Source organism: Cyprinus carpio, unplaced genomic scaffold (genome assembly GCF_018340385.1).
Source record: "Cyprinus carpio isolate SPL01 unplaced genomic scaffold, ASM1834038v1 S000006757, whole genome shotgun sequence".
NCBI classification, from domain to species: domain Eukaryota; kingdom Metazoa; phylum Chordata; class Actinopteri; order Cypriniformes; family Cyprinidae; genus Cyprinus; species Cyprinus carpio.
This window is the reverse complement of record NW_024879354.1, coordinates 136,021-208,109: the sequence shown is the minus strand read 5'-3', so window position 1 is coordinate 208,109 and position 72,089 is coordinate 136,021. Positions and strand designations below refer to the sequence as shown.

General features: G+C 39.1%; 2 protein-coding genes and 3 pseudogenes across 7 annotated transcripts in view; 3 read left to right on the top strand and 2 right to left on the bottom strand.

Annotated features, from left to right (window-relative positions):
* The window catches only part of LOC109058797 (T-box transcription factor TBX6-like), a 6,068-nt gene extending 2,506 nt beyond the window's left edge, over positions 1-3,562 (bottom strand). Inside the window, exons 1-2 of one of the 6 annotated variants that reach the window (XM_042755918.1) lie at positions 3,455-3,562; positions 1-306 (exon numbers count right to left, since the gene is read on the bottom strand). The exon at positions 1-306 is cut by the window's left edge and continues 141 nt beyond it. In XM_042755918.1, the coding sequence (XP_042611852.1) occupies positions 1-244 (244 nt within the window). In that variant the 5' untranslated portion in view covers positions 245-306; positions 3,455-3,562. Of the gene's footprint in view, positions 307-2,945; positions 3,091-3,454 lie in introns of those variants that run through there. The other 5 variants (XM_042755920.1, XM_042755914.1, XM_042755916.1 and 2 more) reach the window with 5 other exon arrangements.
* A 46-nt stretch (positions 3,563-3,608) lies between these two features.
* Positions 3,609-15,426, top strand: LOC109058824 (bromo adjacent homology domain-containing 1 protein-like). The gene is given in 8 exon segments (XM_042755923.1): positions 3,609-3,745; positions 9,112-9,850; positions 9,852-10,326; positions 12,092-12,330; positions 12,842-13,001; positions 13,370-13,449; positions 14,719-14,810; positions 15,006-15,426. Coding segments are annotated over 7 exon segments (1,953 nt in total). The 5' UTR covers positions 3,609-3,745; positions 9,112-9,130; the 3' UTR covers positions 15,193-15,426.
* Positions 15,427-36,342: 20,916 nt separating this feature from the next.
* On the top strand, positions 36,343-46,450 carry LOC122144761 (annotated as a pseudogene).
* Positions 46,451-49,507: 3,057 nt separating this feature from the next.
* On the top strand, positions 49,508-55,962 carry LOC122144765 (annotated as a pseudogene).
* A 6,116-nt stretch (positions 55,963-62,078) lies between these two features.
* LOC122144760 lies at positions 62,079-69,834 on the bottom strand (annotated as a pseudogene).
* Positions 69,835-72,089: the final 2,255 nt, after the last annotated feature.

Sequence of the window (72,089 nt, the reverse complement as noted above, 5' to 3'; positions counted from 1 at the left end):
GCGTGATGTCCAGGATCAGGAAGTAGCTGAGGTCAGGCTGGAGACCGCTCAGACGGAAGCGGCAGCAGGGGAACATGCGTCTGCCCCGCGCCGTCAGGATCATCTCCGTGCCCAGGCTGTGGAAGCGGCTCCAGACCGACTCGTTCTCCAGCGTCACCGAGACGCCGCCGACACCATCACCGCTGCTTCTCAACGCCTCGGACCCATCATCGTTTCCCAGCATTCCCTCTGCTGTGCTCTCCATCGCTGCACACCTCGGCTCATCTAAACACCACACCACCCGGCTGATTTCAGCATCGGAAGCTGCTGGAAAACAAAACAGAGACAGGATGACAGAACACCCTCATGATGCTCGGATCGAAGGATTACAACAGATTCATGAAAAATGAAACAGAGAGCATGCAACTGTGGGTCTGACAGGATGAGGACAAAAATTAAATCACGTAAGTTTAACTCTTTTAATTAACTGGACATGCTTTGTGATTACTAAAATTAGATTTAAACATAAAAACTGAGTCTAAAAAAATAAGCACAGAAAAAAAAAACTATTTGCGTAAATAAAACGGCCCTGAAAATATAACTTTCATTCACTTTTTAATAAACTGTTGATAGATTGTAAATGTTTCATGATTTTAATCAATTAGCCTTTTATTTTTTACTAAATTATTTATAATTAAACTTATATAGTCTCGTGCACTGTGTCATTTCACCAGGTTTAAATAATATCTCAAGCTTTATGCTTGATTTATTTGTAACACATTAACCTCAAAACCTTTTCAGCTTTCTCTTTCTGTAAATTGTATGGTGTAGTGATATGATGACAGCACCCAAAACACTATTAAACACTCCGACGCAGCTCTGTTCTTCACGAAAGATGGTTAAAAAGGCGCACAGGAAACAAAAACCTCGAAAAATTATATAAGACCCTCCAAATCACGGAGATGTTGATTCACACGGGACTAGTATTATCATCTCGGTGTTCGGTGAAATATGGTAGGTGTTTTTGCGGGGGAGTTTTTACTTTATAAATTACAGACATGGACGATCCGCACGGGATTAAGATCACAGACAACCTCCGCAATTATTACAAATGACTGGAGGTCACCGGGTCATACTAGTCCTGTGTAAACAGGGCTTTTAAAAGAACCTGATCGTTTCCTGATCTTCAAGCAGCAGGAGCAGGAACAATCTCACTAGTGCTGCAGCCTGAACCCGTGTCACACCATCTTTCTTCATTTATCCAGACGAGAGCGGAGCTGACTGCTCCTGGTTTCTCCCGAGGTGTGTTTCCTTCGTTTCAGGCTCCTGCAGGAGTTTGTCACCTCTGGATTGTTTAGCTGGTGTTTAAAGGGGTCATATGATGCGATTTCAAGTGTTCCTTTCTCTTTGGAGTGTAACAAGCTCTTGGTGAATAAAGAAGATCTGTAAAGTTGCATAAAGTCTCAAACCCAAAGAGATATTCTTTATCAAAGTTTAGACTCGTGCACATGTCTACGTCAGTATGTGGGAAGATTTGCATAACGCCGCCCAAATGTTCATGCAAAGAAAGGAGGAGTAACTTTGATTCTCGGTGTAGTATTGCTGCCGCCGGCGCAGTGTGTGTTGTTCCTGAAGCTGGGAGAGTAGCCTACAGTGTGGGCTGTTTCTGTAAAGTGGGACAGTCTGGCACTTCTGTCTCACAGCCTGTAAGTACACTTTCATATTTAAAGATTTTGCCACTGATTATTCAAACGTGAGTTTTGAGCAGTGTAGAGTAGCGCTTGTTGTTTGTCATTTCTCTGATCACAGATGCAGACATGGTTTTATGTTCACACAGCGCGGTATGCAACACAACACGTAAAAACACAGTATAAGTCATTATAATCAGTAATCATGTCCCCACTGGATGCTACAAATGGCTTGTTTGTAATGGGTTTTATTGTTTTTGTCTCGTCGGTGTTCTGACCGGGACACACATCACAGTATGTGAGGGGCACACGCTTGAGCATTCGGCCAATCACAACACACTGGATAGCTGGCCAATCAGAGCACACCTCGCTTTTCAGAACGATGAGCTTTGTAAAAATCTATGTGTTTCAGAAGACGGGACACAGAGGAGAAACAATAATGTACAGTATGTGGAAAATAATGTGTTCTTTTTAGCAACATCATATGACCCCTTTAATACACACTGAATATTCAGGAATAATATTGATCTGATTGTACTAACACTACTGAATTGAGTTTATATAACTGTTTTCTGCAGAGCTGCTTTATTGCCGAATCAACTCTTTTAAAATGTATTAATTTCGCAACATTTTCACTGATATTAAACTTTATTAAATCAACATCAAGCTGACACAACGTGAATAATGAAGCTTTTGTGCTGAATTGAACTAATTCATTCCTAAAGATCAACTTTACAAAGTTAAAGAACTAAATTTACTTTTTTGAGATAAAGTTTTTTACAATTTGTGGTTGCATTTAATTTTTTCATGTAATTACTTTTTACACCGTGTTTCATTGTTATTGGCCAAGGAAAGCTTTGTTTTTTCAAGTTTTGAATGATTTAAGTTTTTTTTTTTTTTTTTTTTTACATTAATAAAGGGAGACATATGGAATATTTAAGCTTTTATAGAGCAATCTAGTCTATATAATGTGTGTCAGCTCTATTTCAGATTAGGTTTAGAGCCGCTTCATCACCGGAGCGGATCCGGATCGGTTGATCCGCTTTATCTGAACCGGATCTGTTCCGCTGTGCAAGTGGACTCGGACCAGGTTTACTATCCGGGTACTGTTCTGTTACAGTCCAAACGAGCAAAGGATCTCTGTGCAGCGCGTATTTCAAGCCATGCATCGCAATAGGTTAGTCGCTAACTAGTTCTAGTTAGTTCTAGCTCGTGCACGCGGGAGTCCGCCAGCAGCGCTTCGAGTCAACAAACACGCGCGCGCTCTCGATCCCTCACCTCACCTCGCTTCAGCTCTGCGGCTCCGGGGCTCACTCATCCCGGGGCGTCTGTGGCGTTCCTCGGCGGATTCCGTGCTTCCTAACCGAAATGCCTCCCAAACCAACTGATCCGCCGCGCTCGGTGGCCACGTGACGTCACTCACCGCCACCGCTCCCCGCTCGCGCTGTTTTTCTCACGCGGACCAATGGCGAGGCGTTCCGGTGACTGAGGGTGCGCCTTATTTCAGCGTTTTCTCACTGCATTCACCAGAAATAACTTGGGCAGAGTTATTCCTACAGTAAGCTACATTATTAATCTCTCACAGTCTTTTACAGTTTAATGATATAAATCACATTCGTTTTCTTTGATTATTACAAGGTTATGTAACGTCAGCTCACGTTAATAATTTAACTGTTTGACGATAAAACCTGACAAAAATCCATTTCTTTCTTAATTGTATTTTCTTTTCTTTAGTCGAAATGTTTGAAATAAAATATCTATCTTTTGTTAAATCCCTTTAATGTTACCTGACTAACAAATCCACTTCCCAGCGCGGCGGCGTCCTCCCGGAAGTGACGTCATCTCTTGGAGGGAAAACGGCGGTCAACACGTTTCAGAAGAAGAAGATCGATTTGATGAATTCTGTGATGTTTTGTGCTATTACTTGGTTTCTGTCTATACAGTGTTTGATTAAAATGACACAGATCAGTTTGATAACATTAACATTCCGAAACATTGTTAAAAGATGAGGACGAGCATGTGCTCAGGTGAGACTCCTGTCAATCATAACCAGCTTCAGCGCTTTATGACCTGTTCAGGTATTTATTTATTTACTTTTTTGTCATTTTTTATTGCTCTTTTGTTGGTTTTGATTTGGATAAAAGCGTTTGCTAAATGTAAAAAATGTAAATGTACTTTTACTGTATAAATCATCAAGGTATAAAAACAAATAAAACCAACGCTGTCAGCTGTTATGTTATAAATCATAATTCATTAATATAGCATCTTTCACAATTTGTCTGTCATTGGGTTTAATGTCTTATTTTGATGACAGTGGTAAATAATACCGTTATCATAACTATTAATATTTAAGAGAGAAGTTGTAAATTTGTCTAGAAGGGGTGGTGATATTGCTGGATAGCTATCATCATAATCAGGGTCAAGCTCAGGTCAGTGCGGGCCACTGCAAAGGGTGGACGTACCCCAATATTAAAGTTCAGAGTGGATAACAGCAGTACGACTCACTTCATCTGATGTTAGATGTGTTCGTTTCATCAGCATTCTGAAATAAAATCATGTTTAGGAAGCAAAAAAAGCTCTGATTAAACAGGACGCAGTGACGTCACAGAAACCTCTGCGGATCCTCTGGCTCTGAGGATCGTCATCTCCATCCTCGGCGTTGTAGGAAACACGTTCCTGATCCTCTCCATCCTTCAGACGCCTGGCCTGAAGTCCTTCGAGATCTTTCTCCTCAGACTGGCCGCAGCGAATCTGGAGGAGATCGTGATCGTGGACGTTTACGACATCTTGCTCTCGCGCTCGTCTCGCAGGATAAGTGTGTGGAGCTGCAGAGGACTGAAGTTCCTCACCATCTTCGGGGAGATCTCCAGCATCCTCTTCACGGTTCTCATCAGCATCTACCGCTATCAGAAGCTGCGGGACGTCCACACGCGGGCCCACCTGCCCGTCCTCATGGACAGTCTGCGCTCGGCCGTGTTTCACTCTGTTTTCTGCGGCGCGGTGGCTCCTCGTCTCTGGGCTGTCCGGTCGATCTCTTCCAGTGCTCGTTAACCAGGTGTCCAGGAGATCTCGTTCCAGCCCTGGCCATCCTGACGGCCATGACCCTGCTTTGACCCGCGCACCGTCCCTCTGTGGTCAGAGCTGGAGATCTTCATCAGCACCAGCTCGTACATCTACAGAATCAGCAACAACCTGCTCAACATCAAGCGCTTCATCTGTGAAGCTTCTCATTAGATTAGTTTCAGAAGTTTGATATAACAATGAGATTTGTGTCTTTTCTTTGGAGAACTGAGACCATCGAATGCAAAACAGTAACAGAAAGTCTCAACACAATGCACAAAATTATCCTTTAATTTTATTTTAATATAAAATATCCAAATTAAAGTTCTCTGACATTTAAATAATATACATTTTTGGTTATTTGGAGAAACTATTATTGTTTTGTCAATATTTTGATTTAGATTTTTATGTTTAATTTGCATTTTAATTACTGTTAGTGTTAGTAATTTTGAGTGTTTTGGCCTTTCTATTAGTTATCGGTTTTTTTTTTGTTTGTTTTTTTATGTATATAGTTCATTTTAGCCAGTTATATGATTTTATACTACCTCACAGTCAGCCCGCTTCATTTGTAAAGATTCTAATTAGATAGTTGTGATATATTATATTCTATTTATATTTATTCATTTATATTTATATTATGTTTAGTATAAAAATATGATTTTTTGTGACATTTATATAAAATAAAAACAACACAATGCATTATTTTGATGTTCTAAATAAATAATATCCTTTACATTTAGTTTAATATAAAAGATCCTAATTAAATTCTCTAATATTTAAATCATGTATATTTTATTTATTATACTATTATTGTTTTTGCCAGTATTTTGAGTTAGATTTTTATATTTATTTTTCATTTTAATTACAGTTAGTTTTAGTAATTTTGTCAGTTTTCTGTCATTTTTATTAGTTACTGTTTTTTTTCTCTCATGTCCTTTGACTGTCATTGTTTTCCTTGTGCGTTTACTTCTCATTCAGCATATTATGATGTTATTGTCCAGTTAATCCAGTAAATATGATCCATGTCCAAGATAAAAAATAAAAACTTCACAACCTGTAACCTTTGATATTTCATAAAAAACCAATAAAAAAAAATTAAACCTATAAAGAATAAATTAACTTTGGTATAAAACAACTCACTTTATGTTGATTATGTGATGCCAAATAATAATTTGATTAGAATAAATCCAGTCATCTTAGATGTTACCATTTTTTCCAGAGTAAATAAGAATCATTTAGACATTAACCATTGTTTATTGTTAATTCATGTTTGTTTATGATGCATTCAGATACATTTTTACAGCTTAAGATTGTCACATTGCAAAAAATCTGAATTATTGTGCAGTATAATTTTTTGTTTTGATTTTGTTCTCTGTACGTCACCTGATGAATCTGTGGAATCTTTTTATTCCTGTTTAGAGCATGTGCTGGTGATGTTTAGTTTAGAGCTTTATTAATGAATCAGTTCAGACTCTCTTAACACACACACACACACACACACTCAAAATACATTTAATATGCAAGAAAAACTGCTAAATCAACTAAACTTATTGCTTCAGGCACAAAAGTAATTATCACGATAAATCTCAAATCTTTATTTCTTTTAAGTTTAAAGCCAGATTTTTGCTTAATTTTCCTTAACAAAATAAATATCTTAATAGAAAAAGTGATTTCTTGTGATAGTGATATTGTTTCAAATCCAGAAACAGGTTTATGTTGCCTGTCTGATAATATTAATAATAATATGACTTTTATTTGACAGTAGCTTGAGTTAGGATGCAGAGCTAAAGTGTTGTTCGTGTCAAAATCAATAACAACTGTTAAAATTATAGCAACCTCATTTTAATATGGTGACAATTTAAATGAGTCATTGGAGAAAAACATTTATTTCATCATGAGACTTTCTCCCTACTTTCAGTTGTTTTACTTCTTCAGTGAAAGGTTAAGAGTTTTTGTGAATGAAAAGATCAAGGATGCAGATTTGTTTTCTCTTTGTTCATGTTTACCAAGAGTGCCGATATTAGTGCAGGACACTGTTTAGGGCACATCATCTCTGATAAAGTGCTACATGCTCGAGAGGAAGCAGCGACTGTTCTTTATTAAAGCAGACACAGGCTTTAGCTTGTATATTTGTGATATCTAATGCAATGATATCCACACGTTTATAAGCGCTGATTGCTTTGTTATAACGCGTGCTCAGCTCCCAGTTATTGACACTTTGACGCCGAATCTGAAGCGTACTGTAGAGCCGAAGAGCGCGCTCTGCTGATTGGATGAGCAGGATCAGCATGTGTGTGTGTTACTGGTTCGCAGAAGCAGGAAGAGAAACAGCAGCATTAGACGAGCGAACACCCGCGGGACCGCGACGCTTTACCGCGCGTTGAACTGGTGAGTGTTCGCGCACACAAACACGCGTTTAACCTCTCGCGCTGCGCGAACGCGTTTGATCTCCGCACGCAGCGCTTTAATTGCGTCGCAATGACGCGAGCCCTAACTTGAGAGCGTGCAGCAGAGCTCGTGTTTAACGCCATCGACGCTGCTGCTGAGGAAGGGCGTTATTTCTGCTGAAGGAGCGCGTCAGGCCTCTCGCGTTCTAATAAACAACAAACACCGCGACGACGTCATGAACTAATAAACGGCGTGACGTCACAACCGTAAAAGGTAACATCTCGCGCCAGGTTCAGCGTCGAACTTTAAATGCCCTCCGCTCGCGCTTACGTGCGTTACGTCACGATTCACCCCGACAGCAGAGAATAGCTGGTCACCGTTTGTTTACATTCGAGCGTCTTTGCAGTTCAGTTAAAGGTTGAAGATCTGAAAATCTGGAATCTGAGGGAGCAAAAAAATCTAAATATTGAGAAAATCATCTTTAAAGTTGTTCAAATGAAGTTCTTAGCAATGCATATTACTAATCAAAAATTAAGTTTTGATATATTTATGGTAGGAAATTTACAAAATATCTTAATGGAACATGATGTTTACTTAATATCCTAATGATTTTTGTCATAAAAGAGAAATGTATAATTGTGACTCATACAATGTATTGTTGTCTATTGCTACAAATATACCTGTGCTACTGATGACTGCTTCTGTGCTGCAGGGACACACATCGGTTGCTCAAAGATGCAGGATTGTTGTTTCATGGATTGAGACACATACATGAATTCATATTCTTGATGAATTCTGAGCTCAATAGAAACATATGGCATAAATAGTGAGTGTAGTATTCTAGTATTTGCTTCCAAATTCAGCACGTGATCTTCATGCTATTAGAAACACATATGGTGCTCAAAGTGATGTTTTGAACCGTCTCAGGCGCTCCAGTAAAAGTGAACGGGTGAAAGACAGAAAACATCGTAACAGTCGTCTGTATGACTGCTGCTCTACTGGTGCGCTCAAGTTATGTCTGAAAGATCGCTTTTACAACATGAACAAAGTCCAGAAAACAACTCAAATACATCATCTGCATTAACAGCAAATTGGTTAAATGGAATGATTTTTTTTTTTTTTTTTTTTTTTTACAATAAGATGTTGTATGTGCAAAATATAAAGTGTTGTACAGTTACAATAGATATGTAACAATTACATTTATAGAACCTTCATAAATTGATTAAAAACATCTAAAAACACCTCATGCATATTTTGTAAAAGTAGAGTTAAATAATCTTGTTGAGTCTGTGCTATCAAAATTCACAATTTCTCATTTTGTGTATCCACTGAGAAAATAATAGTAAACAAGCGTTTAAATGAAATCAGTTAAATAGTCTTAAATCAGAGCAGAAAGTCTTAAATTGGCATTAAATGTTACATAATAAATCTCTTCCTCTGTATTTCTCTCTTGTTTTCCAGTACAAACATCTAAACATCCTTGAATCAAGCAAAATGAAGATACGGAGTCTTGTTTTCTGAGGAACTGATCAAATATTAAATGAGTTTTTATCTGCCAGGGGAGTCAGAAATATAAACTTTTTTTCCTCTAAAGAAAACTCCATTGGCAGATATTTGTTCTCATTTTAATCATAAACTCACTTTATCTGTTTCTCAGAAAACAAAACTTCATATTTGCATTTCCAGTAAATCTCCAATGTATCCTGATTTGCGGATTTTTAGATATTTGAAGAACATCTCTTTTTGAGCAGTGTGATCAGAACGTACAATAACGAGTTATTAATATGTGAAGTGCTTGAGATCAGAGGTGTTCAAGCTCACTTTATCTAGAGACCATATTGTAATCCTTAAAATTCATTTCTATTAATTCCTTACATTTTATTCACATGGTCTTAAAAAGTCTTAAATTTGCTTTCTTAAACCTACAGAAACCCTGTGATTGGTCTGTTGTTCATGAGTGTTGTGATAATAACTTGAGATCCTCTGTATCCCGTAGCTCTTCTCGGGACCATGTGATGACCCATGCTCGGAAAAACACTTCCATTGGCCGATATCGCAGCGAGGGGCGGGGCCACGTGGAAAGCTGGTCACATGGTGAAACAGTGGGCGGAGCCTGGCCTGTGCAGGCCAAGAAAGTCAAGGAGAGTCAATGTTTGGCAAAGCGTTCAATGAAAATGGATGAGAGTAAGACTAAGAAAGGGAAGTCCAATGCTACGAGTGAGCGCCATCGGAAGCTCTACCCATTACGAGGAAGAAGCGAGGCCTTGGGTTGTCACGTTCTGCTCACTCGCCTACATAATGAGACCAAGACGAGCGAGGTGGATCCCAGCAGAGATCCAGAGCACAAAAAGACAAAAAAAGCCCACAAGAAAGCAGAGAACACCAGGGAGCCGTTGCAGAAATGCCTCGAAACCTCCGATGAACCTTCAGCTCAGGAGCCACGCAAACGTAGACTGGCGTCGCTCAATGCCGAGGCGCTCAACAGCCTTCTGCTCGAGAAAACAGACAGACCGCCAAGTGCCAAACTCACGAAGAAACAAGCCACTACAGAGCAAACCAAGACCTGCTCCAAAAGAGCCAGGACGTCCGAGACGTGCCAAAACCCCAAGAAGGATGAGGCTGGAGAGAGTCTGTACGCTCCTGTTCCCCGACGCCTGGCTGGACTCAACGCCGCCGCGCTGCTAAAGCTCACCAGCTCCACCGCAAACAAGCACAGGGGTCAGATCCCACAGTACGACGCTCTGCAAACCCAGAGCAGCGCAGGAGCCCAAGAAACAACAGCCGGAATCACAAGGCGCCTGCGAAGTGTGCAAAAGCAGGAGCTTGGAGTCAAAACTGAGTCCGGAGAGCCACCGCTTGACTAAACCCGGATACCAGAGCATGCTGGGATACCGTCCGGTGAAGCTGGTGAAGGAGGAGCCGGTGGAGGCGGAGCTGAGTCCGTGTTTCTGCTGCGTCCGCCGGAGTCTGGCGCTCTTCCTCGGCGAGGAGCACCGGGTCAAGCACGAGTGCCTGGTTCTGTGCGCTGACCCCTGCTGCTCCAGCTACTACGTCCACATCGCTCACCCCGGGCCGAGTCTGAGCCGCATCCCACACCCCGCCTTCTGCTGCCGCCAGGCCTGTCGGGTCCGAGGATTCGCCTTCAGCGCCGTGCAGCCGGTCACCAGCCGGACCTGCTCCTTCTCCAGCTGCAGCCGTCCCATTAAAACAGGTGAGGATGACCACTCTGTGATGTGCTGTTTCACCATCTCACCAACATAATGATACGACGAGACCGTAACCATGTCCTGAACTCTGGGCGACCAGCTTTCATTTATATATCTGACCCTGGAGCACAGAACCAGTCATGAGGGTCGGTTTTGTAAAATTGAGATGTATGCATCATCTGAAGCTGAATAAATCATCTCTCCATTGATGTATGGTTTGTTAGGAGGACAATATTTGTCTGAGATACAGCTATTATTTGAAAATCTGGAGTCTGAGGGAGCAAAAAAAAATCTAAATATTGAGAAAATCATCTTTAAAGTTGTTCAAAATGAAGTTCTTAGCAATGCATATTACTAATCAAAAATTAAGTTCTGATATATTTACGCTAGGAAGTTTACTAAATATCTTCATAGAACATGATCTTTACTTAATATCCTAATGATTTTTGTCATAAAAGAGAAATGTATAATTGTGACTCATACAATGTATTGTTGTCTATTGATACAAATATACCTGTGCTACTGATGACTGCTTCTGTGCTGCAGGGACACACACACATATATATATATATTAGGGATGTCACAAGAATTAAAAAACATAAACATAGTCCAGATCATCTCACTTCGCTCTTTCAATGTTAAACTGTTGCTTCACGCGTGCTCTGCTTCTGTGAACAGTAAACCCCCGCCTACTTTGATTTGATTGGCCAGCTGTTATTTTGACGTTGACAAGCTCTAAGGAAGAGCAGTCTGGAAATGTAACTTTTAAAGCTTTTTTTGTCATCCTAACGAGAGCGCTGCGTGATGGAGAGCAACATATCAGTGCAAGAATTTCAGAGACTGGAGGAGGGAGCGGTTTGGCCATTTCTAATTAATGAAGTATATCCGTCTGTGGTGTTACAGCCCTGTGATACGATACACGCTGGAGCTAGTGATTTCTGCTGGTGATTTCAATATTGCATTTCTCTCTTAAAAAGTAACTAATTGCATTAATTATATACATATATAACTTCCCAATAAGGCTTTCTTTAAGGAGTCAGTGGCTTGACTGACACAGCGTCAGTATTGATGGTAATTTGGTAAAATTAATAATTTTTTCCCCCATATACAATAAACCTAAGTTGCATGAACAAAACACCATTGAATACCAAACACTAGAACAAAAAACAATAAAATTTACAAATTCAAAATAAAGAACCCACCACATAGAAACATAAAAAAGCTAAAACGCACAGTTGGCATTCTTTATTCATCGTTTTGTAGAAGTTGAGTTGAATTATCTTTTTGTTAGAAATAGTACTTTGCCATCTTGCTCCCACCAGTGTGACTTACACGACACGCTGTGGTAAAGAAGACTTGAACACACCGACTCTCATGACACTACAGGTAGTCTTCTGTCAGAGGCATGTGCGGTTTAATGCATTTGAGACATGCTTTCCTCAGCGCATAACTTGCATAACTCTTAGTTTTATCCTTATCTTTAAATGTTCGAAATTAATGCAAGTTTTCATTTTGCATGAAGGTAAAATGTGCATTATTTTGCATTAAATGTTCATGAAGCATTTCAACCGCACCATAAACTGCAGCTCACATACATGTTATTTAAAGACAGAGCCCTGCTTTATTCAGTAAACCACTGTTTAATAACAAAAAGCTATTTTATTTTTTTTCTTCCTGCTGTACCATAAACAAACCAAAACTTGACTGTAACATTGAGATGTGTGTTTGTATGTAGCGTTTCTCATGATGTGTGTTTGACTGCTGTTTTAGAAGAGGATGTCTCCGGATGTCCCAGCATGCCCCGAGTGACCCCGGCCGCCCCGAGTCTTCTGTCCACCATGTCTGACCGCAGGCAGATGGGCAAAGAATGCCCTCAGAACACCAAACCATCCCACGGCTCGCTCGCTGTGAGCCAGAAGCACCCCACAGCAAGCGCCAGACCGCAGAAGAAGGCCACGAACGGATGGCGTCCGGTGGGAGTCCCCACGGAGAAGGAGGTGTTTATAGCGGTGAGTGATTGAAGGACTGGACGACCGTTGAGCAGATCTCTCCTCTCAACACTCACAATCTCCTTCTTATTCCTGCTCTTATTCTGCACGGTTCTGCCTCCTGATGTCATTTGCACTGTTATGGTCATTAGGCATATTTATAAACATATGTGACCCTGGAGCACAAAACCCCAAGACCCCCTACAAGGCTCATATTCACAACTATGTCACCTTTCTGACCTCTTGTGAGCTTGCATGTCTGTATATAAACCACAAAAAGTAATAAATTGTAAGTACAGGTGTGCTATAGATAAAATAGAATTGAAAAGAATGAAGAAATCAGTTGTAGGATGTCGGGTGATAAACAAGTATAAAGTTATCGCACAGTGGGAGAACAATATTTGTCTGAGATACAACTATTTGAAAATCTGGAATCTGGGGGTGCAAAAAAATCTAAATATTGAGAAAATCATCTTTAAAACATTTTTGCAATCAGAGAATTTATCGGAATGTGTCGGCTGTGGTTTTGCAGGGCGATGACGAGACGGTGCTCCGTCAGTGTTATGAAGGAGTGCAGCGTGAAGGAGAGGTGATCCGGGTGCGAGACACGGTGCTGTTACGGTCCGGACCCCACAGGAAATCACTGCCGTACGTGGCCAAGATCTCCGCTCTGTGGGAAGACCCCAGAACAGGTGACAAATCACATAGGAATCATTTGATTCAAAAGAATGATTGGTTCACCCAGCGTGCATCAGTAATCGAAGCGGCCCGCGTGCAGCACAGATATAAGTGATGGGCTGTTTGTCTGCTTTATTGCACAGTAACAAAAGAAACAGTTCAGTAACAGTTCTTCAGCCGCTCTGCTCGATGTTTAACCTGCTCTTGTTGTTTGTGTAAATGCAGTGAATCATTTTTGTTGTGAATTTGTGCAGCTCCCAGCATGCTTTGCATGAATCTCGTGACGTGAAGTGTTATTTGTTGTGTTTATTTGTGGGCCGGAATGACGTTGAATCGATGAGCTCCTCAGTTGTGTGAGCTGATCTGATGTGTGTTGTTTCAGGAGAGCTGATGATGAGTCTGTTCTGGTATTATCGTCCTGAGCACACGCAGGGCGGCAGAGATCCCAGCATGCACTGTGAGGTCAGCACATGCTGTTATTACATTTACATTCAGTCATTTAGCAGATGCTTTTATCCAAAATAATGAATAAAAGCAATCAAAACTTACAAAAGAGCAATAATTTTTTATGAATATATAATATATATATTTAAATGTATTAGTGCTGCTCATGTGCAGGGTTAGTGATAGATGAGAGAGTTACTTTTAAAAGTAACGCTTTACAATATTCCGCTACTCCCTAAAGAAGTAACTAATTGCATTACTTGGTTACTTTTTATGTGTTGTGTAACTTTTGTTACATTTTCTCATCTGGACTGTGTTTGTTTTTATTATAGAAAGTTCTATGTTTGGCAAATGTAAAAGCCCTTTCTCATCAAAAGTGAAATGAATAAGCCTCAGACTGAAGGAAATATAAATCTAAAGTCATTTTTGGTTATTAATATGCTTGAATTGAATCAGCGGGAAAGACATTGGTTGATAAAATATGATTAAATACATAAAGGATATTTGAGTAATGTAACATTTAATTATTGCAGATTTGAATCATATTCTGAGTTTGCATTTCACTGTTTTTATTCATTTTGAGGAAAACTGAATCTGTTTTTGTGCAGGTGAGATGAGTAAATAATGTTCATATTTAGTCCTGATTTCTGTCACCATGGCAACACCGGAGCTGTCAGTCAAAACATGAGAAACAAAGTAACTGGAGATACTTATTTGAAAAAGTAACTCAGATATTTGTGACCCTGGAGCACAGAAACAGTCATAAGGGTCATCTGCATCATCTGAAGCTGAATAAATCATCTCTCCATTGATGTGTGGTTTGTGAGGAGGACAATATTTGTCTGAGATACAACTATTTGAAAATCTGGAATCTGAGGGAGCAAAAAAATCTAAATATTGAGAAAATCATCTTTAAAGTTGTTCAAATGAAGTTCTTAGCAATGCATATTACTAATCAAAAATTAAGTAAATGATATATTTACAGTAGGAGATATACAAAATATCTTCATGGAACATGATCTTATCTTAATATCCTAATGATTTTTGTCATAAAAGAGAAATGTATAATTGTGACTCATACAATGTATTGTTGTCTATTGATACAAATATACCTGTGCTACTGATGACTGCTTCTGTGCTGCAGGGACACAATTTCTTTTAAATTCAAAAGTAATGTGTAACTTTACTAGTGTCTTGAACGAGTAGTCTGATCACGTAACTTGTGTTGTGCTCCGTCTGTGATGCATCATGGTCTTGCTGGAGATCAGTCACTGTGTCTTCTTTCAGAACGAGATCTTCGCGTCCCGTCATCAGGATGAGAACAGCGTGGCCTGCATCGAGGACCGCTGCTATGTTCTGCCGTTAGCACAGTACTGTAGGTAAGCACCGCTCCGCTCAGTTTCAGCGGTGACTCATCTGAACGCCTCTGATTGGCCGCTGCGTTCATAAACTCAACAGAATTGTTTGTGGAACGCACAACACTGTAAAAACACAGAAAAACAAATATGATGGAACAAGTAAGTCTTAATATTAATTAGATAGTATTACTAGCCTGATGGCATGTGATGTTACAGATTTTGTGCCTTGGTGAAGCGGCGCTCGGAGGGCGTGTCCGACCACGCCCCGCTGATGCCCCGCCCCTCTGACAGCACTGGCCCCGCCCACCGCCTGGTCCCCGACGGCGTGGATCCACAGCTGGTGTATCTGTGCAGACACGTCTATGACTTCCGCTACGGACGCATCCTCGAGAACCTGCAGTGAAGCTGATATACGCTGAAGATGAATCTGCCTCAGTCTCCTTCGCCTCCTCCGCTCGCGCGCTCAAGGTTTGCTGGTTCTTTCAGTCATCTACACTGGACTGTCACACTGCTGAGGGACGATGGAGGAACCTCTGAAGGATCCAGAAGGCTTTCATAAAATATCTCCACTGGTTTAAGACTAGACCACAGATCCAGATTAAAGGTCCGTTCACACTAATGACGATATGACCATAACTATAATCACTGTCATTTTATCAAAATATTGAGTTCCAACCACAACTATGATAACACAGATGAACATTACGTGTCCCTGCAGCACAGAAGCAGTCATCAGTAGCACAGGTATATTTGTAACAATAGACAACAATACACTGTATGAGTCACAATTATACATTTCTCTTTTATGACAAAAATCATTAGAATATTAAGTAAAGATCATGTTCCATGAAGATATTTAGTAAAGTCTCCTACTGTAAATATATCAAAACTTAATTTTTGATTAGTAATATGCATTGCTAAGAACTTCATTTGAACAACTTTAAAGATGATTTTCTCAATATTTAGATTTTTTTGCTCCCTCAGATTCCAGATTTTCAAATAGTTGTATCTCAGACAAATATTGTCCTCCTAACAAACCAAACATCAATGGAGAGATTATTTTTGACCCTTACGACTGGTTTTGTGCTTCAGGGTCACACGTCGTCTAAGTGATAAACAATTAAAACATTCAGAATCAGAATCCGTCAGATTTTAAAAATTTATAAATAAAAAATCCAAAATTGATGTTTTTATTTTTTCTATAATGATTTTTCGAAGTTATAAATAAAACAGATTATTGCAGTAAATATAACAACAATTACTTTTCTAAATATCACATTAAACTCAATGAGTCACTTGCTGTTTCTTTATAATTAATGTAAAATATATTATCAATTTCTGAGCAAAGTTTGTTTCAAATTAAGTCCTACACCAGTTTATTTCTCAGTGTGTAGTTATGGTTGCAGTTTTTGGTGTGAACGGGCCTTAAGAGATTCTTAAGAGTTTCTTAAGAGATTCTTTCTTCTGATAAGCACAAAAGAAGATACTTTGAAGAATGTTGGAAACAAACAAACACTTGACGGCAGCCATTGACTTCCACAGTATTTTTCTATCCTGTCATGTGACGATTGGGTGAACTGTCCCTTTAAGGGTGTGTTTGTGTGACGCTCAGCCGATGTTCTTCGTGTGTTTGAGTGATTATCAGTCGTCAGACTGAAGCTCACGCTAATGTCTTGCAGCTTTTGTAAATGATTAATTTTGCCTCTTTCTCTAAAATCTGACCAAACGAACCAAAGGACGGCGAGAATCACAAAACATTCATCGTTAAACACGACCAACGAATCAACGAATCGGAACAGCGGAAGTGTTCGGCCTGATTTGTAAGGAGATCTATGTTTTATACGTATGAAATTAACTTCTCTAGAATGCACAGATATATTTTAATATTTATTTGACGAACCGACGCTTCTAGTTTCCCCGAGAGTAATTGCACTACTATACATTCCCTCTCATTTCTGTCTTGGTTTTTAGCTTTGCTACGAATTAGATTTTTTTAAATGCAGAGCTTTAATTGGATGGAATCCGCTTCATTTCTAACCAAGACATTCCCAAAGTGAGAGTTTCTCAGACTGAACAATGAACAGATGAAGCACACAAATATCCAGTTGATTACAGTATCAAATACTCTACAACAAAAAACTAAACACGTGCTGTGAGTTTCTCCTCCGTCACAGAGTTAATAACTCTTCATTTTCTAAATCTCAACACCATTATATTGATTGATTATATTGCGTTTCATTATTCGTGTTTCAGCTGTTCAGCAGCACCTTGACATGAATGTGTTTAGATTGAAATATTAGATGCAAAATAAACAGATTCTGAATCTGAAATACAGTCTAGAAGATCCTCTGATGAATTTGGATCATTTTCATTGAATCATCTGAAGTTTAAGCTTCACGTCCGCTGCGGGTGAGTTATTCCTCCGTGCTTGACGAGATACTAGTTATGATGAATCTAACTAGTTCAGCTGGTCATTAGATGATTTTCTAGTGTCTCTATATATTCATGATGTTTAAAGTGTTAAATCAGCAGCTCATTTATCTTCAATAATTACAGAAAAGACAAAAAAAAAAAAACGTCTCAATGTTCAAAAAATTATAAATTTTTACGTTTGGAAACAGCATCATCTTTCTGCTTTCAATTTCTTCTGAACAAAAAGGAGATATTTTAATAAGTCTGTTTCTACTGCTGGAATATGCAATATATTTTTAGGACTATTTTTGAGAAAACAACTCTATTTAAATTGCTGTTATTTTCTCTGATTTATGATCTGGAGTGAAATCGAGTTACCGATGACATGTTCATATCGTAATTAACGAGGTTAAACGAGCTCATGAAGCCTTGCACAGTGCATTTATCATACTTTGGAGACTTCTAATTGTATTTATAGAAATTATTTAAAACGGAGTATAAGCCTATATCTATATTTCAAGTCCTCGTGGTTTAACAGTGTTAATATTAAGTGCAGTAGAGTTATATTATTATTTCTGTTCTGTGTTAAATTATGAGTATGATCACATCCTGAAGTCTCTTCAGTAATATTCAGACGAGGAGGTTAAGTGGAGACACAGGTTCGGACTGCTGTGATTAAATACCCCACAAAACACGGTGTAAACGCCGGGTAAACGTAGGTTACACCGGTGACTCTCTGAGCCATATTTCTCCTCAGCTTTAGTTTGTATTGTGTTTGTTTTCAGCAGCAGCTGTAATGATTTGTTTTAGGGGCTGATCATTGTGGACAGAATGACTTTATATGGAGGATATTAACCCTTTCAGAGCACTGGAAATACTCCAGATCATGCCCTGCAGACCAACCTCGTGTTTTTGTTGCTTTGCTTTTATTTTTTGTTTTGGTTTATTTTTATTTTGTACTTTATTTTGTTTGGTTTGGTCTGTTGTTCCCGGCGGAGATTAAAAGAGAAGGTATGAATATTTGTTATCTGATGTCTTTATTTTGTTTGTTTGTTTCTTGATGACGGTGGATCCCTGCTGATTATTGTTCAATGAAAGAGTATTTATAAAATATAAAAGTTTTTTTTTTTTGTGAAAGCGTTGAGTCTTGTGTTTGCTGATTCTCCTGATATTATAAAACACTTATTTTAAAGCAAATAAGCTTTGTGTTAACGAAGCAGTTTTTAGAATAATGAGATACTATTCGTTTTTAATTAATTTTTTGATTTAGTTTTTATTGTTAGATTTAACATTTTAATTTTTTTTAATAAAATTGTTGTATTTTTCATTTTTGTAGTAGTTTTTCCTTTTTTCCCCAATGTGGTCTATATAGTTTTTATCTTTTATTTCAGTTTCAGTTATTTTACTGCATCAAGTTAAAACTCAATTAGAAGGAGAAAATGAGCCTTGGCCACTAGTTGAAATAATATTTATTGTATTTCAGTTAGTGCTGTCAAAAGATTAATCACTTCCAAAATAAAAGTTTTTGTTTGCAATGTATAATAATAATAATAATCTTTATTTTATAAAGCACCTTTAAAAGCAGCTTCTCAAAGTGCTGAACACAATATAATCAATACAATAAAAAACAATATAAAATCAACAAGCAAAAAAAATGTCTTAAGTTGAACCTTAAAAACATCATAATTCTGAGCGTCCCTAAGTTCAAGAGGCAGAGAATTCCACAGGAGCATAGAACGAGAAAGCCTTATAGATCTTAGACGTGTTTGAGGAACAACCAACAAGTATGACTGAGAGGAACGCAATCTACGACCAGGAGTGTATGGATGGAACAGTTCTGTCAGGTAATGTGGTGCCAGACCATCTGGTGCTTTAGAAGTAAGCATCATCATTTTGAAATCCACTCTAACACCTGAACGAGAGCAGGGCAGAGATTCTAACGCTGGAGTAATATGACTGCCAGTCCTAGTCCCAGTTAAGATCCTGGAGGCTGATTTTTGTACATATTACAACTTATTAAGTGTAGATTTAGAAGCTCCGGCTAAGAAAGCGCTACAATAGTCCAACCGTGAGATGACAAGGGAATTTATCAGAATCTCCACGACTGTAAAATTTAACATAGGACACAATCTTGTAATCTTTCTGAGGTGGAAAAAAGAGGTTTTAACAGTGCTCTGGACAAAATCTGGATTTCCAAAACAGAGCCATCAAGAGTCAGGGACAGAGGACCAGCTTTAGGAATTGTTTAATTGCCTCAGGTCTGTGGTTATGACCTCAACCCAAACAGCTTTAGAAATGTAGAAAGAACGGGAACTATTGAGCATAACTTCAGTGTTACCACCGTTTAAACACAAGAAAATATTATCCTTCCATATTTTTAATCTTCAGTATGCAGTCAGACAAAATAAAGCAAACGTCAAGGTGCTCATGAGGTTTTTTGAATGTCTATAAATCTGGGTGTCGTCTGCATACAAATGTTAAGATGGAAGAGACCTAGCGATCTCAAAAGGTGACAAATAAATGTTAAAAAGTAAAGGACCTGAAAACCGACCCCTGAGGGACACCAGTTGAGACAGAACACATATGTGTGTGTACTGTGTATATTTAAAATGTGTATATAATAACACACAGCATATATTTTGAACATATTAACATGTATTTGCATGTACATATTTATACTCATATGAATTATATATTAATATATTTAATATATAAATGTAACATTTTTCTTAAATACATGCATGTGTGTGTATTTATATATACATTATAAATATACATACACACACACGTGAACAAAAAACTGCAGTAAAAAGCATGAATTTCCGTAAAGGTTTAGTTTTTTCTTGTAACGCTTTTTTAAATGATTTTAGTTAATGTATGAACTCAAGTGGTTTATGTTTTTCTAGAGAACAACATGTTTCATGTATTATTTAGAGATTTCTCTCAAGTTTAATCTCAGGACTTCTGTTGTAACATTATTTTTTCTGCTTCAGTCCTGCTTTGCTCTCTGTGTCCAGAAGATGTCTTCAGTGACACGTGAGTGTGTGTGTGTGAGAGAGAGCGAGAGTGTGTGTGTGGTGTGTGGGAGGTGTGGCGGGCGTGTGTTTGTGTGGTGTGTGTATGTGTGTTCTGTGGGTGTGGTGTGTGGTGTGTGCCTGTGTGTGTGGTATGTGTGTGTGTGTTTGAGGAGAGATGTTGTGGTGTATGTGTATGTGTGTGTGTGGGTGTGTGTGTGTGTGTGTGTGTGTGTGTGTGTGTGTGTGTGTGGTGTGTTCATATGTGCGTGTCCTCTCACATGTGATTTTTGCTCTGATCTCTTTAAGGATGGAAGCAGACAGACAGGATTGTTGTTTGAACATGGGTTTATCAGAGCCAATGCCTTTTCATAAAGAAAACTCAAAAATCTCTGATTGTCATCATTAAAACCAATCAAAAATCTGCAAGCTCATCCGTACAAAACACATGATCTTTTATTAATATGGATTACTGATGAGAAATCATACCCCAGTAAGCCAGAAATAAACCAAAGCGTTTCAGGAAACATTCATCCATGCATTCTGTGAAGACTTTAATACCAATGTTTTTTTTTTTTGTAGCGTGAGTGCATTATACAACTTAACCCCCCAAATAGATCATCAGTCCTAAAATGTGTACTATGATAAGTTTTTCTTTATGCCTGGGTTATGCTTTTATTCATTCCTGGGCACTCCACACCCGTGCGTTGTTATTATTTTCATGTTAATCAAATGCGTGATTAGTAACCATAACCGATGCCCCGATTATGGGTTTATGATAAAGTTCATATTTTGGTTTTGGGAGTCCCCAACAAAAAGCGTTAATTTGCATGATGGGGTCGCTTAGAGTCATATGTAGTCTTTCTTGTCTTATATATGCTTTTTTTTTCTTAATTTGCGTAACGACTCCCACACAACGATTCGCTCCACCCCACGCACGGAATTTTCCCAAACCCCTCTTTTGCCTGCACTAACCACGCGGTGATTGGTCTGCGTTGGTGCCTGCATACTACAGCAGCGTTGGGTGAGCGCCGTGCTGCTTTGTTGTACACTCGGTGCCGTCTCAACAGGATTATATCGCCCTCTGAAAGGGCCCTTCGGAGTTGCAAATTATCATGGTTGCCATATGACGGGTGGTTCCCACCGAACGTGCTCAAAACTGGCCACTTTATAGTGACCTTCATACTGAAAGGAGTTCGCACACGGGTACAACTGATGGACACTTCGGAGGCTCACCTTGATCCGTTGAGCCCGATTTCTTTGCATGATGCCGGCGCCTCCGTGTGGGACACGTGATGATTGGAGCAGACGGGCACTTCAAGAAAAAAACAGTTGTTGGTCCCCTCCACCCTTCACCCCTTCGAAGACTTCTCACTCCGAGGGGGTAAACCCTTGCCGGGATGAGGGGCATAGGGATGAGACCTTCCGAATGGAGCCGGGTCGTGTTTACCAGGGCAACAGCTATTTTCCCTCTTAAAGTGACACTCTAGTGGCAACAGGATGACCTCTGCCATTTTAATTCATGTCATAATATCTCATATTGGGTATTACAACTATTGTAGGCCTCTGTGCCAGCTTGGTTTTGTTTTCTTTTGTAAGTCAACTTTGGCTCAAAGGTCTAGGTAAATGCCCATACAACAGTGTATACTCGCTCAACTCGTTCAATCATATTTAATAATCTCATCTATATATGCCGACTCGTAACCAGAATGTCAGGGGGGTTTGAAAATGAATCTCTTTCTCAGAACCACGCTGTGTTTTGGTTACTAAGTGAACATGATGTGCGTGTTTCTCAGGATCAGTCGTGTGTAGTCCTCAGTACTTGTTGTGGTGTGGAGTGTTAAACAACAGTTCACAAATCAAACACAAGTGTTCGTCTTGAATTATGTGTACTCATTCAGAGAAATTAGTTTGCAAAACGTTTGTTTAACAATATCAACCCGAGTCTTACAGCATGTTAACGAGATTGTAGTTTTGCAGACGTGGTTCTAACTCTAACGATGCGAACTATTGCGTCCGTGTAAAAAACGACGTGAATAATTATTATCTATTATTTGATTGTAAAATAGTTTTAAACTACCACTAAACCAGTCATAGAGTAACAGGGTGGAAATTGAGATTTATACAAAGTGAATAACATCATCCTTTCCCTGAGGTGTGTGGTTTGTTAGGCGGCCAATATTTGTATGAGGATGACAACTATTTTGAAAATCTGGAATATTGAGGGAAGCAAACAAAATCTAAATATTGAGGACAGAAAATCATCTTTCTTACAGTTGTTCACATGAATATTCCAGCAATGCATATACTAAGCAAAAAAAAAAAAAACAACAAAAATGAGTAACACTAATGTAATATTTAACACAACACAGGGATGACTCTTGTGTTCAGGTTCAGTGATGTCACAGGTGTTCAAACCCCAAAAAAAAAACCAAGCTCTGAGCAGCAAGGCGATCCTACATTTGGCGTCATCAACAGATATCCTGTAACCACTGATCTCCCGCTGAGCTCTTTACGTGTGTGTGTATATATATAGAGAGATAGAGAGCGAGAGTCCAGTTTCATAAATCATTCGAAAAAAAAAGGAAAGAAACTAAAAACATGCACGTGGGAAAGACTTTTCACTACATAAATTGTTTTAGTAAATGTCAACAACATAATTGCAAAGAATCTTTTTATTTGCAACGGTGACCACCCATGGTGTACCAACTTTTATAAACCTCATAAATTGTTAGCAATAAATTCACCAATAGTTACAAAAAATTGTTTGAAAACTGTGAGTGTTAGAAAAATAATTCACACAAATATATTGCTCAGTAAACTGTCACAAATAATCACATAGCATTATTTTAATTTAATTTTTGTACTTTAAAGCATCGGATTTTACGCCATCCTCGTCACGTGTGTGGGTATTACTGATGTCGCCTGTCAGAGCCCTGATGAAGCGTCGCGTTGTTCGCGGTGTTTCCGGTGTGTGACGGATCGGAGCGCGCCAGCGGCAGAAGCGGTGAGGTCAGCGCGCGGCGCGCGGCGCAACGGAACACACTGCGAACCGACGATCACGGCTGGCGGGACGGAGAACGTGGCCCCGCGATCCCTGTGAGATGGACGAGGGATAGCTCATAACACGGCGACAAACACACGCGAGACGCCTCAGCAACTCTCGCCAGAGAGAGACCGGAGAAGCGGCGTGCGTTCGGTTCTGTCGCATTTCCCCCGCGGTCCCGAGAGGCGGCGGGTTTACAAGGTCATTCCCCGTGAGATCCAGCTAAACAGACTGCGGCTACCACCGAGACACCGCGCTGACGTTATGTTCATCTGTACCCGATACTGAATCACCTAACCAGGCAGAAGACTCCTTGACGCGACGAAGGCGGACAGGACTATGAGGCCAAGCGCGGGCGGTTCTTATTATTACTGAAGGCTGAAAGGCGGGAAGATGTGCTGTGATTCTCTGCGGCCCGGTTCGAGGGATTAACGCGATTTTCGTTTCGTTATTTGTGGGGGGACACGGTTTTTGACGAATCGCTCCTTTCAGCGGTCTGACGCAACGCATTCCACCGCGTCAGTGTCGTGTATGAATGATGCGTCGCGGCTCGCAGGGACGCGTTTCTCGTGATTGTGTGGACACGGTGCGAAAGAAACCTCGCCCGTTAATGGAGGACGCGATGATCGCTCTGATGTGTCACGGAGGGCGTGGTCAGCGCGGCTGTTGTCATGGTAAAACCGCAGCTGTGCGCGTTGCGATTGGTGAGAGTGGGTCGATTGCGGAGACTGATCGTCTCTCACCGAAAAACTATCCACGAACACATACATTAGCATAATAATAGTATCAAAATAGGGACCAGTTCTGCTTGCTTATATTACAAAACATTGACACTTGTTAATGGTGTACGTGTCTGCGTTTGGTTCTACCACTAATTTTGTTCATTCGTTTTATTAGTCCTAAGTCCCGACAGGAAAATTACTCAAAACAGCAAACCAACACCAACCATAATCTAATTTTTTTTTTTTTAAATAAATGCATAATAAAACAGCGAGTAGGTTTCTGAGTTCCAGTCGATTAGACATGATTTGTACTGAATTTGGAAAGTGAGAGTTGAGAAAAATAACAAATAAAACAAAATCGCATGGGGCCCTAAAAAATCATTGTTATGTGTGCTTGTAATACATTCTTTTGTCAAATTTATATAAGTTATGGTTCAATTAACTAGACATGCTTGATTTAGATTCCAGAAGAATGTGATTACGCAATTTAATTTAACCATAAACTGAAGAAAAAAGAACTGAGTAAAATAAAACAATATTTGAAGAACAGAACCCTTAATATCTCTAGTTTGCAAGTAATATATTATATATATATATATATCTATATATATATCTATAGATAGATATATATATATATATACTATATAGATATATCTTTTTTTTGAATTATGTTGTTTTATTTTTAATTTTTTTTTTTTTTATTCAGCTACTTCTTCCCCAGCTCATAAGGCTTTTTAGTATTTGGTTCTTTAGTATTTCAGATATATCTTTCTTCCAGGTATAGGAATCACACTTTAAAAGGCCAAATATTGAATACCAATACATAATAATAAATAATCTTATTTTTCAGAGTGGATCTGATTTTTAAAAGCCTGTGTTGCCTGGGAGTGCAGCAAAATATGTTTTTGGCTTTTGCAGGTCACAGGTTTGTATTTTGCTCCGGGGTAGAATCTGACCAAGTGATCTATAACCCATATATGCGCCTGCAAGGCTCAGCAGTTGGAAACAGCCGGCCTTACGCCCACAGACAAGTCTCTCCCGTGGCCTCATGGGAAGGCAAGCAGCAGCAGTGAGGCCTACAGGTCATCCATTTGGAAACTCTTAACCGAATCTCCAGTGTGAGAGTGAGTCGATTCAGTGAACGTGAGTCGAATGATTCGGACTCTGAAGTTTTCTGAAAACATCAGAATCTCTGACTGAACTGCATTGTCAGTCTCACACCTGAAGTGACTTTAAGCTCCCTGTAAATCACAGAAGAGCGATGTTTAGAGAGATTATTCTGAGTGGTTGTAAGAATTGGTCTGGCAGCAGGCGCGGAAGGCTCAGTTGTCATGACTCCTTACACAGTCCAGTGAAAGCTTCAATTCAGGGATTTGAACGACATGAGTTTGATGCACCTGATGATTTTAGGTTTTTAATTCTAAGAAAACAGGAAGCGCTGTTTTTAATGGCATTTTTTCTTTTATCAGGGACGCTGTTTGTCTGTGTTGATCAGGTGAGAGAGACCTCAATCAAGCTGGTTTCTGCAAAAAGGTGACTTCAGGAGATTCCCTGCGCTTTCAAGCTTCAAAGTTCGGCAGATGAGCATTTCTAATCAGCAGCACACTTCCTGCTGCCAGACACAAGAGCCCTGGGGAGCCTGTCCCGTCTGTTCATGCAAGCTATTGACAGAATCCAGACTGAGACTCCAGAAGACTACCTACCTGAACTGGAGAAGTGTGTGTGTGTTGAGTGTGTGTGTGTCTGTGTCCTGTGTATGTGTTCTGTGTGTGTTGTGTGGTGTGTTTTGAGGTGTGTGTGTATGTGTGGTGTGTGTGCTCGGAGGGTGAATAGTGGTGTGTGTGTGTGTGTGTGCTTTGTGTGATAATTTTTTGAGGGTTTGTTGTTTTTGTTGGGTTTGGGAGAGAGAGATTTTGATTTGCATTGGGATTGTGTTGTGTTTGTGTTTTGGTTTAGTTGTTTTTGATTTGTGTTTTGTTGTTAATTTGGGTTTTTTTTTGTTTGCTTTGTGTTGTGTTTGTTTGTTTTTGTGTTTTTTTTTTTGTTTAGTGTGTTTTCTGTTTTTGTTTGTTTTGTTTTTTTTTTTAAGTTTTTTTTTTGTTTTTTTGTTGTTTTTTTTAGTTGTTGTTGTTTTTGTGTTTGTGAGTTTTGGATGTTGTTTTTGTTTTTTGTTTTTTTTTGTTGTGTGTTTGTTATTTTGTGTTTTTTTTTTTTTTTTGTTTTTTGTTGTTTGTTTTTGTTAGTGTTTTTGATTGTTGTTTTTTAGTGTTTTTGTTTTTGTTTTGGTTGTTCGTGTATGTTGGTTTTTTTTTTTTTGGATTTTGTGTTTTTTTTTTGTTCGTGTTTTTCTAGTCTGTATTTGTGTGTGGTTTTTTTTGTGTTTTTTCGCTATTTGTTTTGTTTTTTGGTTGTTACTGTTTTGTTTTGTGTGTGTTGTTTGTGTTTGTGTTTTTGTTGGGTTTTTTTTTGTAGGGTTAAGTTTTTTTTTTGTTGTTGTTGTGTGAGTTTGTGAGTGTTTTTGTTTTTTTGTGTTGGTTGGTTTTTTTTTTTGTTTTTATCTTTGTTGGTGTTTTTTTTTTTTTTTTTTTTGTATTTTTATTTGGGGTTCTTTTCTGGTTGTGTTTTTTTTTAGTTTGATGTTGCTTTTCGTTTTTTTGTTTTTTTCGTTTTGTTTTTGATGGCAAAGTTTAGTTTTTTATCGTTTGATAGTTTTTAGTTTTTTTTTTTGTTGGTTTTGTTTATTGTTTTTGTTTTTTTTTATTTTTTTTTTTTTTTTTTTTTGTTTGGTTTTCTTTTTTTTTTTGTGGTTTTTTTCTGTTGTTTTGTGTTTTGGTTTTTTTTTTTTGTTTGTTTTTTGTTTTTGTTTTGTTTAGAAATTGTTTGAGTTTGCTTGTTTACTGTTTTTTGCTGTTGGTTTTTATTTTTTGTTTGGTGAGTGTTTTTTTTTTGGGTGTTACGGGTGCGTTTTGTGGTGTTTTATTTTTGTTGATTGTTATTATGGTGTATGTTGTGTGTCACATTTGGTTTTGTTTTGGGATTTGTTTTGTTTTTTTTGGTGTTTTCTGTTTTTAAATTTTTTTTGGGTTGAGTAGCTGAGTTGTTGTTGTTTGTGTTTTGTTTTCTTGTTTTGGTTTGTTGTTTTTTTTGATTTTTCTTTTTTTGTGTGTTTTGTTTTTTTTGTGTTTTTGTTTTTTTTTTTTGTGTTTTGTCTGTTTGGTTTTTGATTTTTGTTGTGGTTGGTTTTTTTGTGAGGCGTGTTTTTTTTTTTTTTTTGTAAGTGGATTTTATTTTTAGTTTTTTCTTATTTTTTTGATTTTTTCTTTCTGTGTTTTAGAGTTTTATGTGGGTTGTTGTTGTCTGTGGTTTGACCGAGTGGGTTTTAATTTTTGTCGTTTTTTTTTTTTTTGAATGTTATGATACTTTGAATTTGTTGTTATTGTTATTTTTGGTTTGTGTTTTTTGTGTTTGGGTTTTGTGGCTGTTTTTGGTTTTTGTGTTGTTTTTGATTTGCTTTTTGTTTTTTTTTTTGGTTTTGTCGTTGTTGGGTGGTGCTTTTGTTTTTTTGGTATAGGTTTTTTTTTTTTTTTGTGTTTTGAGTTTATCTTTTGTGGGGTTTTTTATGTTGTAGTGGGTTTTTTTGTATGCGTTACTTGTTGTTTGTTGTTCTTTTGTTGTGGTGGTTTATTGATTTTTTTTTTGTATGTTGGATTTTTTTTTGATTTTGTTGAAGTTAGATTTTTTTTTATTGGTGGTGTTGGTTCGAATTTTGGTTTGTGTTTTTGTGTGGGTGTTGTTTTTGTGTTTGTGGGTTTTTTTTATTGTTATTTGTGGTGTTTGTTTTTTTTTTTTTTTTGTTTTTGTTGGTTTTTTTTTCGTGTGGGTTGTTTTTTTTTTTTTTATTTTTCGGTATTTTTGTATTGATTTTTTTGTGCTTGTTTTGGTTGTGTTTTTTTTTGTTTATTTGTGCTTTTTGGTTTTTTTTTTGTTTGTCTTGTGTTTATGAGGTGTTTTTTGTTTTTTTTGTTTTTTTTTTTTTGTTTTGTTGTTTGTTATTGTTTTTTTGTGGTTTGTGTTTGTTGGTTTGTTTTTGTTTGTGTTGTGAGATTCTGTAAGTTTTATTTCTTTGGTGTTTTTTTTTTTTTTTGTTTTGTGCTTGTTATAGATTTTTTTTCTTTGGTTGTGTTATGTTTGTGTGGTGTTGTTTGGGACTTTTGTTATTCTGTGTTGTGTTATTTGGTTTTTATGTGTTTTTTTGTTTTGGTTTAGATTTAATGATTCTTTGGTTTTTTTTTTTCTCTTTTCTTGGTTGTTTCTTTTTTCTTTTTATTGTCGGTTTCGTTTTTTTTTTTTTTTCTTTAGTTTTTTGGTTATATTTTTGTTGATTTTTATTTTTTTGTCTTCTATTTGTTTTTTTGTTTGTTGATGTTTTTTTTTATTTGTTTTGTGTTTTCGTATTGTGTTGGATGTTTTTAGTTTTATGTTGATTTTCTGGGTATGTTGTTGTTTTGTTTTTGTGTTTTTTTTTGTTGTTGTGTGTGTTTTTTGTTTTGGTTTTTTGGGGGGGGGGGGTTTTTTTTTGGTGTTTTTTTGTTATTTTTTTTTGTTTTTTGTTCCCCCCCCCCCCCCCCCCCCCCCCCCCCCCCGTTTTGTTTTTTTTTTTTTTGTTTTTTTTTTCCAGCACCCCAACGAGGTGTATATGTACGGGTCTGTTTGGTAGGTTAAAGCGTGGTTGAGTGTGACAAAATTTGTTTGGAGTTATTTACTTGGTGATTTGGGGTGTGGTTTAGTATGTGAGGCCAATTGTCAGGAATTCTTGATGGTTTCTGTTTTGTTGACCGCGCGTGTTGGGAGTGGTGTGGTTTGTGCATTTGTAGTGCTGGTGTTGCCTCCGTTGTCGGTTTAATGTTCAGTTGTTGTGTGCCATACTGTGTGAAGAGCACAGGGTGTGTTGGCAGCGTTTTGGAGGCCTTTGGTTATGGGTTTCGTTAAGGTTTTGTGTTTTGAGAATTTTGGCCAGTTGAGTTTTTGTTATGAAACGGTAACAATGTTTTAGTATCAGGGTGTTATTGTGGGTTGATGCGTGGCTTTAAAGAATGGGGGTTTGTTTTTTTGTGGCTCAAGAATCGTTGGGGTGTGTTGGTTTTTTTTTTGTACTTGATTTGTCTTGTGGTTGTGATTGTTTCTGGTTGTTAGGTGTGGGACGGGTTTTGTTAGTTTTGTGGATGGTCTAATGTGTTATTTCTGTTGGGTGGGGGTGTCAGGTTGTTGTTTGGCCAAATGTCCTGGGGAGTCCGGTTACTGTGTTAGAATGGGAATGATTGATGTATGATTATGGGTGTTGGGTCAGCGTTATTCATCTGTGGGTGTCAGGGTTTTTTTTTTTGGGGCACCAGTGGAGTGTGGTGGTTGGGCCAGAGCTGTTAGTTTGAATGAAGCGGGACGCCCCCCGCCCCCCCCATGGAAACACTCCGCTTGGGTATTCAGGATACTTTTGAGGAAGGCAGCAAACATTGGGTGTTGTTTGTTTTTTGGAGGGGGCCCCCCCCCCCGTTGCACTTAATGGATTGAATTTTGGTAAGTCAGGTATTGCAACTTGAGCTGCTGTTTGTTAGTTTGGTAGGGGATTTGGAGAAAACTTGGTGGCCATAGGGTAAAGCTTTTTTCGTTGTTATTTTGTTGTTTTTTGAGATGTCTTTGTGTAGTTTGGAACTACTTCCAGGAGGTGGTAAGGGTTGTATAGTGACTAATTCATTTGTGTTTAATTTTTTTTGTGCACCTATGTTAACAACCATCTGTGTGTTGATCGGTGACTTATTGAGGTGATTTGGATGGAGTTCGGTTTTTGGTTGTTTGTGGTTTGTGAGGGGAGTGAGTGTGCGAGTATGTAGAACTTTGTTTTATTTCTTGTTTTTTCTTTCTGAAGGTGTGGGTTTCTTGTTTCTTTCTTTCTGTTTTTGTAAACTGACATTGTCCTGCCTTAATGGTTTTCTGTTTTCTACTGTTAAAAAAAAACGTGGTCATCCCCGAACACTGCTCCAAAGGTAACTGATCTGAATCAAATGATTCATGATATGTGGTTTATTGAAGCGCTTCGAAACAGTAATTCATTTGTGCGAATGCCAGTGGTTTAAATGCTTTGTGTCATGTTTCTAAAAGGTTTGCTCCCATCACTGCGTTGGCGTTTTACAAACCATAACTAACGATGTCGAAAACTGTGTAAAACGAAGAATTGATTTTTGATTTTGTTTTGTTAGTGAATTTGGGGCGGAACGTCCGTGAATGATTTGTTGTCACCTGATGTTTCAATAGTGGTCAGCGCCCAAATGTTACTAATCAATTGAAGATCGGTTCGTCTGTTTAGCGTCCACTTGCAGTCTTTGAGTTTACCTAGTGGGACTGTAAGCACTACTACTGACATCCAACACAGTTCTAGAACAACGGGTTGAGGACTGAAGTACTGGTTACCGGTTTACTGAGTGTGGTAGTTTGTTGACAGGGTATTGATACGACGAGCTGTGCAGGGATTAAATGTTCGATGGAAAACAATTGTGGATTATGACTGGGTGTGGTGGCTTAATTCTCTTATTTGTGAAATAGTTTTACCTGGCAGTTTTGTTGTTCAATATTGAAGTCAGCTTCAGCACAGTCTCTATAACCACTGAGGTTGAATGTTCAGGGATGTTCAGCACTTCTCTTCTCCGACAACAAGAGCGGGGGTATCGGGGATAACTACCCGTAGTGGGAGTGGGCTTCAGCGGAATAAAAATAACAGAGCTGTTAAAATCAACCGTTTCATTCATAATTTGCAATATGTTCATTGAAAAAACGGAGGTCAGTGAAACTGAGAGAGTAGATACGTCAGAAGAGAGAACCGGCAGTGAGTGCTGCAGGCTTGTGCTGCATCAAAGGCTTCTGGGTTTTACCATGAGGTGTCAGCATCCATAGCACATAGCAGTCACATGGCAACCACAGCTCAGCCCGTGTCTCCTCTGATACAGTGTGACTAGATCAAACAAACGTAATGTGCAGGGGGTGTGTGAGTGTGAGTGTGTGGTGTGTGTGTGTGTGTGTGTGTGTGTGTTGTAGGTGTGTGTGGTGTGTGTGTTGTGTTTGTGGAGTGTGTGTGGGTGATGTGAGGTGTGTGAGTGTGAGCGTGTGGAGTGTGTGTGCGGTTGTTTTTTTTTTGGTGTGGTGTGGGGGGTGGTGTGTGGGTGTGTGTGTGTGTGTGTGTGTGGGGGAGTGCTGTGAGTGGGTGAGGTGTGGGGGTGTGTGTGGAGTGTAGTGTGTGTGTGTGGGGTGTGTGCGGCGTGTGGTGTGTGTGTGTGTGTGTGGTGTGTGTGTGTGTGTGTGTGTGTGTGGTGTGTGTGTGTGAGTGAGTGTGTGCGTGTGACGTGTGTGAGTGTTTAGTGAGTGTTGTGTGGGTGTGTGAGGTCGTGTGATGGGTGTCTGTGTGTGTGTGGGTGTGTGCGATGCAGATGCACATCTGTTGTAGTAATTCCGGTTATTCTCTGAGTTTAATCCCCAACAGCCGAAAGCAGGGCGGCAGACGTCACTGGAGAATCACTCAAGTCATTCATCACTGACCTGCTTTCTTCGCCAGCACACTAATGTGTTTAATGTGAACGACGGTCTTTCTGTAATGGAATTAAAAACAGACTAAAAAAAGCAACAACTACAACGGGTTAATTGACCTTTTAAATAACAATTAGGACTTGTGTTGTGAGAATTGTGAGATCTAAGTCAAAAAATGGGCGAGTTTGTATCTCATTTATAAAACAGGATGTAACAGCTGTATAACGCGATTAAATGAGGTATTAAATCATTTTCGTGTATATTTCCTCCTAGAGCTTATGACAAGAGCTCCATCAGATTTACGTCAAAACAGATTCTGTTCCAATCTTATGGAGCAATCCTGTGAAGTTTACACAAGCAGTGGAGTTCTCTGACTGGTCCTGTGTGGTTATATGGGTCTCAGGGATCAGCTAGTACTGTCCAGTTAGAGTCACGTTTATTTCGAAACGCTTCTATACGGATTTTAATGGAAGCTGTCTTTCACCATGGGAATAAACTATAGATGACTTATGCTAAACCAATTAGTTAATCATTACAACATTTTATCTCACAGTGCAAAACTTTTTCCTACAAAAATGCTAAATTTGTGAGCTATAAACAAGTTAGTAATTACAATCTCACCAATTGTTTGTGTTTTGTTTTATATTGTTTCATTAAAAAATAAAAAAGGGTTATTGCATTATTACTTTTTATCTCACAATTTTGCCTTTATATCTCACAATTCTGATTTCCCCTCCGGTATTCTGAGTTCTAATCATAATCTAATAAATTATTTTTTATATTTTTATTCTGTGGACAGAAGAAACAATCTCATAGTTTGTTTCAAAGGCAGCTTCACAGTAAAAAAAGGGACACAAACAGTGTTTAATGTTGGAAAATTCCGCACATATGAAAACAAACTTCAATTTCAGCTGTTAAAAACAGCTCCGATACGGAGACAGCAGAGTCATTATTCAGATATGGCAGTGCTGTCAAAGCCAGAATATTAATGCATATGATCGTTATGGTGGTTACGGCTGCATAAGTCTTAATTATGTGATCTTCCTGTAGGAAACTGTAAACAGGCTGCTCGCGAGATGAGGATTCGCGTCTGCACTGCTGGATCCGGAGTTATCTGTGATTGCTGATGAACATAATCACAGATCACCGCCTTGTGAATCGTAGCGGCGATTCTACAGGAAAACAGTCCTCAGAACTCTGTTATTTACAGTAAATCCTGATGATTCAGGCCAGTGAAATGTTTCTGAGAGCGTGGAAACACTCCCTGAGTCTCTGCTCAGTTCTCTGCTCCAAACCAAAACTATGTTTTCTGCTTATGTAACGGCCAGATTCATATTCCGTCGCTCTGTTCCTCATTCTGTGAGTGTGTCAGGACTGTTTTCTTTGGCTGTAGACGAGCGTCTCAGACGTCTTTCAGCTGAATTTCAATGTCTGATGGGTTTATGTGCTGTGATTTTCACCTGTAGGAGGATAAAACCGGTGAAAATGACACTTTTCTTTAGATTTCATTTAAGCAGTGTGTGTCGTTTGAGGTCGTTCAGTCAGGTATTTTTAGTATGTTTTGCATTTTTTCATGCGCATGGCATCTGGAATTTTTAAAACTGCAAAATGATATGATGGTTGTGGAGACTGGAAAACTGCATGGCATGTTGCTGACTTAAAACATGCATTGCAGTCCTGAAAGAATTTAATATGCACTCTGGCTGCCTGCATGAAACGTGATGAAATGATGCATTCAAATTAAAACTGTGTCCGAGCCACTGCAGTGTGGCATCCTGTGTGATTCATGACATTGTGTTCAGGTGAGTGCATTCTCTCAATTGACAGCAAAGTGAAGGGGAAACAGGACTGTCAGCACTCTCAGCAGCTGCACGGGTAGTACAGAGTGTCAACTGCCAGCGTGATCTCCAGACCTGAAGCAGCTTATTAGCATATTTTCGTGAAGGTGGGTTGTAAAAATCTAAAATAGGGCACTCGCTGAATAACTATGCATTCTAATGAAATCACGTGAAAAACACTGGAGTCTAAAACATGTTACACATGCATAAACTGCGCATGCATAAAGATGCAAGATGCATTCACAAATAAACCTCAGTTCTCAGCTATATATTTGTATATTTTTCCACTGCGATGGAAAAATGACCAGATAACTCTAAATGAATGTTGTATTACCATCACTAGAAGAACATTTGTTCAATTCCATGTATGTTACGTAACATTTAGCGCTGAGCGTTCCCTGTTCAGCTGAATTGATGATAATAACCAAATAAACACCAGACTGGTTGGACTGTTTGTATGTAATTATTTTTTTTTTTCTTTCTCAATCAAATCAAACCCACATTTAATAACGATATAACAATAACAAAACAGATTCAAACAAAGCATCACTACATTATTAAATATGAAAATAGTGTGTCAATAATGCAGAAAGACAATAGTTAAACAACTCAATTTTCAGTTGTTAAAGGGAGTTCATCATTGAATTCAGTGATGTCCATCATGCCAGCTCAGTTCAGTTTAAATAGTATCTGTGCAATCATTTGCAATCAAGTGTACAACGATATTGCTGTAAATGAAGTGTCCCCAACTACAAGCAAGCCAGAGGGCGACAGCGGCAAGGAACCAAAGCAGCTCATCAGTGGACAGGATGGAGAAAAAACTTGGGAGGAAACCAGGCTCAGTCGGGGGGCCAGTTCTGGATTCTGGTGGTACATTAAACCTCGGAAAAGAGAGACACCCGACTAATCATTAGCGTAGATGCCATTTTCTAACGATGTAGCAAGTGACATCGGGTTTGGATGGGGAAGTTTTCCGGTTCCGGTGTACCTCATATTTAAGCAGCCTAAAACCCTTTAACCCCATTTAAAAGGATTTGGTCATTCGAAGTGGATTAGTGTGATCTATGTGTAAGGCCAGGTTAAAGAGGGCGTCTTTAATCTAGTCGAGATTTAAACTGCAAGAGTGTGTCTGCTCCCGAACACTGGTAGGTTAGGTTATCCCAGAGTTTGGGCGCTAAAGTAGGGAGAAGGATCTGCCGCCCGCAGTTGACTTTGATTTTATAGGTATTATCAAATTGCCAGAAGTCGTTGAGGACGCAGCAGAAGTGGAGGGCCTATAATACATTAGCCTCGTCTCAAATACTGAGGGGCTAAACCATTCAGGGCTTTTATAAAGTAATAAGCAAGATTTTAAATATCCCAGTAGCGCTGTGTTGATTAGGGGAGCCCTGTGCAGTGTTGAATAGCGACCGGGCTAATATGGTCCCGTACTTCATGGGTTCTAGTAAGGAACGTCTAGCTTCTGCATCTTGGACTAGCTGGACTTGTTTGTTACTAAGCGTGCAGCAACAACCACCCATAAAGCATTACAATGTAATCTACCCTTGAGGTCATAAACGATTGGATTAACATTTCTGCATTTGGTTATGCGAGCATAGATAGACCGCGTAATTTAGATATATTTTGAGATGAGAGAAAAATGCAGGTTTACAAATGCTAGAAACGTGGTCTTCTAAGGAAAGGTTCGCCTATCGAATAGCACACAACTAGGTTTCAAATGACATCGACGAAGAACTGAACAGGACAGCCCATCAGGCTTTAGACAGACGTTCTAGGTCATAACATGCAGAGCTTGTAGGCCCTATAATAACAAACCTCTGTTTTTCAGAATTTAGCCGTAAGAAATTTACTTGCGGTCATACAGTTTTGTAATATCGCACTATGTCATTTCCGTTAGTTTTTCAAATGGATGTGATTCGCCAGGTCCGCGAAGAACTACGCAGCTGAGTATCATCAGCCATTAACATGTGAAAGCTAGAACACAGTGTTTACTGATGATATCTTCCAAGGGTAACATGTGTTAAAGCACTTAGTGAAGGTAAGGCCATAGTACTGAGCATTGATGTACTCCATACTGCACATTGATGATCTATATGATACCTCCATGCATGCTCCGAATTCATGGCGGTCCATATAAGTAGATTTAACTCATGCTAAGGCACGTCCATGTAGATCGACAACAAAGTGTTCTAGTCTCTTGCAAAAGAATGTTGTGGTCAATAGTGTCGAACGCATCACTAAGATCCAGTAACACTAATAGAGAGATACAACCACGATCCGATGATTAAGAGGAGGTCATTTGTAACTCTAAGGAGGCCAAGTATCCAGTACTATGCATACGGTGTCTAAAATCCTGACTGGAAATCCTCACAGAGGCTATTTTTCTCCTAAGAAGGAATATACTTGTGAGGATACTACCTTTTCTAGGTATCTCTGGGACAGACAAGGGAGATACGAGATCAGCGTCAAGGTAATTAACTCGTTCGATTGTGGTCAAGTGGTGTGGTTTTTTGACGAAGAGGGCTTAAATCACAAGCCAGTTTGAGTGAGGTTTGGGGACAGATCGTAACTAAAAATGAGGAAATACTAATCGGTCGCAACCGAGGTACTTACTGAACGTGAAATCTGGGTATATGGTTACGACCTATAATCATATGAGGCTTCCATTTTTCCATAAATGAATTGAAGAAATCAAATCCATTTGTTCTAGGCTACTGTGTAAGGTTAGGCTGCTTGTATTCGCCATCTGCTACTAAATACATTTTCCAGTTTGCACACATTATTTTTCGTTTTGATAAATGTGAGTGAAATTGCCTCCACACTGTGGAGCCCGGGGGGGTTTGCCGGGACATTGTTGATCTGGTATCAGCCGGTGTTGAGGGGTGAGTGATGATCTGAGCGGCAGGTGTTTCCATCGATTGACCGCACTTCTGTTTTTGTTTGGTTCGTTTCAGCGAGCAGAGCATCTGTCAGGCCCGCGCCTCCGTCATGAGTCTACGACGACACCCAGCAAAAAATGGGTGCCAAAAAAAAAAAAAAAAAAAAAGATCAAACCGGGTCAGCAGGGCTTCAGTCGAATCAACATTACCACAACACGAGCAGCAACACCTTCCGGCGTGGTGGGAGTCAAACTGCAGGACCAGCCGGTGCGTCCTGCTCATCTAACACTAACTAACCAGATCACTCACCACAAATCACCAGGGATAGATGCATAAACAGCCATTATAACCAAGAGGTAATCAGTCTTACTTTTCTGACTCAAATTGGGCTAATTCTGTCTTTTTGTTGCAGCTTTTGAGAAGTGACACCACGTGACCAGTCTTTAAGAAAAACAATTTTTGATTTTTTTGAGGATAACTTTTGTTAATCATGCAAAATTTGTATCTGTTATGAAACTAACTACAGAAATTATTTCAGTTCAACTTTTGCTCTCATCTGAACACAAAAGAAAGATATTTTTTTAAATAATAAAAAATTCTAAATGCTTCTAATAAAAATCTACTATTTTTTAAAGTATGAAAAAAATCGTCCAGTATGTGGCAATGATGCAAAACCGTTTGTTTTTTCATGCATGCTTTGTTTTGCTACTGTATTATGTCTCTTCTTTCAGACTAGTAGAGACAAATCATCCAAAATACACATTGCACTGTTACTGTTTGGCATCTGTAGAGATTTCAAAGCTTTAAAGACTTTTTTCCTCTTTTACATTCACCAAACTTTAAAGAGTTTATTCCCCTCTATGTTCTGAAGGTGTTGTATATTTCATTCATACTGATTTATACAATATTTCACTCTTAAAAACATAAAGATAGAAGTGATAAAAAGAGATATCCACAATCCCTTCCGGAATAACCTTTAACTCTGATATGACAACAAATTTCAGACAAGGATTTTCAACATCTGAAACCTTTATTCTTATTGTGTTCAGATTTTTGTTATGGATAAGTTTATAGAACTTATGCACATCTTGGTTTTTCCATCAGGTGTGTTTTATGCAATATCCCAAAATGCTCACAAAAATAGGTGGATTGAAACATAGCTTGATTATCACTATAGTCAGAGTGATTACTGAAGAGCCTGAGCCCACTCTGACCTCTGACCCATGACCTCAGGTGGTCATCAACTACTCCATCGTGAAGGGTCTGAAGTAAACCAGGCCACACCCACCTCCACCAGTGGCGTGACGCGCGGCAGGTGTACGGACTCATACTTCGCCAGTAAAGAGGAGGAGCCACTACCTTCTTCTCCAACGCCATGCTGTTCGCCCTCAACGTGCCTCACGCGCCAGGACGCAGGTACCACTCACTAATGACTACAGTTAAGATAAAGCGTCCTGAAGAGGAAATCCTCACCGTACTCTTACATAAGAAGTGACCTGTCACACACACACACACACACACACACACACTCACACACACAGAAAGGCGAGCCGGTTCGCTGCTGTTGTCAGGCAGGTGTGTGTTACTGCATCAGAAACCGGAGCCGCGGGCAGCAGGTAGAGTACAGCGTGAGTGATGATGATGCGGCTCAGGTGAGCAATGATCACAGACGTGGATCTGCCAGTGTTATGCCGTCTGTTCACAGCCACTTCATCCTCTTCAGCATGTCCTGTAGGTAAACTCGCTCCTGTCTCTGTCTCTGTCTCCCTCTCTGTTTCTGTCTCCCTCTCTGTCTCCGTCTCCCTCTTTCTCTGTCTCCCTCTCTGTCTTTGTCTCCCTCTCCCTCTCTGTCTCCCTCTCTGTCTCTGTCTCCCTCTCTGTCTTTGTCTCCCTCTCCCTCTCTGTCTCCCACTCTGTTTCTGTTCGAACTCTCTGTCTCCGTCTCCCTCCTCTGTTTCTGTCTCTGTCTCTGTCTCCTCTCTGTTTCTGTCTCCCCTCTCTCTTTCTGTCTCCCTTCTTTTTCTTTTCTCTTCTCTGTCTTCTCTTGTTTTCTTTTCTTTCTCTGTTCCTCTCTGTCTCTGTCTCCCCTCTCTGTTTTGTCTCTGTCTCTGTCTCCCTCTTGTCTTTGTCCTCCCTCTCCCTCTCTGCTCCCTCTTGTCTCTGTCTCTTTCTCCTTCTTTTCCCTCTCACCTTCTCTGTCTCCCAAGTCTGTTCCTGTCTCCCCTCTTGTCTCAGTCCCCTCTCTGTTTTTGGCTCTGTCTCTGTTCTTTTTTTTCTTGTCTCCCTCGTCTGTCTCTGTCTCCCCTTCTGTTTTTCTTTTTCTCTGTTTTTTTTCTCCCCCTCTTTTTTTTCTTTTTTTTTCTGTCTCTGTCTTTTTTCTTGTTTTCGTCTCCCTCTTTCTTTCCTGTTCTTTCCTCTCTTTCTTTTCTTTTTTTGTTTTTCTTTGTTTCTGGTCTCCCTCTCGTTTTCTTGTTCCCCTTTTTTCTTTTTTCCTCTTTTTCTGTTCTTTCTGTCTTTTCTCTTCTTTTTTCTCCCTCATCTTTTTCTTCTCCCTCTCTTTTTTCCTTCTTTTTTTTCTTCTGTCTCTTTCTTGTTTTTTCTTCTTCTTTCTTTTCTTGTCTCTTTTCTTTTTCTCTGTTTCTGTCTCTTTTCCTTTCTGTTTCGTCTTCTTTTTTTCTCTGTCTCTTCCCTTTTGTTTCTTTCTCCTCCATCTTTTCTTTTTTCCCTCTCTCTTTTTTTTTTCTTCTTTTGTTTCTTTCTTTTCTCCTTCTTCCCGTCTCTTTTTCCTTCTCTTTCTTCTTCTCTTCTTTTTTTCCTTTTTCTTCCCTCTCTGTCCTCCTTCTCTTTTTTTCTCCTCTTTCTCCCTTCTTTTTGTCCTTTCTTTTCTCCTTTTTTCTTTTCTCCCTTTTTTTCTTTTCTCCTTCTTCTTCTTGTTTCTTTCTGTTTTTTCTTCTTTCTCTTTCTGTTCGGTCTTCTCGTTTCTCCCTCTTTTTCTTTTCTCTGTCTCCTTTTTTTTTCTTTTTCTTTTCTTCTCCCCTCTTTTTCTTTTTTCCTTCTCCGTCTCCCCTCTCTTTCTTTTCTTTTCTGTCTCTCTCTCTTCCCTCTCGTTTCTTTTTTTGTCTTTTCTCTTTTTTCCTCTCGCCTTCTCGTTCTTTTTCTTTTCCTCTCTGTTTCTTCTCCCTTCTTTTCTGTTCCTTTTTTCGTCTCTTCTCTGTTTCTGTCTCCCTCCTTTTCTGTCTTCCCTCTCTCTGTTTCCCTCTTTTCTCCTTTTTCTCTCTCTGTTTCTGTCTCCCTCTCTGTCTCCTTCTCTGTTTCTGTCTCCCTCTCTGTCTCCCCCTCTGTCTCCCTCTCTGTCTCCCTCTCCGTCTCCCTCTCTGTCTCCTTCTCTGTTTCTGTCTCCCTCTCTGTCTCCTTCTCTGTTTCTGTCTCCCTCTCTGTCTCCCTCTCTGTCTCCCTCTCCGTCTCCCTCTCTGTCTCCTTCTCTGTTTCTGTCTCTGTCTCCGTCTCCCTCTCTGTTCCTGTCTCCCTCTCTGTCTCTGTCTCCCTCTCCGTCTCTGTTTCTGTCTCCCTCTCTGTCTCTGTCTCCCTCTCTGTCTCCCTCTCTGTCTCTGCTGGGGATTGAGTGCTGCTGGCGTTCTTCTTTATCTTCTGTTTCCAGGGTCCGTGTGTTTTGTCATCTATGGAGGATTGTACTGCATATGTTAGTTTGTGGTTGAGACAAATACATTCTCCTTCTACTTTTATTATCCTAAGATGCATTGCATCACATACATGACAAAACTACAGAAGATTCAAAAACAAACTTTCTCTGTAATGAACGTGCATCGTGTTCAGTTTTGGGTATAATTTATTGAAGCATTGCATTTCATTTTTAATGTTCAGTTGATTTGTGTCATGAAAAGATAATCGGACTGCAACATCTTAAACTAGTGCTGTGCAAAAGTAAACGATTTTATGCTCAGTATTTTCGTCCAGATATTGGCGCGCCAGTCAAAAACTATCTAAACATCTTAGATTATAGCTGCTTTTATTTTAGATGCAAATTACATAAGATTTCTATGAGAATTACAGAATATTCTATTTGAATTCGTTCAATTTAAAAGTAAAACACTTCCAAGTTTCCTATAGACTTATATTTCATGCGCATTCTGTGTGTCAAACTCTTGGCTGAGATGTCGGCTCATTATTTTTGTGACATGTTTCAGAAAATTGTTCATGGAGACCGAGACGCCAGAAAGTGCAACCTTTGTAAGTTGTTTCTTATTTTTTACAAAAGCACAATGTTGTGTTGTTATTGTCATGTGTACACACAATAAAAGTCGACCCCTTTACAGAATTCGCAAATGTGATTTTAGTCGGTTATCTGTGTCTTAGGATTATAGGGGGCTTTTCTCTCTGTTATCAGGAATAACCTTGCAAGTGAACGCAAACGGTGCGCCGGAGAGGGTAAGAGGTATGGCCTTTCTCGATCGAATTACCGATCTAGATTTAGATTTCAAGTTCAATAGTGAGATTTAAACTGTTGAAATTCTTAACAGTACGTAACGCAAGTACGTGTACTTTCAGGGTTCAAAACTAGTCAGAGGCATTATAGTTAACAGTACAAGTCAAAATTCAGCTTCTATTTCTAAAGCGCTTTACATATCGTACAGATTGCTGTCAGAGCAGCTTTGCAGTGTTAAGACTGGAAAATAAATGATTCCGTGATGGTGTAGAGATCAATTCAGAGTTCAGTATTAATTCAGTTTTGTTCAGTAACTGAATGCAAAGATGCAAAGATGTAAAGGTTTTTTGCTTGAATCTCTGTTAAACTGTAATTTATTTCTGTGATGTCCAGCTGTATTTTCCATGCCAATCATTACTCCAGTCTTCAGTGTCACATGATCTTCAGAAATCACTTCTAATATGATGATTTGCTTTGCTCATAGAAACATTAATTATAATATTACTATCAATATTTAAAGCAGTTGAGTAAAAACTTTTTCTGGATTCCCAGAGTTGATGAATTAGAAAGATCCAAAGATCTGCATTTATCTGAAATAAAAGAAAAAGCTTTTGTAACATTATACACTATATCATTCAAAAGCTTGGAGTCAGTGTAATATTTTTTTGGGGAAAGAATGATATAGAAATATATTTTTATTTTAGCGAGGATGCTTTAAATTGATCAAAATGAATGATAAAGACATTTTTAATGTTACAAAGAAATTATATTTATTTCAGTTAAATGCTGTTCCTCTGAACTTTCATCAAAGAAACTTGAAAAAATTCTAAGTTTTCAACCTAATAATAATAATACATCAGAATGTTTCTTGAGCCAGCAAATCAGCAAATTATTATGTTGATTTCTGAAGATCATGTGACACTGAAGACTGGAGTAATGATGCTGAAAATACAGCTGCGCATCACAGAAATACATTACACTTTAACAGATATTAAAGCAAAGAGTTCTCTTAAACAGTAAAAATATTTCAGAATTTTACTGTTTTTTTGTTTGTATTTTAAATCAAATAAAATGTCAGGCTTGGTGAGCAGAAGGAAATTCTTTAAACAACATTAAAATAGCTTACTGTTCAAAACGTCTTTTGACTGCTAGGGTAGCTATATAATGCAAGGTTTCAACATTTACAAAGATGTTTAGTGGATTTTTGAACCCCAATAATACATGAGTTGCATGAATACTCACACAGACACACAACTCACACACACATTCTCTCTCTCTGTCTCACACACACACACACACACACACACACACACACACACACACACACAGAGAGACACTGAATCTGTGACACACATGATGCTGCTGTCATGTTTCTCAAACTGTTCATGGTCTCTTTCAGGTCCAGCTGTTCAACGTCAAGTCCAGAACGGGCCGAGTTCAGAAGAACTGGAGGTCCAGAGACGGTGAGCTACACACACACACACACACACACACACACACACACACACACACACACACACAACACACACCACACACACACACAACAGCACAGAGACACACACACACACACAGACGACACACACACACACCACACAACACACACCCACACAGAGACACACCACACACACCAACACACACACACACACACAGGCTCTCTCTCTCTATCTCCACACACACACAAACACACACCTCTCTCGCTCGCTCACACCACGACCCACACACAACACACACACACACACAGAAACACGCTCACACACACACACACACACACACACACACTCTCTCTCTCTCTCACACACACACACACACACACACCACTCTCTCTCTCTCACACAAATGAACCACACACACACACACACACACAGCTGTGATATCTCACTATAAATGAACCGTACTGTATAAATCACTTAACCACACGAGTCTTTAACTAGATCCCAATGAAAGAGCAGGGTTTGTTCAGAGCAGGGGTATCGTTACCAGACGGATCTCACTGATATATGGACACGCGTCTTGTCAATGTTGAACACAGTTGTGCTGCTCAAATTTTTGTGGAAACTGTGATGCATTTAACAGACAAATAGAAAGTTCAAAAGAACAGAATTTATTTGAAATAGAATCTTTTGAAACATATTTTTTTTTTACTTTTTTGGGGTTTATGTTTCGTAAACACTTTTGTACTGTCACTTTAGATCAATTTAATGCATCACAGAAGAATAGAAGTGTTAATTTCCACTGAATGATGGATGCAGCGCAGCTGTTTTTGCTCTGGTCAGTGAAACCCACACACAGTCGCCCTCTGCTGGTCACAGGAAGCAGCAGATGTTCTTATTTCCATCCCATCATGCATCTGGAATAGCATTCACATATACTCTCACTGTGCCTCCCTCATGCTTCCTGCGGCGCAACTACTCAAGACATGATGATCGCTTCTCATCATATCGCTGTCAGACTCATTATTAGATCCGATATGAAACAACGGTGCACCCAGTGTTCCCAAAAAAATAACATTAATACTTCTATCCTCAAGGATGCATTAAAGTTTGAGCTCAAACACGTGACATTTTCTAATGTTTTTATGCAGAAGATTTCCATTTTTAAATAAAATACTGTTCTTTTGAACTTTCTGTGAATCCCTGATAAAATGAAAAAACAGTGCATTTACGTTGTCCACAAAAATATGAATGTTCATCAACATTGATAATAATCAGAAAATGTTTCTTGAGCAGCAAGATCATCTATTAAGAATGATTTCTGAACGATCATGTGACACTGAAGACTGGAGTAATGATGCTGAAAATACAGCTGCGCATCACAGAAATAAATTACACTTTAACAGAGATTCACACAGAAAAACAGCTGTTTTTAAATTATAAAAATATTTCAGATTTTTACTGTATTATTAAATCAAATAAATGCAGCCTTGCTGAGCAAGAAGAGACTGTTTCAGAAACATCAAACCTCTTGACCGTAAGTGTAAGTGAGGTCTGTGTGCACGTGCATGATGGGTATGTCAGTGTGTGTTTAAGGCTCCCGCAGGCAAATGGAAATACAGCAGCAGCAGCAGATGCAGGCGCAAAATCGAGCGGGAGAGACGATCGCTCGCCAACGCAGTCACTGACACTGATCGATCTGGAATCATGACACCCCCCCAACTGTGGTCTTCTTAGAGCTCCGCTTGACTGTGAAGCGCTGCAGGAATGAGAGATTTCTGTGTGTTTTCCCAGGTTTCCCCGTTTTCAGGGTTCACCTGCGGTGCTGTCCTGTAGCTCCTCCCATTGTGGCTCCGCCCTCCGCTGACGATGGGTCGGTCCCTGTCCCCCTCCCCCACCCGGGCCGCGCCCCCTTCCGCCGGAGCTCCGCCCCCTCTCCCCACCTCCTCTGCCTGTAGGTGGGTACGGGGGTCACGCCCAGGACGATAGCCACGCCCCCACGGGTCTCGCACCGCCATGGGATCGCCGGAGCCAAACTGCGCCGGTGTTGCAACGGGTGCGACATCATCGTCATCACAGCACACTCACAACATGACAAAAGATTATCTGAAGCAAAAACCGTGTTTGAAAATCAGGCAAAGTCAGTTTGAACATTTGTGAAAACCTTGGTACAACCAATATATTGTAGGTTTTATTACAAAATATTCATATAATATACAAACACTGAAAGAATCTAAGAGGGACATTCTTAAAACGCCTTTAACGTGGGCTGATTTCATCTGAACATATTTTAACATATTTTACTGAACATAATATCATCTCATCTAATAAAACAACACTTCTATTCTATGAGAGCACATCTCATCTTATTTTTACATAACATACTTTACTTTTAAAAAATCCCCTTTAGATTGTATTTTATATAAAAAAAAAATGTTCAGTGAAAATGTCATTTCTACTCCACAAAAACCTCCATGGAACCACGAAGGGTTCATTATAGTGAAAAAAGTTTCTTCAGATGATGAAAATGTAAAAAAGAAATATCAATTCTTTTAAGAACCGATCACCAGAAGGTTCAGATTTTAAAAGATGGCTCTTCCTTGCTTTCAAAAAACACCATTTCTCACATCGTCTCACATGAGAAATGCACACTTAAAAACTTCCCAGAGAGGCCAATAATGTTAATGACGAACCGCAAAACCGAGAGAGTGGGACGATCAGAGCGTGTGTTTGTGTTGATGTTTGTCTGCAGCCGGAGGAAAACTCTGCGTCCGGAGCCAAAAGTGAAGCGAACCGGAGACAGCGGCGGCGGAGCGGAGGCCTGATGGAGGAGATGAACGCTGCTGCTCGCTCGCAGGTCAGACACCACCTGGCAGCGCCGATAGATAGTGACATTGACACCCCTTCTGGAAGTGCCTTTTTCGCCATTCAACAACAAAAAAAAAAAAAACAGTAATTGGACTTTTTATTTCAGTTTTTTTTCTTGCAATTGCGAGTATTTCGTCAGTCAGACTTGTGAGTTATAAACCTGATGATGGGTTGATGATGAAGACTTTAGCCTGGAGTAGGTTCAGCCTCCGCCTGTGAGACACCACACATAATACACACTGCAGAATCAATACAGACGATTTAAACACACACTTCTGAAGCACAGACGGAAAGCAGCGGATGAGAACGAAGGACGCAGAGAGCCCGAGCGTGAGTACAGAGCTGATGAGATCTAGCAGGATAATCCTGCTCCAGTCTACATCGTATCTTTTTATTTAGTTTATTTATATACCACATCTCATACACAATGCTAATCAAAGTGCTTTACAAAAAAATAATCCTAAGTAAATAATCACAACAATAAAAAACAAGTAATTACATTTTATAAAATGATGATTTAAGATTACTTAAAACGGTTAATTAATATATATTTTTATTTCACAGGCACAATTGTAATTTACAACAGTAATATACTTATATTTTCATTCTAGAGTTAAAACAGTAATACATTTATTTCATTACTAAGTATAGTTCAAATGCCTATGAACATTTACTGAGCGTAACTCGAGACTTACTGATATAAAAAATGATAATTCAACTTTACTTGGCATTTCCTTGTGCACAATGCACTTTTCCTAAGTATTAAGTCTGAAATGTGTTTTAATGTCACTTTTGATGAGGAGTGTATGATCTTCTGAATAATATCAGGACTTTAAATGCTAAATATTTAAAGTGTACCGGAAGTATACTCGCATAGTTCCACTTCAGCACAATCTAATAATACTTCAGCAACTACTTCCGCACAATTAAAAAAAAAACACAATAACATTTAGAATACTGAAAAGTACAATTGCAGGACATTGTATTCGCACATAAATATTGTAAATTGTAGCATTTAAATTGAAGTAATATTATTCTGAGGAGGGTTTAGGTGCACTTTTCTTTGAGTCAGTGTTTGTGTGAAAGGCTGTTGTTTTCTGGAGAATGATTGTGATTGTTTTCAGGAGGATCCGCGACTCGGGGGACAGAACGCTGCAGGTTACCCTCTCATCTGAATGAGAAGCAGTGAGCGCGGGTGAGTGTTTCTCAGGTGAACGAGGAGTAAGCTCAGGTGTGCTGTTGGTCCTTCTCGCAGATGCAGTTGAAGAAGCCGTGGGACCGAGCCAATTCAGCCGAGAAGAGAGCCGCGCTGGTGTCCAGGTCAGATGAAAAACAACAAACAACACACACTCTGCTTGGGCAGTTTCTGAGAGAAAAAATTGTGATTAGCTTTTTTGAATTTTTAATCCTGTGGCAGAGAAAACAAGCTTTCATAAAAGATACTGATAGTCTGACTCGTCAAGCGCTGGAACACTCTTGACGAGCGCTGTGTGAGAGTGAGACGCGCGATCATGTGATTAATGCAGGATTGTGTGTGTGTTCAGGGTTCGAGCCGGCGGGCCACCATCAGGGACTCAGACCCCTTAGACTTCGGACAGAATGAAAACAGGTAAAGATGACCATCAGAACCATACTAGTACAGGGTTTATATACATATCTGTGTCCCTGCAGCACAGAAACGCAGTCATCATTAGCACAGTTATATTTGTACAATAGACAACAATAACATTGTATGAGTCACAATTATACATTTCTCTTTTATGACAAAAAATCATTAGGCTATTAAGATTATGTTCATGAAGGATATTTAGGTAAATCTCTCCTACCGTAAATATATCAAAACTTAATTTTTGATTAGTAATATGCATTGCTAAGAAACTTCATTTGGACAACTTTAAAGATGATTTTCTCAATATTTAGATTTTTTTTTGCTCCCTCAGATTCCAGATTTTCAATAGTTGTATCTCAGACAAATACTGTCCTCCTACCAAAACCACACATCAATGGAGAGATTATTTATTCAAGCTTAAGATGATGTATAACATCTCAATTTAAAAACTGACCCTTATGACTGCTTCTGTGCTCCCAGGGTCCACATACATACTTATATATATATAGTTTAAATAAAAAAATATAAAATATAATCTAAACTAAATGACAATGGAAAATGTTGCCTTGGCAAATAGCTGAAATATATTTTATTCTATAATTATATTTAAATTTGATGTTTTTTTTACCATACTGTTAATTTTAGTTAGAGTTTTGTTGACTATAATAACTCCTGTGTTTTAATTGACAGGAAATCCTGGAAGAAGTGGTTCGTGAACTGCACAAGGTGAAGGATGAGATCATTGATGGTATGTTGTGCTGCTTTACTCTCCTGTCGCTCAAACTGCCACGCTAAGCTCTTGGGTCCGATTCCCAGGGAGCGTGAGAAAAATGGACACAAAGTTACATGTGCGTATAAAATCTTTAGATACAAGCGTCAGCCAAAAGCATAGCTGTAAACACTCGTGTGTCAGTGTTGTTTGTGCTGTATGGGGGTTTCAGACTCTCATGACTGTGTTGTGCTTTATTTCCAGCCATTAGACATGAGCTCAGCAGAATCAGCAGCACATAGTGTGGCATCATCTCCTCGAGAGCCCAAGCCCTGCAGACCCTGCTGTAGCCTCCAGAGCCGGACATTACGGCCGCAGTAAAGCACACGGACCCACGCCGTCCTCGTTTAACACGTCTGCAACGTCCCTGAGCAAGCGCGGACACTCTTCCTGCTGGACCTGATCTCAGTGGCAGTCTTTTCAGAGTCTTCTGCAGAAACTGAAGAAAACAGAACAAACATCTGGAGTCCTTTACTTTGTATGCATCACCATTATTGTTATTATTATTATTATTATTATAGGTGTAGTAGTCTTTTCATGTAAGCTAGAGTAGACCATAGGAATTAATAATAATAATAATAATAATAATAATAATAATAATAATGATGATATCATTGCACATCCCCTTCGATATTTTTACTGTTTTAATGTTCCTTAAGATCATCATAAGCACACTTCTCATTACCTCGGTTTTTTTTGTAAGAGTTTGTTTTTATCCTTTTTGCCATAATGATGTATGAAATCACTGAAGGAGGGTTTTTAAAAGCGGTTGAGGATGCGTATGAGTTTATTATCTGACAGGACAAACATCACACACCAGAGTATTTGTGATCATGTGTTAATAAAATGTTTATTGGCTGCGAGGATATGGGAAGTATTGTTCTGTTTATGATTTCTTTTTGACCAAGTGCTTCCTGGTTTGAAAAAAATTGATAATAAAAGATATACATGACGTGAAATAAAGTGTGAAGGGTGTGTTTAGAAATCAGATTGGGTCAGGGACACACGATTCAGAGATGACACAGAAACACAGCCGTCTCTGTTTACAGAAGAAAACCCACAGACTAACATATTATCCATCATAAAATACATTTTAATAACAAGTCTTTAATATTTGAACATTATTAATTAATATTAATACACAGTGTAACTCTGGATTTTAAAATAATTACATAAAATAATAATGTGTTAATTATAGGAGTTTCTGGTGACAGTTATATTCAGTTTAGAGTGATAATTATATTTATTTTTAAAATATTCAAACAAGCTAACCATTTTATTATAAAGTGTATAATACTTATAATATTTTTATTTAAATTATTATTAAATAAATAAATCTAAGCACAATTAACACACAAAAAAAACAACAACGTATTATACATACACGTAATACATCAAGAATAATAGTGATATATATTTTCAGTTTAGAATAAAAATTAACATAACTAAATCATGAATGAAGTTACATATTTGTGTATTTTTAATTCAGAGAAAATAAAAAATAATTACCCTACATATATTAAGAACCAAATAACACAATGATATATTTCAGTAAAGTGCCATTTAATCTCAATTTGGAAATTTAAAAATATCACACGAGGAAATAACTACAAACGTAAAAAAAAAAAAATCAGAATTATTATAAAGTCAAAAAAACATCAATAAACAGTGAAATTTGGATTTTAAAATAATAATTGTAATATTAATAAATTGAAAAATAAAACCAACCGCATACGAAACAAAACACTACTATAATAAATGTGTATTTTAAGAAATTAGAATAAAGTATGCTCAAATAATAAGCTTTTCTACACGTTTGTTCTGTGGCCATCTAGTGCTCATAAACATGAATAACGCGCCGTCGCTGAGGCGCGCTGCGTATGACGTCATAGATCACGTGCTTTTGGTTTGTTCGACGCAAGCTTCGGGTGTTGTACGTCACTGTTAACCCTGCGCTACGAATTGTACGAGGGGAAGCTCGCCAGAACACACGTGCCTTTTACCCCAGAACGCGAAACTGTACAGATTTAGAGCAGCAATCGGGCGGGTTTTGTCGTGGAAACCTGGCAACCCTGGAGTGGAGAGTTATTTGTATTATCGGATTATCGCGTGTGTGAGAGAGAGAGCGTCGCGAGCGAGCGTTGAACGCCACAGACAGCGGAGGTGAGCGAGGCGGACTCGGCGAACATGGCATCCGGCGAGACGCTGTACAGCGAGGCGGACGGCTCGGAGATGCCCGCGGAGATCGTGGAGCTGCACGAGGATCGAGGGTGGAGAGACCATCGAGACCACGGTGATCGGCGGCGACGAAGACGACGACGAGCAGCAGCCCATGATCGCGCTGCAGCCGCTGGTCCACAGACGACCCGAGCCAGCTCCACCAGCACCAGGAGGTGATCCTGGTCCCAGACCCGCGAAGAGGTGGTCGGCGGAGACGAGTCGGAGCTCCGCGGGGACCAGACGGCTTTGAGGAGCGGATCCTCATCCCGGTGCCCGCCGAGGAGCACTACATCGGGCAGACGCTGCTGACAGTCGCGGGCAAGAGCTCCGCGGGGCGGCTGGGGAAGAGAGCGGCGTCGGGGGGCAAGAAAGCGGGCAAGAAGAGCTACCTGAGCGCGGCGGAGGCCTGCGGGAGGAAATGGGAGCAGAAGCAGGTGCAGATCAAGACTCTGGAGGGCGAGTTTCTCCGTCACGATGTGGGCTTCGGGTGAGTCTGGTTTCCCGCGGAGCGCCTCGGCAGGCAGGGGCGTTGGTCCGCTCCGCGCTCGGTCCTCTCTGCGGCTCTTCGCACCGTGGTTATGTTTTTGGAACGGAGGCCATGTTTTGGGCTGTCTGTGGGGCGCCGCCATGTTCCCGAGTCCAGTATGGCGGCCCTGGAAAGATTGGCGACGGCGCCTGGCGGATTTTGGAGATGGCGCGAGAGCGCTGCGGCTGCCGCGTGTAGGCCGCGAGGCGAGAGCGGGACCGTTAAAAAACCGTTATAAACGCGGATTTTGAATTTCGCCTTCCAGCGGGAAGCGATCGCGCGCCACTTTGGATTTAAATATCCGTCAAGGTGTGGACGCTTGTTTATATTATTTGAGCGTTTGGAACTGTTGTTGTCTATTAAAGCGTTGCACCGTGTCCTAATTACACGCGACGCGATAGTGTACCTCAGATGTTAAAAATAAATTAAAACAAACATGTTAAAACTGCGGACCAACAAGATACTATCAGGCACTCAGTATGTACATTTATGTTAAGTGTTTAATATTTATAAATTGGATCATAAACGCATATATGTTGTGCGCTTCCAGAGAGCCCGCCCACACACGCTTCTGATTGGCTGCGATATTTGATTGCTGCTGTGTGGGACAGCTGAGTGAGGACATGGTGATAGTTCACCCAAAGATTAAAATCCTGTCATTAATTACTCGCCCCTCATGGAACATATGAGGGTGAGTAATTAACACTCGTTTGAACGCGTGGTGTGTGTGTTTCAGATGACAAGAAGGACATCGATCACGAGACGGTGGTGGAGGAGCAGATCATCGGGGACGACTCTCTGGATTTTTTCCCGAGTACATGACGGTAAAGAAGCTCCCGCCCGGTGGAATCCCGGGAAATCGATCTGTCGGACCCCAAGCAGCTGGCGGAGTTCGCCAGGTCAGAGACGCTCACCTTTACGGTTACTGCCCCATTACCCCTAAACCCAGGAGGTGTGTTACTTCAGGCTCAGATATCAAACAAAGTTCTTCAGATTTAATTTCAAATCTCATACATGCCCCTGGAGCACAAAACCAGTCATGAGGGTCAGATTTTCAAAATTGAGATTTAAAGATCATCAAAATCAAAAAAAAACACCTCCACATTTGTATATGTTTTTTAAGTGTACAAAATATTTCTCAGATACAAAAATTTGAAAATCTGGAATCTGAGGGAGCAAAAAAATCTAAATAGTTGAGAAAATCATCTTTAAAGTAGATTGTTCAGATGAAGTTCTTAGCAATGCATATTACTAATCATAATTAAAGTTTTGATATATTTACGGTAGGAAATTTACTAAATATCTTCATGGACGCATGATTCTTTTACTTAATTTCCTAATGATTTTTGTCATAAAAGGAAATGTATAATTTTGATTTGAAAAGGGCAGGAAAAAATGTTTTGTTGAAAGGCGGTTTGAACTTGGTTGATCGCGTCAGAAAGACTACGCTATGCACTTTTAGCATCGACGCCACTGGAGCGGATGTACTGAATCATAAAACACAGAATCCATAAGAAATCTAATGGAATTTAAAGAAATGTAAAATGCTTGAGACATCATTAATGTTTATTAATGGCAAGATATCAAATCATAAATCGTATTGAAGAGTGGTCGAAGATATGAAGTCTTTTGTTTTCCCTGAGGAACTGAACTAAAATGAAGCTAGCTCACGATTAAAACAAGAACAGATATCAGTCTGTAGGGAATGAGGTCCTGATTGCTCTGAAATGAAGGGGGATTTTTCCCCCTGCAGAACAAAGACAACACTCACTGTATTTACAGTGTGGATCAGAAGATTCTTCCATATCAGTGTTTGTTTGGAGCAGAGATATTCAGGATGGGTTTTATTAATAGCTAATAGATATTTACATTTAGAGATCATGTTGACATTGTTAATTCGATTTATTTCTATTATATTATGTATTTTGCAGCAAAAATTGTTAAAGTAGATGTTTTAAGGCTGCTGAAATCCTTTTTTTGTTTGTTTTAATGTTTAAATTTAATGTTAGTAATAAAAAGCATGCCAAATTAATTGAAATTATGAAACTTATACAATTTAACAACAAATTATTAAATGTTTAATTTAACAAAAGTTTTTTTTATTTCTTAAATTTAAGTTTTGTTTGATTGATTGTTTTTATTGTTTGCCTGGTCTGCATTTTGATGGTTTAATTTAAACCAAAAAGTAATCAAAAAGCATGTGTAATCACTAAAATCATAGGCAATTAAGATGTTCCCTAATGGTCCAACAACTATCTGATGTGATTGAATGAGTATATTTATGTCAGTGTGTTTCTGACTCTGTGTGTGTGTGTGTGTGTGTGCTTGTGTGTGTGCGCTTGTGTTTCTGACTCTGTGTGTGTGTGTGTGTGCGTGTGTGTGTGTGCTTGTGTGTGTGCGCTTGTGTGTGTGTGCGTGCGTGCGTGTGCGTGCGCTTGTGTGTGTGTGCGTGTGTGTGTGTGCTTGTGTGTGCGCGTATGCGTGCGTGAGTGTGTGTGTGTCTGTGTGCGTGTGTGTCTGTCTGTGTGTGTGTGTGTGTGTGCGCTTGTGTGTGTGTGCGTGCGTGCGTGTGTGTGTCTGTGTGTGTGTGTGCGTGCGTGTGTGTGTGTGCGTGCGTGTGTGTGTGTGCGTGCGTGTGTGTCTGTGTGCGTGTGTGTGTGTGTGTGTGTGAGTGTGTGTGTGTGTGTGGGGGATCATGTTAACTCCATGTTAGTTTCATTGAACTTGCTGTAAAACTATCTTCTGCTTGTGTTCCGTGTGTGCGTGTGTGTGTTTTTGAGTGTTCGTGTTCTGTGTGTGTGTGTGTTGAGTGTTCGTGTTCTGTGTGTGTGTGTGTGAGTGTGTGTGTGTGTGAGTGTGTGTGTTGAGCGCTGTGCTGCTCTGAGCAGATGTTGACTGTGTTAGTTGTTTTATTTCTCAGCCCCTTCAGTCACAGCGGAGCTGGTTTTGCTCGTAGTCCCGTCCGGTGAGTCTCAGACTGAATCTCACACCTGAGGGTGTGTTATTGGTCACTGCACAGTGTCTGGGCTCACGGGTGGAAGTCATCTGAATGTCCTCTGATACGCAGAGCATGCTGGGTAACTGATCTCTGATGTGCTTGTGTTGGTCTAGAATGAAGCCAAGGAAGATCAAGGAGGACGACGCGCCTCGGACGATCGCCTGCCCGCACAAAGTGAGTGTGTTCATCTGGCAGCGATGCTGACAAAAAACACCAGCTTTATGTCCTTGGATCTTATCGATAATAATAATTAGATGATATTTTGCTGAGTGTGTTATTGTGCTGGTACCAAATGAAATCAGTATCAACAAAATTCATCTTTTGCAGTGCAGAGGACACAGAAGATGTGTTTTTTGTTACACTCTGTTTAGAGCCAGACATGAATGCTTTTAATCTGAAGCGCTCCGCTCACACGCTTCTGTGTGTCTCTGACAGGGCTGCAGTAAGATGTTCAGGGATAATTCAGCCATGAGGAAGCACCTGCACACTCACGGCCCGCGGGTCCACGTGTGTGCGCCGAGTGCGGGGAAAGCCTTCGTGGAGAGCTCCAAACTCAAGCGCCCATCAGCTGGTTCACACCGGAGAGAAAACCCTTCCAGGTACGACTCGTCCTCCCTGTTTAGGAGACTACACTGTGATGTACAGCCAGCAGCTGTGATTTCATCAACTGATATGTTAATATACCAGCCTACTGAAGTACTGAAATCTGTTTTGTACCTTTGTCATACACTGATAACCACCAAAAACAGGAAGTGATGAGTCACATGATGAACCAAAGCCTATCACAAGCAGCTTTTAAATATGAACATACGTTTATAGAAGTGCACCGTGCCGTTCACACAAACACTGAACACATCATCGTAACACACACGAAACTGAAATAACGCACTATACATTCATTTAACATACAACCCTAATGTACACAACTATGAGCAAAAGCTAAGAATAAACCGTTATTTCAATGAAAAAACATCAAATGTGAGATGTAATGCAGAGAATTCTGGGAGTGTTAATTTACGGTTATTCACTATAAATTATACATTATTTTTCATTTCCAAAAACAGTATGCTACAGTCAAATTAAATGTAATGTCCAATCCAGGCTTTTACTGGATATAGGTTTTACTGTAGTATTTTACAGTCTTTTAACTGTTAAAATCACGATCATAGAAATGTTCCTCAGACAGCTGAGCACTCATGAAATACATCAGATTTGGGGAAAAATTCCATTTTAGAATTCTGGTTAAATTTAATTTTAGTAATCAAAAAGCATGTCTAATTAATTGAAATCACAAAACATATCAAATTTAACAACAATTTATAAAGTTCAACAAAAAATTACATTTTTTTGTTGCATTTTAATGATTTAATTAAATTTTAAATGATCAAAATATAGTCGAATTATCTTTTATAAAGCTTCAACAATTGGAAAAAAATTTAATAATATTTTAACAAGGGCCATTTAATTCAGCTATTAAATTTTACTTGTTCAGAAATTTTTTTAATTTTTTTCTGGATTTGTGATTTAATATAAATTTATTATCAATGACAGATATACAACAAGGGCCATTTAATTCAGCTATTAAACTATAACCAAATAAATTTCACGTCTTTTTTTCAGATTTACTGTTAAATTTAAATACAGTAAAAATTATTGTGATATTCTTTTTTTTTTTTTTTTAAAAAAGCATAATAATAATATTATAATATTATTAATGTAATAATATTATTACTACTACTTTAAGTATATTCTACTGTACTATGGTTTAGAGCTGGGCGATTTTTTTTATTTTTTTTTATTTTCATTTTTTTATTTTTATCGATTAATTCGAATTTAATGTTTTGCCAAAATTATATTTTTTAAAAATAGAAAAAACACTTTTGAATATAAAAATAGATCATCATATTATTATAATTTTGTAGTTACATTTTCAATATAACTAATTAAAAAAAAAAAAAAATTGAGATTAGATCAAATATTCTGAAAAAATTGAGGTTTAATATTTTTGCCAAATTGCCCAGCTCTGATTATGGTAACAGGCTTCTCTAACCGTCCTTTTCTTCCTGAAGTAGAGCCACAGATGAATCTGTGCTGCTGTAGTGAGGATGTTTGTGGTGGATGGTGGTGTTAGTTTAGTGAGCGTCTCTAACCGTCCTGTGCTTCTCTCGTCTAGTGCACGTTCGAGGGCTGCGGGAAGCGCTTCTCTCTGGACTTTAACCTTCGGACACACGTGCGGATTCACACCGGGGGACCGGCCCTACGTTTGCCCGTTCGATGGCTGCAATAAAAAGTTTGCTCAGTCCACCAACCTGAAATCACACATCCTGACACACACGCCAAAGCCAAAAACAAACCAGTGACCTGCGTCCTCGCACTGCTCCAGTTATCTTACACGGACTCCACGGATGATGCTTTTTACCACAGAGACTACAAACCAGTCGCTTCATTCTTTTCCACTTTTACTTCGGTCTCTCCCGTCTTCATATAGCTTTTAATTTTCTATTTGTCCAAGTGTGCATATTGTACACTTATTTTGGGGGTAAGCTTGGTAGTGCGGCCTGTGATCATGACTAACGGCTGAGTGCTTCACAGACGGGTGATGATGGGACTTCCTGTGCGTTTGCTTCTGTCTCTGTTGTTTTGTACGGTTTGTGATGATAATCTGCAGGACGCTGCGGAGCGGCTGTGGATCTGATGTAGTCCTCTCTCGTGACACACTTTCAGTCGCACCACGGTAACCGCAGTGATTTTTCTTTGTTAGAATGTATCGTAAAGATCTAAACCATGAACTATCCTTTGTTAATATTTACACCTCACCTGTACTTCAGCAAAACTACTATTAAAGAGGAAACCTCTGTTTCTGCCTTCCTGGAATCATACTGACCTTCTGAACATTTGACAGACTTTTGTGTTATTTAAATACTATTATAGTGTTTATAAGTATTTATAACCTTTATATTTCAGTTTTTGTTTTAATTTAACTTTTAGTAATTCTGCCATTTATTGCCAAATATTTCGATACATTTTTTGATTTTAGTCATTCAACTTAAACATGTTTTAAATTAGTTGACAATTTATTTTAATCTAGCTTTATTTTTAATTGCAAAAATTTTTTAAAATTTTTATCATACTTTCTACTTTTCTTTTTTTGTAACAATTTTCAGTACAAAATCGCAAATAAAACAAACAAATAAATACAAATAAATTAAATAAAATAAAAAATAAATAAATAAAAAAAAAAAAAATTTAAATTTCATATACATATATATATATACTCCTATATATATACTCCGATGATTATTTTACAACAGTTATTTACAACTGGGTTTGGGGAATGTTTAACTAATCGATGTAGTGTTGAAGGAGTCAGTATTGGGTTTGTTTGAGATTCTCTACTTCTGTGTGAACTTGAGAACTCACGGTTCGTTCACTAAAAAACACCGACACAGCAGCTGACTCCGGCCGGGCTGGTAATGACTCGCTCGTCATCATCGAGGGCAGATCAGCTGCCTTAATGCTTTTTTAATGTTCGTCTGGTTCTCAGTGACAGTGTATGAAAGTGCTCTGGTCCTCCAGATACTGAGCTTTAATTAACTCTGATTAATCGTTTTTCATCATGAAGACTCAGCAGCTGCTTCACGTTCAGTGATACACACACACACAGCAGTAATGGTGTGTTTTCTGCAGTTACTGCATGTTTATAAACTTGTCATGATAACTAATAGACAGATAACAGAGCAGTTCATTCAGACAGGAACACGTTTCATCACTTTGAGAAAAGAAATAGATGTTCACAGATCTGTAGATGTTTGTATGATGAAGCTCTGGATCTGGAAGGTCAGATTCCTTGTCCTTCGATCAGACTGATGAATACAAGACATAAAATAACTTGCATCCCATTTTTTCAAGATTGAAACACTTGGGGCTATTTTTAAAACTCATTTTACTGCATTTTAAAGGAATAGTTCACCTAAAACATTTGCTGTAAATATCCTCACTCTCAGGTCATCTGAGATCAGGATGAATGTGTTTCTTCATCAGGTTTGTAGAAATGTAGCACTGCATCAGTGTCTCAGCAATGGATGCTCTGCAGTGAATGGGTGCCGTCAGAATGAGTCCAAACAGCTGATAAAAACATCACAATAATCCACAAGTAATCCACAGCACTCCCAGTCCATCAGTGAACATCTGGAGAAGACAAAAGATGAAACACATCCAGCATTAAGATGTTTTTAAACACAAATACATAGAGTCTATAAGTCCATAATAACCCTTCCTCCAGTGAAAAAGTGTTCTGGTGTGAATCAGGAGAGAAATCTGCACAGATCAAGCAGCGTTTTTAAACAGCTCTAAACAAATATGTGTCTGGATTTTGATGTGAGAGACAACAGCAGAATCACACAGGTTTTGTCTTCTCCAGAAGTTAACTGATGGACTTGAGTTTTTAGACATTAAAAACGTCTTGATGTATTGTTTTGCTTCTTCCAGATGTTAACTGATGGACTGGAGTGCTGTGGATTACTTGTGGATATATTGTGATGTTTTTATATCAGCTGTTTGGACTCTCATTCTGACGGCACCCATTCACTGTGAATGTGCAGTTGTTTGATATGCTGCTGAAGTCAGTGGAGCGTCTGCTTTGTGTTTGTTCAGATCAGGTGTGTGTTTCTCTGTCTCGGTGTGTTTGGGGACGATCGATCTGAAATGATGTTCTCCGCAGGGGATATTTATGCCTGCAGATGCATTATTAATGTTTCTCATGCTAATATTGCGCAGTGGTGCATGTATTGCATTGCGCCTGTGATGTGGAACTTCTCGTTTCTGTGTGTCTTTGCTGCGAGCGCTGCTGCATTTTTAGATGAGATTCTACATGCAGAAATATGTTGCCAAGGTAACTGAGACATGCAGCAGCTCCGCTGGAATCCCACCGAGGCGTCAGGAGCGCTAAAATAAACCTGCGGATCGGATCAGATCCAGCCACGGATGAGTGTTAGAATAAAGAATCTGAGCTCGAGTATCTGGAGAAGATCCGTTCTGTCGAGTGATGCAGCTCAGAGAAGAGACAGATACACCTGTGCTACTTATGACTGCTTTTGTTCTGCAGGGACACAATTGTGTAAATAATATGTAATGCAATTCTATCTATATAGAAACAAATATAATTCAATATTAAACAATAAATGTACAATTTATGTAAATAATATATCATTACAATATAATTGTAATTTATTATCTATATTGTATTTAAATAATATACAATTTTAATATGATATAAGTAAATAATATATGAATATAATACAATATAATTATAATTTTAGCATATAATGCTACATTTGTTTAAATATATATATATATAATACAGCTGCGCAGTGCATTTCCAAAGAAACACGACACCATGAAGAGCCAGAAACATTAGGAACGCACCCGAGACTGAGCTTCTGAGAAAACCCCATCAGAGAGCTCTTACCACAGCACTGAACACGCATGCACTTATTATTAGAAACGGCAGACGAAACTACATTTCCCAGCATCCTCTGGTTCAGTATTAGACACATGATGTCAGTCTGTTATTTTTGGTTTGGTTGTAATGGAGCTGAAAGCATCATTTATTTGCTTCTTATTTTCTGTCTGATGCTGAAACTCAACTGTGTTTCAGATCACATGGATCGTGTGCTTCATTGATCCGGTGCAGCGTATCACTTGCTCAGGAGGAGTAATCACATTCAGTATTAACCAGGATGTTCATTCAAAGCACATTTTCCTAAAATCAGCTCTCGGCTGGATGTGATGGAACAGGTACAAGGTGTTTATGTAGTTCTCTAACAATAAAAATATGTCTTTGAAAGTACGAGACATCACAATATGATTTGACTTAGGCGACAAATGAGTGAAATTAGCATGTAGATCAGTTAATCTAACAGGAAGTGTTCTCAAAACATGGAATGGTTTAAAAAAACATACGAGCAGACGTTCTTGCTGAAGCGTTAATGCAGTGTTTGTTCAGAGTTATCTGGTCATTAATACACAAAAACATTATCTATACATCATTCATGGAACTTTTTCCCTGAAATGTTTATGTAAATGTTCATGTTTTTTAAATGTTACTACTCCAAAACATCCAGAGGACATTAAAAATAACTTTTTCCATAAGTTTGCATAATGTTTCAAGTTCAGAAAAAAAAATGATTTAAAAGATTTTAAAAAACTGCACATTTGAAACAGTCCGAGAACATCTACTTTTAAACTAATACACTAATGACGTTTAATAATGTTTTCATAACTTAATGGGATAATTAGCAAAAAACATTCTAAGACCATGTTTTTTGTCAGCTGGGGATTTACGTATGTAATCTTTAATAATGTTCACAAAAAACGTTAGCACAAAAACATTTATTAGTTAAACACTTTTAACTGGATGTTTAATGGTTTTTAAATGTTAATTCTCATTTCAAAATGTTCAGAGAACATTCTAAAGTAACGTTCCTATAATGTTTGAAAATTTAAACATTAATCTTAACATTCATATAACCAAGAAGAAATTTTGGACATTTTGAATATTCAGAGAACATTAAGCAATCACAACTTTTATAACTTAACTGGGAATGTTAGCAAAAACACTCTTAGAACTTAAAACTTAAAATCAAATGGACTAGGAAATATCAATGTTAATACTGCAGTGAGGTTGTTTGTGCTGCACACAGAGATGTGATCTGATCATCATCAGTCTGTCTGGAGTCACATGAACGAAACAGAACAAACTGAGACAGACTCAATCCAGAAAAAAGATAGAAATAACTGACTTAAAAACCATTTTTTAGCTGCTGGAAATACTAATGTTCTAATCATTTTGGCCAGTACTGTATATATTTCCTTTTTCATTATTAATGAATTTTTATTTAAATATATCACTGTATAAAATTTATTAGAACATATAATCAGTGAATTACCAGTATTAACCCCACTGGAATTAATGGAATTTAATTGAATTCCTTTGAATTTTGAACTCATGATTGCTCAAAAACAATCCACATTTACGAAAATCTACATATTTATTTCTGACAAAAACCACCTAAATATTACTCTTAAAAGTTTTCAAGCAAATATATTCATTTTACTTGCATAGACTTGATCGCTTGATAAAAATGATCAGTTTTTCATGCCACAGTAGTTTATCAATAGAAGTACACATTCATTTATTTGCAGTCTGATAAATGTGTGAGATGTGTGGTAAGTATATTTTACAAAAGTTTTTTGACACTAAAGTAACTCCGAAGTTAATTTTACAAAAAGTATTTTTGGACACTAATGGTGCTCCATACATAACCGGCTCAAAATGACCTAAACCACAAAACATGGTTATATCTCTTAAAAAATTAATGTAAAAAATCTCAGAAAAATAAATGATGTGTATTTTGAGGGTCGTAAAGCATTTGGAAAGTTTCATTCCCTTACTAAAAGCTATGCATTTTTTTTTTTTCTGAATTTTTGAATTTTTTATGCATCCAAAACAAACCCAGATGCATTATGAGGGTTAAGAACAGACCTTAAAGTCTTTATCCTTCTGTTTGTCTTCATTCTGGAGTCTGAGCGGTGGGTGGATCGCAGGCCTCCTGGGACGAAACTGCTCTTCTTTCATCACCTTCATGCCGTTCCTTTGAACAAACACAAGAACTCGCTGCTCCTGAGGAACACCAGGATTAACACTTCTAAAAATAATTAGCCAGTGCTGCGGGTTTTTCACTAGCAGACCTTCTGCTTCATCAAACACATCATCTTCAGCTAGTCAGCTGCATCTCTGCTGGAACGCACTGATCCTGAGTTGTTCTGTAAGATTTGTAGGTGTTTCCGCTTAAATATCCGAAAGAATAACTGCGCATTTACAGTAGATCTCACCTGAGATTCCTCAACATCGTCAGTGCTGATTTACATATTAAAACATTTTATCAGAAGGTTAAACTCTCATTATGTCTATGAACAAGTCCAACAAGAGGAGATGTGATTTGAAAATGATTTCTCTTTGCACTGAGCGCAATGCACTTCTTGGCCTCTGAATATAAGCATTTTTATCTTGAGAAATTTCTACGGTTGTGTTTGTGAGTTTTAGTCCTCTTGTTGGAATCTCTCTTAATTCGCTCTTCCACAAATTAAAGCCTAAAAGCTCTTAAAGTTCAATTAATTCAATAAACAAAAAAAAAAAAAAAATTGGCATTAAATGTTGCATGAACTACAAAAAAACAAGCATCTTCCTCAGTATTTCTGTTTTGTTTTCCAGTACAATTATCTAAACATCCTTAACTCAAGACACATTTACTGGAGATGCAAAATAAACACATGAAGTCTTGTTTACAGAGTTTATTTTATTATTAAAACAAGAACAAATCTCTGCCAATGGGGAATGAAAACTTTTTTTCCCTTTAATTTAAGTTAATTTTCTGAGCTCATTAACAGATATTTGTTCTTGTTGTGATCATGAACTCTCCGAAATTAGATAAATTTCACCGAAAACAAGTCTTCTTATGTTAGTAAATGTATCTTGATTGAAGAATCTTGTAGACATTTGCACTGGAAAACTACAGAAAATACTGGACAATTTGTGTTCCCTTCAATTTCATTCCTTAAATCTTCGTTTCTCTTGGTTGTAAAAAGGTGTTAAAGACCTAAATATACCTTTATAAATCCTATATAATTTTTTAAGCGTACGCACCAAAGTATATTCCATTGACACAATTCTTCAATATTTGCTGCAGATGTTTCGCTGCCTTTTCCGTCTTTTATCAAACGCACAACGCATTGTGAGTCAATCTGAACAAGAACAACGCGTATCATTTTCACACATTTTTATTTTACACAACATAACATGTTTGTATGCAGTGTCTGTGTATTATTCATATAAAACAAAGAAATATACAAGTCGTAATATTGTTTAACAATATGCAGGAAACAGTATTTAATTTGTGCTTAAAAAAACATTGTCCTCTTCGTAAATCTTGACACTTGACAGTCTGAGACTATAACACACGTACGGTGGCCTGAAACGCTAAAAACCACAGAAGTGAAGTGCAAAATCCTCCATTATAATGTGCTTTCCAGAACCCACTCGGACTGGGACAGCGAGGATCTCCCATTCTGAGTCTCGCCCGAGTCCATCCGGGGAATATCGCCGCCGCTCATGGATAAGCTGCGTTTGGAGTGGAGCGGTTGCGCGTAGCTGGTGCACGCCGGCTGTCTGCATGAGTTAAACGTTGAGCGAGTGACGTCGACTGATGCGCAACGCAGCCCCGCGGGGATCGTCTGATAGTTGTGGAGGCTCTGGAGCTGCGCTCTGCGTGACGACGGCGTCACTATTGTGGAATAGGCACGTACGGCGGGACGCACCTTGGCCGAGTTGTTCCTATTGGCGTTGTCCAGTTCTATGTCCACTTGTGTGTCCGTGCGTGCTGGACGGACCGGACTCGGAGACGCCGGATGCCAGCTGTGGCTGGCTGCAGATGGGGTGACGGTGCAAGTCCGGAAGAACCGGTTTTTGGACGCTCGGAACGTGACGGATTCGCTCTGTGGCGACAGCTTCCGGACACGCGTCCGGACCCAGAACCTGCTTGGACATGGACTTGATAATTCCGCAGACCTGATGAATGATTGGATTAAAACATATTAAAACATTTTTAACACAAAACATTTTTGGGTTAGTTCACCCACCCAAAAATGAAAATTATGCCATTAATTAACATTAATTTGTTCTTGTTGTGATCATGAACTCAAAAAAATCAACATGAAAACAAGTCTTCTTATGTTCATTTTTGCATCTCCAGTAAATGTATCTTGACTTAAGAATCTTGCAGACATTTGCACTGGGAAACTACAGAAATACCGGACGGAAAATACTGGAGACATTGAAATACTGGATTCGTGTTCCCTTCAATTTATTCCTTAAATTAAATGAATGTAGACTGTTTTTACATTCCGGGTCCATTTGGACCCAAAGAATTATTATTTTATAAAACAATTATAATATTTTTCAAGTAAAACCATATTGTATCTGATCAACAACTTGATAAAAATGATCAGTTTTCAAGCTTCAATGGTTTCATCAATAGAAGTACACACTCATTCATTTGCAGTCTGATAAGTGTGTGAGATGTGTGGAAATGGCTAAGTAAAGCAGTTTTGACTAATATAACTTCGTAGATAATTTTACAAAAAGATAATTTTGACACTAAAGCTCCTCCATACATAGCAGGAAACATGGTTATATCCAGGGCAAAAAACTTGTTTTCTTTTTTTAAAAAACAAAACTTAATATCTTATCATTTTACTTGTCAAGTAAATGCGTCTTGATTCAAGAATGTTTAAAAATGTATACTAGGAAAACAAAGACAAAAATACTACTTAAGAGAATCATTTTTTTTGCAGTGAACGCCCTTGGGAAGTTTCTTTCCCTTACTAAACGCTATGCACTTTATTTTAGAAATGTTGATAATTGCACAGACCTGATGCTCGGACTGTGAGCGCACGTCGCCCCAGCTCCAGGCCCTTCTCCTCGCCCTGCTGCTGGCACACCCGGTAGCGCACGATGAGGAAGATGATGAAGGCCAGGACGGACGCCACAATCACGCCGCGCCGATGATGACCACGAAATGGTGCCGCCGAGGAACTGTGACTGCATGAAGTGACACAGCGCAGGTAACTGCGGCTCGGTGGAGAAGTGAACGCAGCCCACCACACGTGTAGCCGTCAGCGCGGTCATGGCGTCGTCGTAAATGGCCAGAACGCAGAGATCGTACGTCATTCCTGCTGCCAGGTTGTTGATCGTGATGCTTTTAATGGTCGGAGGAATCATTCTCAGCACAGCTTCCTGTATTTTAATTGCCTTATGCAATAGTAACCAAAACAGAACTTTAAATTCACATTCGTGTCCCTGCAGCACAGAATACAAAATCTGTGTCCCTGCAGCACAGAAGCAGTCATAAGCAGCACAGGTATATTTGTAGCAATAGACTACAATACATTGAATGAGTCACAATTATACATTTCTCTTTTATGACAAAATCATTAGGATATTAAGATCATGAGTTCATGAAGATATTTAGTAAATTTCCTACCGTAAATATATCAAACTTAATTTCTGATTAGTAATATGCATTGCTAAGAACTTCATTTGAACAACTTTGAAGATGATTTTTCTCAATATTTAGATTTTTTTGCACCCTCAGATTCCAGATTTTCAAATAGTTGTATCCTCAGACAAATATTGTCCTCCTAACAAACCACACATCATTGGAGAGATTATTTATTCAGCTTCAGATGATGCATACATCTCAGTTTCACAAAATTGACCCTCATGACTGGTTTTGTGCTCCAGGGTCATAATTGATCCCATTAGGGATACATTGTAACGGGAAGGAACTTGTTTTAGTATCTTAGAGGAAGAAAAGAAATGCAAATGCAACATATTGCAAAAATGATTCCTAGGGAACAAATGTTAAGTTATTGAAATGGTGTGGGAACATGGGAAATGTACAGTTTTCTTGGTCATGATTCTAACACTATTTAAAGGTGTTATAAAAAAGTTTCTTATACCATTCTACTAACTATATTTTTTTTCCAAAATATGTGTTTGAACGTTTACTTTTAATAGTATAAAACACTAAAATGTCCAAAAAATGTTTTACAAAAAGAATTCTCACAAGGTTCTACTTTGCAGTTTCCCAAAATACAACATTATTTGAGTTTTTTAATATCTTCTAAGAACTTAAAAATGTGCATTTTCTTGTTGTGATTATAATATAATTTAAAAGTTACAAAAACATTTCTTAAAGTTCATCAAGTACAAATAACATCATAAGGATGTTTTGAGAATGTTGAACATTATGAGAACATACCAAATACTGATAAAGTTATAAAAAACCTTTCATAAACATTCATTTGAGAATATTTTGTCCTAACATTTATAAAAACTTTCAAAAGAACATTAGTGAAAGTTGTGAGAAGGTTCCTTGTTAGCTGGGATCTTACTTTTTGTCTTTTTCAGTGCAAAAAAATCTTAACGCGCTTAAAATTAAGAAATACTGTATTTACTTGGGAAGAAAATGTCTTGCGATATGAAGTCTTGTTTTCTGAGAACTTTGTCAATAGGAAGTGAGTTTAAGCTTAAAACAAGAACAAACATCTGTCAGCTTGTTTTCCTCTTTTAAAGGAATGATTACCTACTCATAAACACTTCATTTTGATGAATTTATTTGTTTGTGTTCCAATCCAATCAATAATTAAGTCTCACAGGATAACAAAGAAGGTTCTTTTATTCACCCCCCCAAAATACCTGGCTACAGTGGCTACACTGTATTGTTCTGAATCACTAAAACAAATCGACTCTTGACTTTTTTTTTTTGGAATTAGACTGCAGTGTTTGCACTGTATTGTTTTTTGATTCACCAAAAATAACTGGCTCATAAGAGTCATTCCATTCAGGAATCAGACTACAGCTGACGTGCTGTATTGTTTTTAAAACACTAAAACCAATCGAGTCATTAGAATCATTCAGCAATCAGACTACACTGATTGCGCAGCAAGGTTTGATTCAGTAAAAAGAGCCGGTTCATAAGACTCACTCGTTTGGGAATCAGATTGACGCACTGGTTGCTCAGTACGGGTTTGATTCACTAGAAAGAACCCAGCTCATAAGAGTCATTCAATACTGTGATTGTGCGCCAGTGTACAGTAAATGAAGAAACATTATTTTAGTATGGTTTTCTGTTCACGCAGACAGAAACATGCATGTGCAAGGAACACTAACAGAACAAAACTTTATATGGCTTCGTTATTTAAAAAGTATTCCCAGCCCTTCTCATCATCTGGGTGGTGATTTTGTGAAGTTTATCTGCAGAGCCGCGTAAGCCTGTGGTTCCCAGCTGCTGTAAATCTCCCTTCATGAGCCACTGAACCCTCAGACGTTTGAGATTACTGCTGCAACTGTTACTGCTCCTTCTTCTTTTTCTTCACACCATCAGTGTTATAGTCTGTAGGGCCAGCGCGTGAGGAGCGATACACACCACAAACCTGCCCTTCACGACTCAAACGTGTGTAAAGAAGCTTTAGCACAACACTCTCTGGTCTTGTTTTTGTCTTGTAGGACAATTAATATTGAGTGACATTATTGATCTGACTGCACTGATACTCTCGGTATGAGAACAAAAACTTGAAACCCAGCTCATGTTCTGAATCTGATGTTCTGGTCTGGGTTTTCCACTCTTGGTTATGTGAACATTAATGGATCATTCTATTGTATCATTTCACAAATCATGTTACTTTTGAATATTCTGAAACAAGTAGCAACATTTAAAAAAAATGATGGACGAACGTCAAACTAAAATGTTTCAGGATAAAGTGTTCCATGAACGATGATTAAATAATGGTTTTTGTTCTGCTAATGTTTTAAGAACATTATTCAACATAGTCAGATACACTTCAAAAACGAGTTCGTCTCTCCTTACAACGTACTTACTTCAAAGGCATGTTTGTTAATAACTCTTTGAGAGAACATTGCCAGAAGAAAAGGTTTTTAAAGGTTCTCTGAGCACCGCTCCACGCCACATCACGCTCTCAGCTGTTCGGCTTTGGGTTCGTTTTAGAAGTGTTAAAGTAAATATTGAATGTTTGAGCGCATGTTTGTTTGTGATACTGCGAGCGGCACTACCGTACCCTCGTTCGTAACATTAATGTTTTGTTGTGTTTTTTTTTTTCTTTTCGTACTAGTGAAACGTATAGTGGAACATTCCACTGTATTCGATTTTAACAACACATTATGGGAATGTTACTGTCTTGAATGTTTCCAGAACAAGTAAATAACATTTAAAAAAAAAAAAAACGTGCGTTGACTGGCCTGACTGAATATGTTTACACGAATAACGTGTCCATTGCAACGATATGAATCGTTTCTTAATAAACCAACATTTTGTACAACAGTAAATACCAGAACAAATGTTCTATTGATGTTTTACAGGCAAGAACTGACCCGAAATAATAAGCTACTTTACGAGTTTAGGTTGCTTCATAAGTTCGATAAATTAATTGCATTTTTTTTTAAAGTGTGTCTTTTATTTTTTCAGTGGTTTTTATTCAGCCATTCTGTGCAACTGCTCTCTGAAAGATGCGGGAGATATGTTAAAAGTGTTTAAAAACCAACAAACCGCTCATCACCTGTACAACTAACGAGTCCGTCGTACGTGCCGTTTTATTGGTGCTCTGAAACATCCGGAATCCCTCCCTGGAATATTCTCTGAAATTGAACTGTCACCAGAGCGTGGATGCGGTGATCTCCGAGATCAGGACCCTCTCTCCTGCCACCCTTGTTGCCCATCGTGGGCCTCCTCTCCCGCCCGTCTTGGCAGAGTGGCGATGTCCCGGAACGACCCCGGGTCCGGCTCCTGGACCATACTGGTGTCGTTGGTGAAATGTGGATGTTTGGTGATTAGCAGATCCAACCGTCTGCTGCGCCTCTCCAGGACTGGTTGGACAGCGACGCAATTGAAAGAGTCCAGCAGTCCCTTGGACCCGTGCTGATCAGGATGTCCAGGGTTCCGCTCCGAGATGGAGGACGGTGCGGCATGGAGATTGACACCCCGCATTCCGCGTCCGGAGCGATCCAGTGGATGACTGGATGCCGGGTCGCCTCGGTCTTTTGCAGCGCAGGGAAACCTGACTGTCCTCTGTCTCCGCACCGCAGCGCGAGTCTCTTGCGAGTGTCTAGTGATGAGCGGGGCGTCTCGCACAGGAATCTCCTCGGCTACGATACGGAATTGCCGCACAGTAGACATAGCGTCCCGGCGAGGATGCTGACGGAGCCGCGCAAGGTCTCCATAGGTCATCCCTCGTCGACCCGCAGCCGTCGGAGGCCCACATGCAACTCACAGTTACAAGTGCAGGCGGGTTTTCCTTCCTGAAAACTCAACGCGAACGACGACGGAACCCAATACTCCAGACTGGGCAGAACGGCCGGCGCGCTGTGAACACCGTGGATCCGGCGGGAAGCTTGTGGAGCTTATTGGGACGTGTACATACTCCAGAGACGCTTGAGCTTCTGACTAAGCCCTGAGTGGACAGCGTTTCACTTCGGGGATTTGTATTGATCATGTTTGTGGTCCAGGTTTAAGGTGTGCAGGTTGCTCATGAGCTGGATGGCGATCCACGAAGTGGGAACGCTTCTTCCAGGTGGGTGGTAGGATAAATCCAGCTCAGGGGTTCCTATACAGACGCGAGTCAGGTCGTTGAACCGCCTATGTGGATGTGCGTGTTGGAGCTGGTTGTTGTGTGAGGATGAGGGGTGGTGCGCTTGGACATGCCGCTAAACGTAATCGTTTGGTTATGTGGGTCAAGCTGGTTTGCCTGTCCAAGATGGAAGGCGCGGGAGGTCTCAGGTCGTTGAAGTGAATCGTGGAAAGCGTGAGGCGTGACCGATCCTATTCGTGTTCCTAGCGAGAGCGGTCAGGTCACACCAGTTTGGTTTCATGTTTGGCGAAATCCTTCCGCTGATGCCCGTGATGATAATTGTCCCCCAGTCGGGAGCTCAGACGGTGCGTCTGATCGATGTTTTGGAGAGGGCAAAACAGCAACCCTTGTTTATCACACAAGGTTGCCAGATTGGGGGACAAAACCTGGCATATTCAAGCAGCGCTTGGGACAACCGTGGCATTCTTCCTGGGCCTTTAACGCCATCTACAACAACCATCAAATAAACCAAGTAGCGTCTCCATCTGGGTCGGCGGGTTATTGGTAAACAACACCTGCGGAGGAAAGCACACAGAGAGACGTTCTCATTAATCGTGGCCAGACCACGAGCGCGCTGAAAGAAAATTAGTACTTTTAGGAGCGCGTTTTAAATTGATCAGAAGTAGTAAGTGCATTTATAATGTTTCCAAAAAGGATTTACACATTGAGCTTTCTATTCATCTGCGAATCCTGAAACATAAATCATGTACGTGCAAGATCGGCTGTCCTGTTTTGTTTACTCTTTTTTTTCTTGTATATTTTTGCTGCAGAATATTGTGTCAGCCACCAACTGTGAGGGTTCAACATTGAGATCAATCAATCAGAGAAAATGGTTCTCTTGACAGCAGCAAATTGTCATCCTATTAGAATGATTCTCTGGAAGATCATGTGACACTGAAGAGGAGTAATGATGCCTGAAAAATACAGCTTGCACTATCCCAGACAATACATAATACCTTTAAGAGAAGTAATTCACACAGAAATACACTGTTTAACATTCTAATAATATTTCAACAGTTTTTACTGTATTGCTTTTTATTTTTTATTTCTCGATGTAGATTGCAGCACTGTTGTGAGCAGAGAGAGGAGTCCTCGCTTAAAAAACATTTGAAAAAAATCTTCATTAGTTCCCAAACTAGCTAATGGCAGTGTACAGACCTACCACAAAAATGGTGTGCATGAAGCTTACATGTAGAGATGAAGTCTTATTGATATTTATTAATATTGCCTAAATAAATGCTAGAAGCTTTGTGTTTAGGAGACCAACCAGATGAACGTCAGAACACACAATGAGGCTAAAAAGCTACAAAACACTAGTTATAGTTTTTCCTGCTATCTTTCATACATTTACAAACACAAACCAAATAATCCATACAACCATTTCAACGTACCATCACGTCCAGAGAATCTTTCTGGGGACACTTGTTTAAAGCTCATGCTCGCACTGACTCGCTCGTTTTTGATATGATAATTGCTGAGCCTTTCATCTTTGTGTCTGTGTTGGTGAAGATGAAAGACTTCCTCCTGCGCCGCCCAGATACTCTCATCAGAATTAGTCTGATCTTCTCCACAGACCGAAGCAAGCATCAACACAGAGGCACACATCAGGAGAGGGACATCGGCTTCCCCATCGCATCGATTCGCTTCGGCTCTTCGGTGGCCGCTCGCTGTTACGTATTATGAGAAAACGTTATTCTCTGAATGACTCTATATGGTTCCTATGACGAGATACTAACATTCATAGATAACCAGCTACCGTTTTGATTAGAATGCTTTCTTGCAAAGATCATGAGAGGTTTAATTGAGGATGTTTAATTATGTGTGCATTTTACAGAGAAATCTGAGCATTGGTTTTGTGGTTTCTGTTGCTTACGAGGTCCGGGTTGTCGTGATAAACATGCACTAAATATATCATTGTGAACTTCTGTCATTTTGTAACCTCAGAAATTCTCTATCTCTTCTGAACGTCGAGCGCCGTCATGGGTGCTAAGCCTTTCAAAGCAGTGCGCTGAGAATGCATTCAATAATAACTTGTCGTGCATCAAGCCTGCGATCATGAGAGAGTCTGCATCATTATACCTGTCATGCAGCACAATAGAGGAGCCCGGCATGTAAAACTAGGCAATAAACGGGAAGGATGAGGGTGACACCTGACATCTGATGGTATTGAAGAGCAAGAAAGGAGATCGTCTAAGAATAAAATGCATGAAATAAACAACAGGAACATGCGTGGACGGATTTCATCTCTGTCACATGTAAGTCCACAGCTTTAAATAATGTCATGCTGCCACTGATGCAACCTTACGTGACAGGGTTTCCGCGTGGCCTGCGTTCCCTGATAAAAGCTGTTCTAAAAAAAATTGTCCTCCCATTTCCATCACTTTATAAAAGTGCTAGTTTCTGAGTGTACTCTGAGCTTTTGAGTGATTTTGTGTTAACGCAAATGTTAAGGGGACACTGTACTCCATGTTTACACAAATACATGAGGGAATGTTACTTTTGAATGTTTCCTCGTTCTGCACTTTCTTAAACAAGTACCACTTTGAACGGTAGATGAACTTCCAACTAAACACTTCAGGAAATTTGGTTTTCATAAATGATGTAAGAAATACGTTTTTGTGCATAACACGCTGTGGCTAACCTAAAAAAACATTAGATGAACATCTAACTACAAATTTTTAAGCAATAAAACAGTCCACGAATGATGTGAAAATAACGTTAGTGGTGCTAACATTGTGAGAGCATTAGATAACTTCCTAGCTAACAAAATATGTATTGTTGCTTCTAAGAACGTTTCAAAATGTTGCTTTCTGCAATGTTCTATCGACGACATTAAAATGTTCCAGTTTTTAGTAACATTTAAAAAACGGTTCCGGCAAACATCCAACTAAAAATGTTTTTGGCTTAACGTTTTGCAAACAGTAAAGACTAAATTTTCCCTTGGAAATAACGTGCCAATTAACGATACTGTAACATGTTTCCTTGTTAGCTGGTCTTAATATGAAGCAGTGACCGTAATTCATAGTAATCATAACGCTCATGAAAGCTCACGGGTCAAGGGAAAAATACCCCGGCTCGTTGTTGTTTAATAGGCGGTTGATGTCACCCTCTCTGTTCTGCATCCTCAAATGAACTTCTTTATTGAGTCTGGTGTCGCTGTTGTTTTGGCCACCCGCTTGGCTGCATTAGGTTTGGCAAGCGTCCCTGTATTTTGAGCGGGACGCCCCGCAGTGGTCGCTTACTATTGCCCCTCCGAAACAACCGCTGTGAATGTGCTATTGGAGGCTCCAGAAACGAGCCATATTTCTGTTATTTTGCATCCCATTTTCAAAAAAGAAAAAAAAAAAACCAACAACCTCACTGAACCACAGATGCCGCAGGCATGACGGATCGAAGCATGTGTACTGTCTAAGAGAGCAGAGTCTGGGTCTGTAGACACGTGTCTGTGGTCCCACACAATCGACAGCTCTGTCTTACCCCGGAATTCCACATTTCTAACTCAAAGAAGACGAGAGGCGCTGGCACGACTCTCGAACCTTCTGCCTTTCAACACAATCAAACTTCAGGTTGCGCTCCGTCAATTCTCATGTTTGCCGTACACACTTAGTGGTCTGGACAACTTCCCTGCTGACAATAAAGTGTGTTTTAAGAACGTATTTGCTATACATTCCCAGTAAGTTACGAAAACATTA